This window comes from Hippoglossus stenolepis, chromosome 16 (assembly GCF_022539355.2).
Source record: "Hippoglossus stenolepis isolate QCI-W04-F060 chromosome 16, HSTE1.2, whole genome shotgun sequence".
In the NCBI taxonomy this organism is placed as follows: Eukaryota; Metazoa; Chordata; class Actinopteri; order Pleuronectiformes; family Pleuronectidae; genus Hippoglossus; species Hippoglossus stenolepis.
This window is the reverse complement of record NC_061498.1, coordinates 842748-912514: the sequence shown is the minus strand read 5'-3', so window position 1 is coordinate 912514 and position 69767 is coordinate 842748. Positions and strand designations below refer to the sequence as shown.

The following is a 69767-nucleotide window of genomic DNA, read 5'->3' as shown; positions in this document are numbered from 1 at the left end:
ACACAAACACAGGGTTGTTAATTCAAGATGTATGTTGGTAAGATTTACAAAAGAATTCTTTGTAAAGCTCTGTGAAACCTGAAGTAGACAAAGGAACGAATGATATGGATTAACGTCCCAGTGGAACTTACACATACTCAAAAAGGGATTGTGTTGCAACGGGTTGGACCTGGTTTCAGAGGCCGGTTGGGTTTGTGTGAGCGATGATGATACTTGTCTGAAAGCATCTGGAATTAGTTGTGCATCGTACAGCAGCAACATGTACAACATCACAGGTAACAGCAATTTGGACAGGAAGCAAAAATACACACATTTAACATTAAATGAGCAAAGACACTGCACATTTAACAGTGTGAAACAAAGAGGATGCACTCGAGGCCCTTTAATCTGATTAAGTTCCACATTTAATGGAAAGGAAATGATAGAAGAGGAAGAAATGCATCAACACAAATGCACTTTTGGCCTTGAACCTGTAGTTAATAGGCTGGACAGTGACTGTGTGTGAAGTGTCAGACTCTGAGTTATAGAATCGACTGGAACCAGTGTAACTGCACTGGGAGCAGAGCGGTGGTTGTCCTGAGGCGTAAACTGACAGTATGTCAACAATGCTCTTGTTTCCTTCACTTGGACTAATGAGCTGCTCGTTGACAGATGAGATGATGTGATGACTAAAGACAGTAAAACGAATCCAGAGGCTGTAGTGGCTGAATGCTGGTTCTGTTCTGGTGGGAATAAAATCAATTAACAGTTTGTGTGATTGGTGTTTGTTTGTGTTCTTTTCCACAAGTGACGTGTTGTTGTCTTTTTGTCCTCAAGGACCCAGAGACTCGGGACATGGAGGACCCGGCTTCAGTGAGTTTCATTTGTTTCCATCTCTCTCACACACTGGATATTTTTCATTCAATCATGTGACTTCAGTCCCTCCTTCACATTTCCACAAAACATCTCCACAATCTGCACGACTGCTCCGAATGAAGCCGAACGCACCAGATGTCTGCGTCTGTCCACCAGAGGACAGCTTCTTTTTCACACCAGAGGAAATAACAGATAATTATTTACTGTCTGTGTTTGAAATTGGTGAACCTATTTTAAGGTTGTGGAGGTTCAGACGGAGCCTCAAATAGCGCTGGTGACAGGGGATGGCTTCTGACGGGTCCAAACCTGGGCTAACACTGTTCGCAACAACAGGTAGTCACATTGTCTCGTCTGTGAATAGAGGATTTCATCACATTTATAAGATGATAACTTGATGATGCCAGAGCGAAAGAGAAGATGAGAAGAGTCGTCCACTGTTGTGTTCTGTCCACAGTGCAGGACCAGGATAACTCTGACAACAACACCATCTTCGTACAAGGCCTGGGAGACGACTACACGGTCGAGTCAGTGGCCGACTTCTTTAAGCAGATTGGAATCATTAAGGTGAGTTTCAACATGTTGATGAACCGATCGCTGCTGTTGTGCCATAATGAATTAAACGTGATACCATAAAATGGTGTGCCTTTCGGCATTCAATAAATGTGGTTATCAAAATAAAATATTAAATATTCATATTTTATTATTAATATTAAATAATAACTTTAATTGATTAAAAGTTACCTCAGGCACCACCCTTCAAGGAAAGGAAAAGATAGCCAATTTTATTGATTGAAGTCTCACTTAAAAATTACTAACTACAAATTTGGAACTCTGATTAACGTTAGATTATGCTTTATAACCAAAATTACCATATAGATAGTTAGCTAAGTTGAAGGATATGGAGTTCTTGACAGTGTAGAGGTTGGCAAAATTCACTTATGCAGCATTAATAAAAAACATTTGTAGAAGAAAAACATTTATTATGAATATAATAAAGTAAAAAACACAAATTACTAACCGTGTACTTATTAAACAAAGATAGGCATGTGAGTCTGTAGTGTGTGTCTGTGAGTCAGCGATGCTTCAAAATGGCGGCTGGCCACTTTGAAGATAACACCCTTCCCCCTATTGGAATGTTTGCGACATGTAGCGGGGTCAGAGATAATTAGGTGCTGCGATATGCATGTCTCTGTGTTGGTGCCATTAGACAAAGTTACTAGATTGGATGCAAGGAAAGACTAAGAGCATAACTAACATTAACTTTCTCAGCAACTTATAACCACAATATCTGTAACACAAATCAAACTTGCATAAACATCACACAGAATCGAATAAACAGTCTTTCGCCTTCAAGTATAATTATTAAGCCCAGTTGTGTTACCCGTCCGTGGAAAGGAAAAAGAGTTACTGTGCAGTTATGGATTCTGTGAAGTCGTCTGGCTGGCTTGTGACTCCTGCCTTAGTGATTCTGTGCCCAGGCTATACAGCTCAGTTTGCTGGCTGAAGTTTTCCAGCAGGACATCAATTAGCTGCTAGGAGGTTGGTAGAAACTGGGTTGAGGTTTCCTTGGTGAGATGAGCTGGAAGCTGCACCTTTGTGTTCCTCTCGAAAGTTGGATGGAAAGAAGATGTGAGCTGGAGAAGCCCGGGCTTCTTCCCTCGGCGTGCAGGAAGAGGCTCGACAGCCTTCTCTCCGTGAAGTGTGAGAAGAGAAAGTGGGGACAGGCCTTACTGGCCCGGTGACCTCACAGGTCGCCAGGGTCCAGAGTGACCAATGGGGAGTTGAAACCTGTGTCCCTGGGGGTTTTCACACCTCTGTGTGACGTTGATGGCCCCTGGGAGACTGAGTCCTGGAGGGACATGCGGCTTCAGGCTTTTGGCTGCACAAATAGGCAGAGCTTTGGTCTCCCAAAAACCAGGTCCCAACACTGCATTGATTTAAATCATGAATACACGTGTACATTTATTCACTAGTGTGTTTATCGTGTGAATGATTTAAATGAAGTGTAACGAGCCTCAGCTCTGGACTATATGTGTATTAGTTAAATATGAGTTTGCTTTTGACCAAAGTTGATCAAACAAACGTGAGGCTCAGACTTTGATTAGAAAAGAAAAACAACATTTACATAAAGATGATTTATCTCAAAGTTGTGTCTTCAAATTCAGGTTGATTGATTCAAAAAGAGACATTTTACAGATTCAAGGATTCAAATTGAGATCAATAAATATGTGGAGTCTGTATTTGTTAGTTTTTTCCTTGGGGCTGGATCTTGTGTCTTAGAAAAAACTCAAATCTGAACAAATTGTTCTGCCCAAGTGGACGTCAACTGTAAATGTATGAATCCAGATCTAATGAAGTTCTGACCTGCACTGACATCATCCAAATCTTTACCCGTTACGTGATCCTTCTTTTTGAGTCACTGTCCCTCTTCTCTGTCCGGCAGGTCAACAAGAAAACGGGTCTCCCATGATCAACCTGTACACAGACGAGGAGGCAGGGGAAAGCTGAAAAAGGAGAGGCCGTTTCAGCGTGTGACCCCCTCAGCTAAAGCTGCCATCGACTGGTTTGATGGTTCGTTCTTTGTCCGTCGGTCGTTAGATGATTCACCTGCGATTTAGTTACAGCAAAATCCACCCAACTCTGTTTAGAACTTCTGAGTCTTTTAACTGATTTCAGATAATGTACAGTTACGTTTCACTCTGTCTTGTGTTGTGTTTCTCACGTCTTCACTTTCCTCTCCAGGTAAAGACTTCAATGGAAATCCCATCAAAGTTTCCTTCGCCACCCGCAGAGCTGACTTTGGAGGCCGGGGGGGAATGAGGGGAGGTCGCGGACGAGGAGGTGAGGCCATTTTTCTGAACTTTGTTATTTAGTATGAGATGTTGTTTTGTCTCGTTTGAACACAAGCTGATTAGACTCAGTGTAGCCTGATGCGTTTTCTGTCTGAACTTTCACAACAATTATCTCATTCAAAGGTTATTTAAAGTAAAATAAGATAAAGAAGCAGCTTCTGTAGATTCAACTTCACAGAATCAATGTGAAGGACAAACTCTTCTTCATCAGTCACGTGTTCTGCTGATGATCTCACTGGTCACACTTCTTCTCGTTGAAGGGCCCATGGGCCATGGAGGATTTGCGGGGGGTCGAGGGGGAGGTTTCCCAGGAGGCAACAGCGGCATAGCGGCAGCGGTGGAGGAGGAGGAGGAGGAGGTGAGGTGGAGGGAGGTGGTGGAGGAGGAGGAGGAGGAGGAGGACAGCAGAGAGCTGGAGACTGGAAGTGCTCGAACCCGTGAGTCACTGATATGTTCAATAATATGAATTAATTATACAAAAGAATAATTCTATTTATCCTCTTATTTAATATGTTATGTTGTCTTATTTCTATTATTTATTATTCGCTGTCCACTTCTCTCAGTAACTGTGGCAACCCTGAACTTCTACGTGGCCCGAGTAGGTGTAACCAGTGCAAGGCTCGAGCCCGGAGGGCGCAGGAGGATGACGATGGAAAGAGGTCGGACATGTTGATTATGGTCTGTCTGTTTTTAGCTTTTATTGCTTCTGCTTTCTACGGAGGAAAAATAAAGAAAATCAACAACTGGAGAAATATTCATTATGACAATGTTTATATTAATTCATCAATAACGAACATTTAGAAAGAGACAGATTTTACTTTGACATTGTTTCCTGTTGGTTTTTAATCACACACTTTTCTAATAAAGACTCAGCAACAGACACATATTAAATCTCAGGTGTGTGTGTGTGTGTGTGTGTGTGTGTGTGTGTGTGTGTGTGTGTGTGTGTGTGTGTCAGGAGGTTACGGAGGAGAGCGCAGAGGAGGGTTTGATCATGGCGGCTTCAGGGGCCGAGGCGGCGACCGGGGGGGCTTTAGAGGGGCCCGAGGCGGCGACCGGGGAGGATACGGCCCTGCCAAAATGGACGCAAGGTCAGAGTCACTCCAAAAAACACTGGTGAAAGATCCTTGATGTCCAACGTTTGAAGGTTTTATTACATAGAAAGGTTCTAAATTCTACGTTTCCAGCTCGTTTCTTTATATAAGAACAGAAACACCGACATCGACACTTAGACTGAGATTCGAATATTTACCCGTTAAGAAATGAATGTGAATCAGACTGCGTGCCCTGGAGGATCTGAACCTGAGCTCCAGTGACATCAGGTGTTTGTCTGTTTCAGGGGGACCACAGACAGGAGCGGCCAGAGGCGTCCTACTGGAGTCATCCCTCGAGGACAAAGGAACAGTGTGTCCCTGTCCTCCTTTAACACTCGTCTGTTCACTGTGACCCTCAGTGTAGAAAAGCGTATTTGTCCTTGTTTGTTGCGTTTATTATTGTTCCTTAATAGCTCGATGTCTTCACCTCAGTCGTTCGTCCTGCTCTCCGTAGTCTCGTTTACAAAAACAAACTCAGCATCAAATTCCATCTAAAAATACAAGGATACATTTTTGTCTGATAAAAGTTTTATTCAAGCTGGAAACGTCACTGACAGCAGATGATTTCATGTCTCCTGACCTCATGAAGAAGATTTTATCATCATGAGACGTGAACACACAAACTCACAAACTGAACCTGAAACAAATCCGACATATTTGACCTTTAACACTCATCCCTGTTGCTATGGATTCGCCTGGTGGAGTTTCCAGCCTCTGAATCAGAGACTTGTGTAAACTGATCTAAGTTTTAGTTTGAAAACTCTGGGTTTGTGTTTCCAATTCTGAACCAGAAGCTGAGGCGTTTGTACGATAGCATGAGCGTTCTCTTCCTGATTGGTTCTCATCAGTCACATGGCTTCGACTACCAGAAAATAAATCGCTGCTCTGACTCTTCACCATCACTGTTCCTCAGCAGAGGAGTTTCTGTCACTAAGCAACCAGCTGCAGAGACCATCCACTTCCTGTCTGAGCTGGAGACGTCTCTTCTGGTTCAAGAAGTGAAAACAAACTTTAGTCGTGTTTCTCTTTGTGGCTGCGTCCCTCCGACTCAGGCGTGAGCAGTCGAGCGTCGAGGTTTGATCTGTTTTCACGGTTCTGTGGCCTTTAGGTTAAAAACCTGTCAAATTGACTTCGTGTTTGTTTTCATTATCACACTCAGGTTCAGGTGTCAGCAGAAGTCAGAGAACTGTCATCCTCAGTGATTCATTATTATTACAAAGCTGTGGAAACTCAAATCCTAAGAGAAACACTGATCTAAATCTCACTAGAGACTCCAAACCCAGTTCTTTGTTTTCAGACTGAAGGTTTGTGTCAGGAACATTTCTGATCAAGTCACTTCCTGTTGAAGTTTGACTCATCAAGCACAAATGTTCCTGATGTTGTTCTCAGTGAAGAGTTCAAGAGATTTGATCTAGTTTCATTCATTCCAGTTCAAACCAGGTTTTTCTTTGGAAGAGACTAAATCCAACAGCGGTTCAGACTCAAATCTGAGAATAAAACTAAACTAAACTGAAAAGATTCAATTTTGCATCAATATCACGTAAAATAATTAAACGTGTTTTAGATTTTATCTTCATTAGTCGACTCTTTGATTTAGTTTTTAGTAAAAGTCTCAGTAAGGATTGTTTTCATGTTGGTTTCTTACACCAGTCAACAGACCTTCTTTTATCTGAAAAGTGACTCTGCTGTTTGTTGGAGATTAAAGCCCAAGCATAGATCCATCATGATCAGTTATTAAAGCTCAAGAGAAAGATTTGTATAGTTTCATCAGATGTGAAGCTCTCCTCTTCTGTTTTCTGACAGTGCTGCATTCTCCTTTTTAACACTTTGTGTTCATTTGTATTTATTAATTTGTTTGTGTATATATTTATTTATTTTTATTACAGCTTAGGTCACATGACTTCCTGGTTTCATTTCTGAGTCAGATCTCATTGGATATTTCAGATGCTTTAAACTTCTGAATATTCTGAGTTTAATCACAGGAGAAAATATAAGATTTTTTAAATGAGGCCTCGTCTCCAGTCGTATTTTCACAGGTTTTGTTGAGACTGAACTTGTGTGTTTTAATAAAGTTGTTTTGTCGTACATGTGCTGGTTTTCAAAGAAAGTCAGTAAAACCAAGCTTGATGAATCTCGTAGACTGATGACTCGTGTAGTTATTCAAAGAAATTAACTTCAGAAGAAATCTAGTGATGAATGTTTGGGATTGAAACATTCATCACACATGTAATAAAATATATCATAAAGACATTTCCAGCTAATATTGAACAACTTAACAAGTTAACTGCAACAAGATAATTGATGTTTTCATTATTTTAATTCAACAATCTGAATTTTAAGTCTTAAACATAATTGGGTGGTTAAATATTTAGATACGTTGAGTTGGGTCCTTTTTAATTTTAATGTTCATAACATGTCGGCATCATGTCTATGATGTATGATGGAGTTTGTGATATCTATTATTTGAAGTTCTTTTCAAACAGTTATTAAAACACTAATAAAACTGATGATCTACAAGCGTTTCCAGGATTTAATCTTCAATCATAATGAAGTGTCAGTAATTCTGACTGAGCGTTTTAAATTTCATTCTTTATGCTCTTAAAAAGTCCGAAATGTAACTGAAACCCTGAAAATACTCATTTTAAGTAAGTTTATCTGAAATCCCCCCACACACACACACACACACACACACACACACACACACACACACCCAGACCTGTAGGAACCTGGGTGGGTTAGTCAACTCTCCCTCACTGCTACATCACGTTCCTGTAGATTCATGCTGCACAACATCAGGAGAATACGCCCCCTTCTCACTCAGAGGGCGGCGCAGGCTCTGGTCCAGGCTCTGGTTCAGGTTCAGGTTCTGGTCCCGGCTCTGGTCATCTCAGGCCTATAGACCACTGCACCTCCCTCCTGGCAGGTCGACCTGCTGCTGCCGACCTCTGCAGCATCCGTTTTAAACACTAGTAGTTGCGTACATGTCGCACTTTGTGATTTGTCTTTCTTGAAGAAATAGTACTTTCTTGATTCTTCTTGTTCTGGTTTGTTCCTCTTGCTTGATTCACTTGTTGTGAGTCGCTCTGGATAAAAGCGTCAGCTCCATGAAATGTGATGTATCAGTGCAGAACCGTTTTTTGGGCCTTTTTGTTGAATATATCAGTTTAATGCAGAATCAAAATGTTTCAGTCATGTTTGCTTATTACGAGACTGTGATTCATTTAAAGAATATTTGATTTATTTGCAGTTTTGAGAGTTTTTGTATCTCGTCCTCTGCTCAGGTTTGTGTTACTCTTGTGTAGTTTTGAAAAGTTGTGTTGGGTCGACTGTACGACTTTGACTCTCACACTCTTCACTTGTGGAACATTCAACAGCGACCTTGTGATGGGAGTCGTGAGTGAAAGCTCTCGATGGACCTGAGGCGTTGCTCGCGCGGCCACGCCTCCTCACTTTGATCTCATTGTTCATCTTCCAAACCCTTTGATGTCGACACTCTTTAGCTCCACTTCTGTTTCAGATCGTTTTGAACTTGTTCATTAGTTGTGATTTCCAGCGGCTACGTGAGTGAACGGCTGCTGATCTGATCAAGATCAAGTTCTTCTCAAAGCAACAAATCGAGACCAAGTTGAATTGTGGCACAAAAATGAGCTTTTGATTGTTTTCATGTAAAAATATCAAAGTCACTTGTTAATAACGTAACTGCACACGGAAACGCATCGTCCATATTTCTGTCAAGTTCGAGGACAGGACCGATTTGAGCGTGTGCAGATGTAACCGTGGAAAGTGACATGAGGCCGAGGAGGAAAACATGCAAACGTCATGCGTCACACAGACTTTGCATGTTGGCGTCGCGGCTGCTGATCGGACCCACAGTCTGTGACAGGTTGTTATTTTCAGTCCAGAAGAAGAAGAAGAGCAGCAGGTCAGTGAGTGACGGCTCCACACCTGTTTCCTCTGGGGGACGTTTTCTGAGCGAGGACATGATTTTAATGATTTATCACATGTAGTTTGTGTTTCTTCTGCTGTGAGGACTTTTTGTTTCTCTGTGACTCATCACCAGTAACACTTACCATCAGTAAGTGTTACTGGACGAACCAGCAGAACCAGTTCCTCTACATGGAAAATGATGTTCCTGGAAGCATCAGGCCGTCGACCAATAGAAACACAGAGAAAAACCCCGGTACTTTGAGTTCAGGTATTTGCAGCTGAGCGAGCGGCGTCGGGTTCCACTGAAGCATTTCCTTTGTGTGGATAAAGTGGACGTGAACTCGATAAACATATTGTTAAAAGAGGAAAAAGTCTCTCATTGGTCATTTCTTGATTGACTATAGATTCGTTAAGAATGTGCTGGTTTGTAAACCTGATGATCCTCGTCAGAGGTCAAAGGTCATTTCAGAGTTTCACCTTCGTTTGTTTTTAGTTTTTGCATTTTTGGTTGAAGTGTTTTAATTATGGCTACAAAAGATGCTAATGAGCTCTGTCCCCATCGAGGAAAGTAAGAATAAGATGATAAGTTCACGTACTTTAACGTCAACGCCTGAAGTCACACATCAGTTGAGCTGTGTTGTCTTGAACTTCTACAGCTTCTGTGCACGTCGACGCCTCCGAGCTTTGACCTGGTTCCTGAAACCATTCATCTCAAACCATCAGAGAAATATGTCGACCGTCTGTTTCCTTTAACTCGAGTGAAGAATCCGTAACTGACGTGACGACCTCATCACCTCCTGTTGTACATTTCATTCACTGCTGAAAATAAAATAACCTTTATTTGTCCTTTGGGAAGTTTCGTCAATTAATAAAGAAATATATACTTTCTCTAAATCATATATAGACTCCGCCCCCTAGTGTTAAACGCTCTGAGATGCGTTTCTTTAACGATAGAGAAAGACGTCGCTGCAGCCGAAGGAGAAACGATCATTTCATCGGACTTTTGTCGTCCAGTTTTGGACAAGATGCACCTGGAACAATATTGGGACAAAAACTTTGCTTTAAGATTCCATTGATTATGTTGATTATATTAATATCAATCTACTGATGTGCACAAATACAGTGAATTCATGTCCTTGTAAAACAATTTTTGGAATTTCACAATGTTAAATCAATGGATTCCTTTTCTGCACAGAGTTTTCTCTTTCAGTCTGAGCTCATTCTCCTGAACAGTGAGAAATCAGACATCTGGCAGCAGACACTCATTGTGCGGGGGTGAAGGAATGTCGGCAGGTGAGAGGGTTTGTTGAAGCTGCTGTTGTTCCGGCCCTTTAAGACGTTAGTTTGAGTCCAGCGGTTCCCAGCCTCTGGGTCGGGGCCCCGGAGGGCCACCAGGAAGCTCTGAGGGGTCGTCCTCACTGCGAGAGGAAAAAGAAAAGTTCTCATGCACAGATGTTATTTAAAAACTGATCCTGGATCATTCGACCGTGTCAGTGATGTGAATGGAAACATCAACAACATCTTTAAAAATAAACTGTGACTTTTATTGAGCTTTTAATTGGTTTTCAGGACAAATGTAAAAGTTTCATATTAATGTGGTGATTAATGTTCTGCTGAATGGAAGCAGCTGATTTGTGGTTAGCTGTGTGGGCGTGTCCCCGGCAGGTAACAATGTCAGAGGTAGAGCGAGGCATGTTTAGTATTCACGGGGCCGAGAGAGAGAGAGAGATAATAAATAAGTTTGCTGCAGCAGATCACAGGATTTCCACCTTCACTCATGGCTCTCTGCAAAGTCGTCTGTGTGGCAGCTACTCATCCTGGCCAGAGTAAGAACTATCCTCAGCTTCAGATCTGTACAAAACTCTCAGGAGGAAGTGAAGTCATGGAAACAAGTAGCTGTCCATGAAAAACAACCAGAATATGTGCTGGACAATGTTTAAAAACCATTAAGCAGAAGCTCAGTGGTCTTTAAAGCTGCAGGACGACAGGATCAGTTTAACTTCGGTTTAAGCGTGTCTGATCATCAATTGTTCAACAAAATCTGCTTTTTAAAGAAGATTCATCAGGTTTCAAAGTTTAAACGTCACATTTTATTTTGTTTTTTAAACTGTAAATAATATTAAAAAGATTATCCCTAAATAAACTTAATCTGTGATCATGTGATCTTTTTACCAGCAAATAGACATTTATTTAAATTAGATTTAATTGAATCTAATCATTTATTTCATTGTTCCGTCCTGGTTCCATGAAGTTGTATAAGATCTTAAATTAAAGATTAGTGCCTCCTGTGAACCTGAGTGTTGTTTTATCACAGAATATTGTTTAAAGTCAAATATTGTAACAATAATCTACTGTTTTACTCAGTTTAATTCTTATCTCACATGAATTAAGAGACAATAAGTGTAAAAGTTGAGAAAAGAGTTTCTTGCTTCCCGGCATCAACCTGATTTCAGCTTTTCACATTAATAATTTAAAATATGAACCTCGATGCTCAACAGGCGGAAGCAGAGTGAAGACTTGTGAAGGCGTTTGATCCTTACAGAAAGCGTTTACAGATTGTGGAAATTGATAGATAAATAAATATTGACATTAAAATAATAACAAAAATAATTATAATTAAAACAATATTTTCCTTTTAACTGATTCTGAGGAGTTTGAGAGTCATGAGGTTTTGTCTTGAATGTGTGGGCAATCCTGTTTGGATCAGAACAGGAATCTACATGTAGAGTGAGTGCATTCAAAGGTTTCATTTAATTATTAAAACATGTGAAGCACAAACCTCGTTCTTTTCTCCATCTGTTTTTGTAGTTTTGTAAATTTCAGGTCATTTCCCTTTGACATGGACGGATAACCCAGCATCGTTAACTGGGGTGGGAGGTCAGTGGACCATGTGACCTCTGGCATCGCTGATATGTGACCAGTCGTGTCCGGCTGAGAGGGTCGATGAAACTCGTTAATTCTCAAGTGAATAGTTTTGTTTTCAGAGGCGTTCCACTCATTTAAATGTGACACTGAGCAGCAGAAACTTGTTTGACAAACCCAGCCTGAGGCAAGGCATTTATTTTCCACCCCCGTCATTTTCAACAAACTTGTTGAGAATATCATTTGGGAGTTTATCTCCATCATTAACTTTTGGAGCCCGATGGAGTCAAGGTCAGGTCATCAAATATATTGATCGATAGAGTCACAATCACAATAAATAATAGAGAAAATCTAAAGTTTAGGTTGATCAGAAAATGATTCTCCATCCTTATGATCAGTAAAATCGAAGTGACACCATTCATGGCTAAAAAAAATCTCAACCTATAGATTAAACAGCATTAATGACAATACGATACAGGAATGATGGAGAGAAACTGACTGAATAATTATCTGCTGTAGCTTCAGCACATAATAATCCTCTTGTCTCAGATAAGTGTTTTACACACTGAGTGAGCGTCAGCTGTGTGTCTGTCGTCACACCACGGCTTGTGGCTGCAATACAAAAATCAAGTCGACACCAGGAAGTAGAAGCTGAAACCACCTGAGGCGGGGCAGTCAAACCAGTCTGAGAAGCAGCACACGAGGCGTATTTGATGAACCTGTCAGAGAGCGTTGAAGGGACAAAGGCGTGAACTTTAAACACTCCAGAATCAACAGCAACCGGTTTTCAAAGTGTCAAAATCCCAGTTGCTCGCCGCCGTTTCTTATGCAGAAGATTTACTGTGAGCTGAGATCCGTCACTCTGTAAACCTGCTTTGTCTCCAGCTGCTGAAAGATGAATCATGAGTTTATATGAACATAGAAATGAAAGTGATGACTCATTGTTGAAGTGATGACTCAGATTTGTTTTCTGTTTTTCAGAGTCTCGCTCACAACTCGCTGGTAAGTTTCTGTGAATATGTTGTTGTTGTTAACAGGGTCGTAATAATAATGATAATTATAATTTTTATTCTATAAGTCACTTAAAACAAGATTTAAAAAAATAACACTGTCACACATTGAATCAGTTCTGAAGAGGTGAGTTGTCAGTTGGGATTCAAGGTCTCGACCTCTGAGATGATTAGTATGTTGAAGTAGAAGCAGATCATCATCCTCATCTGTGTGTTCACGATCTCAGTCCCAGGGGGACGGGGGTGTTGCAGACTGTGTGTTGTTGAATGTTGTGTGTTTGTTGTGTCTCTGTGCAGATTGTGGTCGGCCTCCTCTGAACACCAGGATCGTTGGGGGGCAGGTGGCCCCTGAGGGCAGCTGGCCCTGGCAGGCCAGTATACACAGATCTGGTAGTCACTTCTGTGGAGGATGGCTCATTAAGTAACAAAGAATGGGTGCAGCAGCCTGCTCACTGCTTCCCCAGGTGAGAGAAGACACAAATAATAACTGAACTAAATGTGTATTTGATAGTGTCCTACTTTAGGAGAGATCATCACAGTGAAGCCCTCCCATGGTCAAACTGGCAGAAGAGCCTGGTGGATTCATGGTTGATTTATTGAATGTACTTTTGTTGTATTGATTTGTGTTAATTAAAGAATGAAATCAGTGGGCGCTGTGGTGTGGCTGTTGTTGGGGAAAATAAACCACAGCATTAAGTTTCTCGTCTGATCATCGTAGCTCCAGCACAAACAACCTGGTCGTGTACCTGGGACGTCAGAGACAAGAAGGGTCCAACCCCAACGAGGTGTCCCACACCGTGTCAAGGGTCATCAAGCATCCCAGCTACAACTCATTTACCAATGACAACGACATCTCCCTCCTGAAGCTCTCCTCACCCGTCACCTTCACCGACTACATCCGGCCCGTCTGCCTCGCCGCCCCCGACAGCGTCTTCCACAGTGGTACCGACTCCTGGGTCACTGGCTGGGGCAGAATCGGGTCAGGAGGTAAAGAAAGAGGGATGGTGGAGGGATGGATGGATGATGGATGATGGATGATGGATGATGGATGATGGATGATGGATGGTGGATGGATGTTGGATCATGGATGGATGATGGATGGATGATGGATGATGGATGATGGATGATGTTGGATGATGGATGGATGATGGATGATGGATGATGGATGATGGATGGATGATGGATGGATGATGGATGGATGATGGATGATGGATGATGGATGATGGATGGATGATGGATGGATGATGGATGGATGTTGGATGATGGATGATGGATGATGGATGATGGATAGTGAATGGATGATGGATGGATGTTGGATGATGGATGATGGATGATGGATGGATGTTGGATGATGGATGATGGATGATGGATGATGGATGATGGATGGATGATGGATGATGGATGATGGAGATGGATGTTGGATGATGGATGATGGATGATGGATGATGATGGATGATGGATGATGGATGATGGATGGATGATGGATGATAGATGATGGATGGATGATGGATGGATGGATGTTGGATGGATGATGGATGTTGGATGATGGATGGATGGATGGATGGATGATGGATGATGGATGGATGACACATGACAAACCTGATGATGCAGTGAATTGATATTTGTTCCTTTGAAGTAAGAGCGGGTTTAAACGTGTTTCTTTAGTGGTTCTGTTCAGTTCCACTACTTCCCCAAAAGAACCTGATAGAGTGGAGGAATTGCGGTGGTGGGGAACAGACGGTGTAACTGTGACTTCGGCGTGGGGTAAAATCACAGACAGCATGATCTGTGCCGGGTTGAGCCGGAGGAAGGACTTCGTGTCAGGTGATCATCTCACCGCCTGTTTTGTGTCTTTACTTCCTGTGAAGGAGTTTCCCATCTCCCTGGCGCTTCCTGTCCCACAGAGACTCGGCCTTGATGGTGAGCAAGCAGAACGGCCGCTGGATCCAGGAGGCGTGGTGAGTTTTGGAAGGTTGTGCGTTGCCTAATTTCCCAGGAGTCTACACACCCGAGTGTCTCGCCATCAGGCATGGATCAACAGCCCACGTCTCACCACCAACCAGCAGACTCGTCACCTTCTCCTCCAGTGGGACTGACAGCGACCTGAGCGTCACCTGTCCAGGTCTCCCACCCACCATCGTCCTGCCTCCCACCAACACCACCACCACCACCCCCACGACCACAGCCCAACGTGAGTCTCTGTATCAGCTGGTTTTTAACCTTTAAATGAGACTTGTTCACTGGTTCTATTTAAACTGGGTAAACTGGCTGAACTGTCTTCTTCTGTCTTCTCTCTCCAGCTGTGGTCTGCGGCCGAGCCCCCTTGAATACTCGGATCTTGGGGGGGAGCTCAGTGGTGACGGCTGGCGTGTGGCCGTGGATGGCGAGTCTGCAGAAGAATGGAAGTCACGTGTGTGGCGGGACACTGGTGGCCGTGGACGCTGTGCTGAGTCAGGCCAACTGTTTTTCAAGGTAAGACACCAGGAGAGTACAACACAGATCTGTTGAGCTTCATCTCTGGACAGTGAGAGGAAGAGGAGTCTATGGGATGGAAGCACATCAGGCGTTTAAAGACTCGAGTTCTCCTCAGGCCTCATGTGGTTCACTCTCACTCCCACAGTTCACCCGCAGCGTCTGAGTGGACCGTCGTCCTGGGTCGTCTGAAACAGAAAAGTGCGAATCCCCTTTGGTGGCGCTAGCGTGACAAATCATCACCTAAACTGACCGGCTCCAATGTGTGGTCTTTCTGGAATCGGCCCGGCGCTGTCCGACCCATCCAGCCCCTCTGCCTGGACACTGGGCGGAGCTTCAGTGAGGGCTCCACGTGCTGGGCTTCCGGCTGGAGCTCTGGACGAGGGGGGGGTGAGTTCCTCTCACGGTTTGACACGTCTTACATCATGATATGTGATTCACATGTTCTTATTCTTCCACTTCAGAGGAACAAGTTCTGCAGGAGGTCAGGCGATGATTGTCCGACTCAAACAGCAGCGTCGGGGACGGACAGCTTCTGTACAGGAGTCACAGACGCAGAAGGTTAATAATGAGATTATTATTATTATTGTGATATTATTAATGTGGGTGTCGACCCTCAGCTGACGATGTCTAACCCCAGCTAGTTTTAGTTCTGAACAAGAGTCAAACTTCGTGTCTCATTCACAGCAGGTGAAAAAGAGAAGTTCAACGAATGTTCTCTTTAAGAAAAGCACATTCAGTGAAATCAAGAAAAATACTATTTACTGTCATGTAAATAAAACATGTGAAGCAACTTTCTCCGTCAGAGTATTAAGATCGTTTAAAGGTCCAGTGTGTAAGATTCAGGTGAAAGGTTCTATTGGCAGAAATGAAATATATGAAATATAAAATAAAGTATGAAAAGGTCTGAACCAATTTCCACGCCTTTACATCTGAAAACCGCTTGAATGTGGATCTTTTCATGGTTCAGATCCAAACAGCTTGTTGGATGTGATGTTTCTCTCTCTGCTGTTTGCTCAGGGGGCCTCTGGGGGCCCGCTGATGTGTAAGCAGGACGGCTCTTGGTTCCAGGCGGCCGTGTTATCAGCTGAAAGCTCCACCAGAAAAACACGAGCGGTAACTGTGACCGTCTTCCCCAAACTGGACAAGTACAACACATTCCTCTCTGAGAACTTGGGGAAGTTGTTGTCTCCGGCCTCCAGCAGCAGCAGCACCACAGCAGCCAACACCACCTCCACCTCCACCTCCATCCCGACCAGCAGCAGCGGGGCCCTCACTCACTTCCTCCTCCACCTCGTCCTCCTCTCACTGAGTCTCCAGCTCTTCTTATAGAAACCTCCAGCTTGATCTGTGATTAGTGATGATGCTTGTGCGTGAATGTGAAGGAATCTGTGATAGAAGCTCCAGCACGAGGAGCAGATTGTGATCGGCACTTTCCTTTGAAGAACTGCATAGACTCAACACTCGACAAAGCGGATAAATGATGATGATCTTCCAGAAACTTTAAAGGGAGCCTCTTCTATTCATCTCACCACTTTGAGCTCCTGTCACAGAAGAACAGAGGGGGTTCTCCTTTTATCACAGACTTTTGAACTTTGCAGAACTTCTACATTCATGGTTTAAAACAGTAGAGGAAAGAAACAGTGAAGAAACATGATATGTCTCCTTTAATGTTTGAATTTACAGTCTTATATGAAATGTGTTGAGATGAAGAATTGTTTAAGCTGCACTAAACATGATACTGTGAAGCCTCTCGTTCCAGAATCTCATGGCTCTGCACCTGTTTTTACCTTTTTTAAATCAGTTAAATAACAATCCATATAATCTTTTGTATCAGAATTCTGAATACTGAAGATGATTGAATCTTTTTAAATACTGTGTGATTCAGTGATTCATTGCTCACATGCAGAGCGATGAGTTCTTGTCAATTACGCTGCAGATGAGTTCAACTCATCCCTGGTTCGTGAACTGATGAAAAGAAAACTGTCAGCAGTCCACTACCTCGCGTCCTCCCCAGCGCTGCAGGGGGATGTCTGACTGGACACTGATGAACAACTTGAAGTCAAATCTTTCCATGAAATAAAACTGCAGTGAATCTGAAGCACTGTTTTGCACTCATGTGTGTTTACACTTAAGAAAACTACTGATCAGATTTCCACTAAACTTGGAAACCCAGAATGAGGCGTGGATTTGGACAAAATCTCTCTGAAAACCTCTATTTGTCCCTTAAAGAAAAGTTCAAGCTTTAAAAGCATTTGGATGTTTACAGGTGATTTTATGTCTTAACGTTCAAAAGTCTTAACCAGCTTTAACTAACTGAACTTAGGTCAGTTGACACCACTGCACCCCCCACACATCTGAAACATCTGAGGACAAAATAAATGGCCAGATCCATTTCTTTTCAGAATTTAATACAACTTTTAGAAAAAAAGAAAAATATAAATGTATGAAATAACAGCAACAAGCAACTTCAGTCTCTTTTACAACATTCTCGAACATTAAAGTCTGACGATACAAATTCCACAAAAACAACATTAAAAAATAGAATATAAAAATCGACGGAGCCAGAACTCGGAGCCACAGACGGAGGCAGGAGATCAGACACGTTGAGAAATAATAAAAAACACATTAAGGTTGAATTTACTGTAAAACAGAGAAGGTGCCTCCAGATGGAGAACAGCAGAACTTCTGTGTGATCCGACACATGACGACTGTGAAACAAAGAAGAAACTGTTTCAATATCTACTCACACAAAAGGCTTCTTCCATACAGACTCAGACACTTTGTTTACTAAGTGGATGCATGAATTATGTAAGGAACTTATTCATATTTATTTATTATTTGAGGTAGTAATTGTACGCATCAGTTAATTTATGTTTATGCTGCATATTATCCAGATAAATCATCAATTCATCATCATTCATCCTTTCTTCCGTCCCTCAACCTCCTGTGAACTCAATAACAGGTGAAATGTCTCTTGGATCCATGTGTTTGAACCAGAGATGAGATCTGTGACCCAGTTCACTTTAAACTTCCTGAACTAGATTCAACTAATTCAGGATTCAGTTAAGTGAATCTGTTCTATGGTTTAAGTTATTTTTGTTGAATTCTTGGCTAAATTTACGATTTTTGTAAATAAATATAACTTTTCTTCATCACAGACTCCGGCCTGTCGACCTACTACAAAGTTCCAGCGGTGCAACGAGGAGCCTGTTGCTGACTCTGGCCTAAGTTTACCTGAGTCCTCTTCTTCTACTTGATCCTGATCTCGAAGCAAAGGCAGTTGCAGGACTCGCACTCGGGAGGCTGACAGGTGCAGGCACAGTCCCACTTGGCACACTGGGAAAACATGTCCGACACTAAATCACCCAATGTCTCTCAAACTTTCTGTAAATAGGAGTTAGTCACAGGCAGTCTGATTAGACAAACATGACAACACCTGTCGTGTGATTGAATTATGTAAGAATAAAACAAGAACTTTGTGCATTCTAACTCACAAATGTATTTCTTGAGATAATGTTGTGTGTTGACAAGCTCCGTTCTGGTGTCAGACTCTGGTTCCTAAATGAACAGGAGTGTTTCAAGTGGAAACTTCAGTCTTGGTGCAGATGAGAAGACCAGACTGGAGATAAAATCCAGAGGGCTTGTCGGTTACTTACAGTCGGAGCAGGACACGAATCGGCCAGACATGAACGCATGGTTGGCAGGCGACAGTTGCACATTTCAGCCAGTCTGAAGCACTGTTCACAAACAGAGATGTTGGGACAGCAGTCACACATGAAAGTCTGAGGAACAGGTCCTGAGAGAAGACAGCTGCAGAAATCAGAGCTTTAAGTGTTGAACTCGTGTGTACTTTGACAAACAGAGAGACACAGAGCCAGACACTATCTGACCAGGAAGTCGCCTGTTTCTGGTTAATAAGGATGTTTAGTTATTGAATTTCATTAGTTGATATCTGATTGATGTAGCGATGCTCGATTTCTGTTTAGATGATTTGTTTGTTTGGAACTTTGTCCACTCGGAAACCAAGAGACCAGTCTTACTAACTTACTTACTTTAAGTTGTTCTGATAATAAAAACATAGTTTGATAAGTACAGAATTGTTCGGTTGCTACTTGGCGAGGACGTGGACGTCCTGTTGTGTCTCAGCCTCGGTGAGACGGATCATAACTGTCAACAATGTCAGGATGTGAAGAACTTTTCACTCAGTAATAACTTGTGTTGGTTCATTGGAGGGTTCTTGTTTTGTTGGCTTGTTTCTCAAACTTTATGTTGGTATCATTTTATATAATACCGATGATCTTGTTTGTATTTAAATATAGTTAAAAAGAAGTCTGCTCATTCAGTTCACCGCGTTAAATACCTTAAGTTGAATCCAATTTTAAAATTAAAATAATTTAATCCATGTGAAACTAATAAAAGTTGCAGTTTGATATGTAAGGTTCATTTTAACCCCAACAATAATATTAGTGGGAAATGGGAAATCTGTATTTTTAATATGAACAATCTCTTTTGAATCCTCAATAACACAAATCTATAATTTTATATGATAAAATCTAGATTCTATGTGAAAACTAGTCTGATGAAATAACGTTTTGTTTTAATCAAAATGAGTTTCAAGTGAAAAGGAGCCTGTCCTTTATCGACCTGTGCACGTTTCCTTCAGTTGACATTAGACGTTGCTCTGCAGATACACTGACTGCGTTCCGAGCACCAACCTTGAGACAGAATCGGATCCACAGCCCGATGCCCAGAACCGTCATGTAAACACCCAGAGTGATCATCAGAACAGCTGGGAGCGGGATGGACAGCTCCCAGATGTTCAGCACCTGAGGAACACGACCAACAGAGTCACGTGTACGAGTGAATCTGACAGAGAAGATATTACATCTGATCAAATATCCAAGAATCAATTCTTACTGGCATCGTGTCTGTTTGAGGAGAAATCTTCAACAGGGATCACATCTGGAATGAAAACAGACCTGGTTTTTATGTTAACACTCCAAAAACATCTTATTCACAAATATACGGAAAGTGTTTCAGTCTGATCAAATTATTCCCAGAGAATCCCATTCACCACAATCTGTGTGTAAATGTAGAAGTAAAGAAAGTCGTGAAAAGGAAATACTCAAGTACAAGTACTCTACTTCTAATGAGTAACTGAATACATTTCAACCCCTGCTGAGTAAAAGTAATGATAATAAACTTTGTATAAAACCTTTCAAACAATAAATTCAGCTTTGACCTCTGAAAGGTGCTTCACATACAATATAGATCAAATGAACATAACATGTTAAAATGTACTTCATATAAGAACAGATTTAAAGTAACATGAGAACCACAGAAAAGAAGAAAGTGATAAATGATAAAAGTGCAGGAGTGAGAGTTTAGTTCAAAGCTGAAGTATAGAGAAAAGTTTCTCTTAATTCTAAAGTTTAGTTTTAAAGTCTTTCCCTGAAGCAGCTCCTCTGATGTTCAGTGTGTTTAACAGCAGCTTCTCCTCCTCTGATGGAACCTGAGAAGACTCAGAGGGTCTCGGTGCTCCAGAGGGAACATGGTTCTCTGCAGGAGCACAAGTTATCAGCGGGAAATACAGGAATAATAAATATAAAGGGTGCTAACAGCTGTTAGCTAACAGCAGTTAGCTAACAGCTGAACTGCAGTGAACCCGCTGGCAGCGTCTCACCGCTCAGGTCGCTCCTGTGTCTTCATCATGAGCTCGTGGAGTGGTCGTCAGGAGATTTAACGTAAAGTCACATTCTTAGGTTTTTATTGCTAAAAGTAGAAAAAGCTTTGATTCTGCCGCCTGCTAGCAAAACAACACTTAACTTTAGCTTTGGCGGCGGCTGCGTTTTCCTTAAGGTCCGACGGGTCACGGCGAGGGGACAAAGGAGCGGCAGGGCAGAAAACGAAAAGGCAAAATAAAAAACGCGAGGTGATGAAAATGTGTGAGAGAATATAAATAAAGCAGAATCACAGGCCTGTGGTTTAGTTCCTCAACCAGAGCACGTGAACATGTTTCTACATCCTTTCTCCCCTGATTCATATAAAGGTCACTGTGACCTTTATATGAATCAATCACATTTTATTTGTTTAGTCCATATGCAACATGCTCTGTTCTTAACCCTCAACAAGAGGAACACTACCAAATAAACACGTAAACACTTGTTTTATTGAGCCACCGGGACTTTGACCCCTGAAATCTAATCAGTTAACCCAGGTGAATTGTACCAAATGTAATGAAATTCCCTTCGGACAGTCCTGTGACCTTGACCTTTGACCCACGGCACCAAAATCGAATCAGCTCAGTCCAGGTGAACGTTTGTACCAAACCACAACCCTCTTGGTGTAGTGCTGAGTCTCGGTTTCTAACCACAGGTGGAGCCAACAACAGTCTTCACATTCTACCTCAGTGAGTTCAGTTCTCTGTTGATGCTCAATCACCTCAATTCTACTGAACTACTTGTAAGAAAGTTCATCTAGTTCATTAAATCAACTCTTTGCATTGATCTCCGTGTTCATTCAATTAAACACATGAAGTCTGTTTGTCATTTATTTGTGATGACATAAGTATGTTTTTCCTTTTCTGTCGTATATTTGAAGGGTTGTCACTGCATGGTTCGACCAATGGAAACTAACTGAACAGCTGATTCTGCTAAATAGATAAAAAACAGGACACATTAAGTGAATCCAGTTGGTTCCAACATTCTCAGAAGCATGTGGTCAATGTGGTTCAGCCCAGAGACACCTTCCATGCGAGTTGTTGCATCATTAACTGACTAAGCATTCTTGAATTGGTCTATTGGTCCAGAGATCACATTTATAATAAATATAACAAGCATAGGAAAAAAACAGGACAGGCTCATCAACTGCATGAACTTTATTGAGCCAAATGTGGATTTTGCAAAACAGACTCGATCCCTCGTCAGTCAAAGGAGCACAGTGTGACCTGGCCATGGCTTTAAATTGAACTGCATTACTACGTAGTTATTTATACATTATTGCAATAGAGGAAATTAAAGATTCAAGTGTGAATAAACACAGGTTTGGGGAGTTTTGTTTTTGGATGAGAAAGCTGGTCATCCACCAGAGCAGGACTTTATTTACCAGTTAATCCAAAATGACTTATTTCAACCACCTTAAATGGTGTTTCCCAAAGAAACCAGCATCAACTTGTTCCCACTCCAGAAGGTTCATGTGATCATAGGGAACCGACTCAGCCGTCCACACGGGACTCGCTCTGAACTAAATCACCAGAGAACATCCACTTAGTTTTAAACTTGCATTAGCAGGAAAATAATTGAACAAATAATTAAATTAAACATTTTAGGTGCCGGAGACAGTCAGCTCTCTAACCTGAGAGCAGGCAGCTAGACATGTAAACAGCAATGTGATGTTAAGGAAAAAACAAGACTGACAAATCATGCAGACAAACCCCCGACCCCTCCTCCCCGCTGCAGGCTTCTCAATTATCCACATCAGTTGGAACAGATGTGACCCCCCCCCCGTTCCCCATGACACAACTCCAACACATGGAGACTCATCGTTTTATTGAAACACCTTGAATACAAAACAAAAAGTTACATGAAATAGTGTCTTTATTGCGACACAATACCTAAAAATAAAAAATAAAGGAATAAACAAGGGGGAGGAGGAAGTGGGCGGGGTCATCACCCCCATCCCTGATGTTGTGTGGAGCTGCAGTGGCCTGTCTTTGTGAGAGCGAGCCTGCCCCCTGGTGTTGTAGGGGGTCGGTGTTACAGAGTCCCATGTTTGTCAAGAGGTAAATCTCGTGTTAGCTAGTAGGAGCTGGTGGGACTACGAGGGGGGGGCCAACAGCAGCACATAGGAGGAAGGGAGGAGGGGAGGGGGGTTAATGGCCTTCCTGGAGAGTCGGGGAGAGGGCTGATCTGCAGCTTCTAGAAGCCGTGGACTTTGAGCTGCTCATCCTTGGCCAGGTGAACCTGCAAAGACAGAACAAGGGCTGATCAGTGAAAACGACCCCTGACCCACTTCACCAATGTTCCAAACAAAGCATGAAAATAACCCCGTCGGACTCTTCTGACTTACATCAGTGAGGAACTTGCAGATATCCTTGCGCTGGTCACCCTGCAGCTGGATCACTTCACCATACTCTGGGTGCTCGATCACAGTCCCGTTGCAGGCAAACTTCTGTTTAGGAGCAAAACAATAAACCTGTGAGTCAGACACGCCATGATCTGGTCTTCAAGACCAACTGGATAGAGAAACATTGAAACAGAAAATCCCACCTTCTTGAAGGCCTTGACTAGCTTCTTCTTGTCATATTGGGAGGAGATGCCCTGGACAGTGGTGAGGGTCTTCCTGCCGTTCCGCTGTTGGATTCTTATGTGGATGTAGTCCTCAGTCCCAGCTGGGTGTTGGTCATCACCCTTATCAGCAAAGGGGTCTGGAGAGGAGGGGGCAGAAGAACAGCTTGTTATACACATCTGGATTCTACACCGTTCGATCGTCATACCAGTAAATGTCCCTATTTTTCTGTAATAACCAGATATTTCACATTTTATCCGTTTTTTCGACTTCAAATGAAGTGAAAATCTAGATTCCCACGGTGCGGTGTCATATTTCAGATTAGAAACTGCGCAGACGTCCATGCAGCTAGCAGCTAACAGCTTACTGCGGCCTGGCAGCCAGGAGCCACAGCTCCGCGGCGGCTTCCGGTCAGTAAACACGACCGATCGGACGAAATGGCCCCGTCATGACGTAGAAACTTTCGTTTGCACATCGATGATAAATATCTCCCCTCGGACACGAGTCAATCAAATCAGAGTTATGGTGGATTTATTAGCAGAAACACGATTTTCACCATCGATGCTAGCACGTCAGAAGAATAGGCTAACGCGTTAGCGGGGACATGTAGGCCTAATGGCGGCCGATCGAACAACAAGCAGCTTGGTGACGAAGACAGAAATTCAAACCGTCACACGGGTTCACTGCAGGTCGGTGGTTCTACGGACCTGGTCCCTTGGATGAACACGAGTTGTGACGATGACCGAAATCAAAGCGATAAAAGCTCCAGTTGAAGCTGGACGTTAGCCTCGTTAGCCCTGCTAGCCTCGCTAGCTCCCACCCCTCCCCCACCCTGGGTCTTCGCCCTCGGATAAAAGGCACTCACCATAAGTTTGGAGGTTCTGGATAGAGGACATACGATAAGATTGGATTTCCTTTTCGGATGATAACTTGTGTAGCGGGCGGTGAGTCGGCGGTCTGTGCCTGTGGAGCTGTTCCTGGTCTGGTTTCTGTCGGTGGATCAACACTCGCTTCGTCACAGCTTCTCACAAAATGGAGCCCGAAGTCCTCCAGCGGCTGGAAAACAAGCTTTTATTGCCCCGCCCCGAAACTGACGTCACCACGTCGCCACGTCACCAGCCAGCCACGCCCCAATAGGTCCCACTTTACTGGAATGGTGACGTCACCATTTGAGAATATGGTCAACAGGAAAAATACAAAACTTATATTTCAGAATATTTATTTTTTAATAGTTAAATTTACACTTACTGCAAAGTTACTAGTTATTAGTAGTTGTGTTTTATATATTTAGACGGATCGATGAATAGACAGATGTATAGACGTAGAGATGTAGGTGTACTCACACATAAGAGGCAGTAATTAAGAGTAACAGTTTTAATTGAAGTGCGCGTATATACATAGCACAAATAGGTAAGAAACGTATTAAAATATTAGTTGGAGCACAAATTTTATTTTTCATATTTTGTAGATAAATCAGTAATATATTAGAAATTCTACGGAGCATGTACAAATATTGAAATAGTCAATTATATAAAAAACACTACACTTAATGGAGAAACTTAAAACTGTACTTTGCTCATACTGCATTATATATATATATATAAACATACATCTCTTAGGCTGAGACATATTTGTGCTGTTTATCATGTAATAATATTTTACCCCTACTTTTTACAACCCATTCCTTCACTTGTGAATATGTTCAGCTACACGCAGCATCTATTGCAGTCCCGTGCGTCCTGGGTGAGGGATCCTCACATGAATGAGGCTTCTACCCTGTTAATATGGTTGATTTTACTCTTGTTGAGGGTTAAGAACAGGATGTCACACCTTGTTAAGCCCTATGAGACAGTGTGATTTGTGAATATGGGCTATACAAATATTTTTTTATTGAGACAAGCGACATAACAAACTGATGAATTATAAACAAGCCCATGTATAGAACAAGCTTTTACATTTAAAGAAGTTTTTACTGCAGAGGGTCCATTTACTTTTCAAATTAGAAAACAAGATCAAATCATCAGTCTGAAGCGCATGTTATACTTTTATCAACGGCATGTATTAAACACCAAAAATAATCTGAGGAATAAAAAACAGGCCATAAAAAATACCAAATAATTCTTTATTGAAGGTCTCATTTTTGGATCACATGGGAAATAAACATGTCATGGTACAGAGCATGAGACTGTAGCAACCGTACCACTGGTAGTCACAGGAGCTTTCTGGAGAATACTGGATACATCCAAGCACTCAGCAGAGCAACAGGCCACCTTAACAGCTAACCAGCAATATTCAACTGCTACACAACTGCGCCTAGTGCACAAAAACACATACAGGCAGGATTAGGATCAGAAATTAAAAAAGAGAAAATGAAGAACAAAACAGTGTCTAAGAGTGCAGCAAATGATATCCTTTAAAATAAAATGACTCGAGGAGACGAGTTTTACCTTAAAATCGGACATGACACATTCTACACATTGATGACCTTTACCCACACTTGAAAGTTGCACTCAACTTACTGTACTTCACATGTGATTATATTTAACTTGAGTTAGAATAAACAACTGTCCTGACTACACAGACAACACCCTGAGCGGCAGCAACCAAAGGAAGGAAGCATTTGTGTTGTTTAATGAGGGATTACTTCAATTTAACGAGTTAACTGGTGTGTGTGTGAAATGAAGTAAGGGAAAACTAAAGGCCTTTCCTTACATTTACTATGGTTAGGGTCACTTTGGATGTCTTTTTTATTCCAGACTGAAAAAGAAATTTAGGAGTAAATGTTTGAAGTGAGGCCCTGATGTTTATGTCTCATTATGTTGACGCCTGTATCACAGAGTGAGATTACAGAGAAGCTAGCATAAAACAGCAGGTCCCCCCCAGGTCAACATTTCTACAATATGAACGTTTGCAATGAAGAACTCAAAAGCAAGCGAGACTCTGCAGAACTCACTCCATGATACAGGCTGCAGAGAGGACGCTGCGAGTATCTAGTGAACCATCTGAAAGTGATGTCTGAACACGACCTCCACCCTTTTTATAAATGATAAAACGTTATGAAAAAGAAATAAAAAAAATCACAGCACATCGATGACATGAAAAAAAAAAAGCTGTACTGAAGCTAAATAAATGAGAACAAAGCATGGATAACACAGTAATAACCTTTAACAGCCGAACACGTCGCTCGTGTGGGATCCTGTCTAAGAAGTTCTGACGTCATCACCTGAAACTGCCAAAAGAAGGAAAAGTTAGAAACAGGGTTTTGTGAGACAGTAACTTTTACAAACCTCCAGTTTTAAGCCGGACCAACAGACGTCTTTGTTAAAAATCACTTGTGCACAATTTATGAGACGATGTTTATTTTGCTGAACTTAACTGATTGGAAACAGGAAGCAACATTAATGATCTAAAAATCAACTTATCCTTTAAATCCACGTGAAACAACGTCACATGTTTGATTCCTCATATCTACGCGTTTCTGGTAAAAGCATGAAGCTATGGAGGGAACAGTCGTGAATGTGGGTGTTTTACCAGCAGCCAATAGCTCTGAATGTGCACCATGCCCCTCGGTGAGTCGACAGTGACCAGCAGCTCAACATGGAGCGCCATGACAACAACCTACTCTCTGTTGTCGAGGACGTCTCACCACCAGCTTCGCCTATGGATTTAAACAACGAACTGGACAGAGCGCCGATAACTCACTTTATAGTCACAGGGAGGAAGTTAAAAATTTCAGAAAGCTTTCTTTAGTAAACACGAGAATAGAGGTGAAATTATACAAAATGGGGATGACTTGAGCCTGGACAAACCTCAACTCCTCTCAAGCACCACTACCCTAACACCCTCCTCCTACAGGACAGCTGATGCCCGAGGGGCCGATGGAGGAGTGGTACCTCAGCACTAAACCAACATTCAAGGTTTGTTTTAACTGTTCTTTAAAGTTAAGAGCCTGTTTACTAACTCAAGCATGAAAAAACTGTGTCTACCGACCAGAAGGGTTTTTCTTAGGAGAGACGTTGCTATTTAAAAGTTTGGATTTAATTTGGTCTTGAAATTACACCAGACACCTGCTGAATTATCTGCAGAAAAGGAGGGTTAGGGAAATAAAACTTGATATGAAATGTCTGTGCTTTGATATCAAACTCACCTGCTGCTGATGTGCAGAGCTCTACGGGGTTTCACCTCCGTTTTCTGCTGCGGACTTGGGCTGGCTTTTAGACCTGGACCTAGACTCTCTTTTGGAGGCAGGGGTATGGCTTCTGGACCTGGACTTTGACTTGGATTTTGATCTGGAGCGAGAATGGGACTTGGGCTTGGGGGTCTTGGTCCTGGGAGAGTGGGACTTGGATCTGGAGTAGGAGCGGGATCTGCTGGAGCGGGATCGGCTGCGGGAACGAGAGCGGCTCCTGCTGCGGGACCTGCTGCGTCTCTTGTGTCTCGGGCTGCGGGAAGAGCTGAATACATTCAGTGGGTTGTGTTAACTTCAGCAAAGTGAAAACAGCTGGAAATGAAGTGAGAGAGACTGGGACCTGAAGGGAGTCACACGGACACCCCAACAGATATCAGAGTTTCACTTCCGTCATAGATAATAAACTGACATCAGCAGATCAGATGTCCTGAGATTACAATCCCGATTACTGCAAAAATAAAATACACCTCAGATTTATTGAGCTTGCATGTTCCCTCCCTGCTCAGGTCAGTTTGTGGCAAAGGCCGATCTTTTGTTACAAGAGCCACCTCACTGTGGAACTCAAACAGAAACTAAACTCACACAACCACATAACTTCTAACTAAGCTTTCAGGAATGTTTGACTTACATTCGTTAGTTTGTACAATTTATAATATTTATTTACTTTCACTGCTTTATCTCATGTGGTTTTATATCTTGGTGGGCAATAAGTAACGTTTTTTTAAGAATAGTGCTATAAATATATATAGAGAGAGTTTATGGTGGTAATTGTAAGAAAACTATTAGAATTAGTTATTCAGGGCATTCTGACTCGCGGGTACTTATCTGAGCACGTGTGATGATGATCAATACTGGATCATTACTTTCTCCTGGTGAATTCAGGAGTTTGGTTATTTACGGAGAAACTGTTGATTTATTTACATGTATGTTATATTTGTCTCCGCCGGATGGTGAAGTGAACCGCGCCAGTTTCAGATCAACACAACACGTCTTCTGGTGTTTTGGTCGAGGACAAAGCGAAAAGCCTGATTTTACCGCGTCGCACTCATCAACTGGTTCTTACCTTCTGCTTCGGCGGCCATAACCTCCGCTCCTCCGGGGCGCTCCTCCTCGCCGTCCTCCTCCTCCACCTCCACCTCCTCCGCCGCCACCGCCGCCGCCGCCTCCACCGCCTCCGTTGTGGGAGTCCGGGGGTCTGCCGTACCGGGCCATCTGAACCCGGAGCTCCCGTCCGTCCAGGAGCGCGCCGTCCATGGCGTCCATCGCGTCCTCGGCGTCGCGTTTGTCGTGAAAACGCACGAAGGCGAAGCCGCGGCTCTCCTTCGTGTATCGATCCCGGGGGATGTACACGTCTCCGACCCGGCCGTACTTCTCGAACACCCGTCGGAGGGTTTCTGGGGAGGTCCGGTACGTCAGGTTGTCCACTTTGAGCGAAGTCATGCCGTCGACGTCCGGCGGAGGCCTTCCGTAACTCATGGCGAGGAGCCCGCGAGGCCTGGTCGCCTTCGAACGAGCAGCTGGAGTCTTCGCGGGGGTTGAAAAAGTCCACTCACACGGTTTAAAGTCGAACTCTGCACTTGTGACGGATTTAAATCTTCACGAACCTGAATATTCTTCAGTTTCTGGATCGGATCAGATGCTGCAGCTCCGGAGCAGGCGGAACTTCTGCTGCTTCTTCTTCTAGTGCTTCTTCCTCCTCCTCCTCCTCGCAGGTTTAATGGCGGTTGGTTATCAGCGCATTACCGCCCCCACCTGGAGAGGAGGGGGAGTCACAATGGACTTTTACCTAAATTCGGTTCTTGACCTTTTTAGAAACCTGAATGTTTCCTTTATCCTGCACCACCTATAATAATATAATAATACATGTATTCATACAGCAGCTCTCATATATAAAGTACAGCCCAAAGTGCTTTACAATAAAATCAAAGAGATAGATAGAGAGAGAGACCCTTATTGATCCAGAGGGAAATTTAGATCAATAACAACACGTTAGCATTAAAAAATAACTTTGGATAAAACCATAAAACTGGCAAAAGGTATAAAAGAAGAACCAATGGTTGTAAAAAAATATATAATTAATTAAAAGCAAAATGATAGAAATAGGTGTTGAGTTGTTTCTCAAAACTATCAATAGTTATCAACATGTTTTTTCATACTATAAATAATATTATCATTAATATATACATTTCGACGTGTTTTCTACATGTGAATATGTTTTCACACTAGTGTAGATTAATATATGAATTTAAAATTCTACATGTATAATATGTTGTTTTATTTTTGATCGGAAGTTGCGCAAGTTATCTTGTTGTGCTAATTAGCTAGCATGCTAGCTGGAGCAACTCCTGAATGTTTTGAGAACAACGAACATCATTTAAAATAACGTGTTTGGTTTTACACGAGGCGTCTGAACAGCCGTCCTGGAATAACAACTTTATTCATCATGATCCTCTGATGCTGAACTTCTGCTGCGCTAAACCTTTGTGTGTCTGCGGGTTCATGCTAACGGCTAACGGGAAAGCTAGCTGGTCAGCTGACTCCCTCACGTGACCGCCTCCGGCTCAGCTGCTGTTTCCTGGTGCTGCGGAGAGAAATACTTCAGGAACCCGGTTTTCCACGGCCGACACCGTCATGTCTCCGGTAGTTTACAGGTCCCTCGGGCCAGAGGAGGATTCCTGAGCCACAGCTAACGATGCCCAGAGCCCAGTGAGTCCAGAGAGACGCAGCCTCGCTTCGCTCCGCCGCCGGTGAGTTGAGATTCACTTTAGTTTTATAATGTTGGACACTTTGAGAAGACAGATGTGTCTCATGTGACTCGTCAGGGTCTGGACCAGTTCCTCTTCCTCCCCAGAACCGAACCCCCTCTAGAAACCCTGTCAATGAACCGTTGATCTGATGATAGTCAGTCCTCACTTCTGATAGAACACACATGGAAGTGTTTCAATGATCCAATGCAACAAGTTTGTAACTCGGTATAAAACACACGAGCCCAGCGACTCTCGTTTAAGACCGTGTCACTGAAACTTGGATCTTTCTCACGGATCATCCGCCAAAACACATCGAGACCGGAGGCGACGAGGTGTGAGAACAGTTCACATAGTTGTTCATTTCTGGATGAAATGTTTGTGTCTGTGTGGTCAGTTGTGGGCCGATGCTTTTATCAGGTGCTGCCGATCATTAGTGGTTCAAAGCTTTAATGAGTCATCACTATCCTTTAGTCTGTCTGTGTTTGTCTTAAAACAACTGATTTCTGAACCTAGTTTGGTACGAAAATATAGTGTCATGTTATTCTTCTATTTTAAGGCTAAGCATTGATACAGCGAGTGCATCAAAGCTTCTTGGATATTTCACACTTCTCGTATTTGTGTTTCTTCTTTTCCTTCCCTCCTCAGATGTGCTGTTCTCTCCAGTAGAGTTTTTTTTCGTCTTCACTTCCTCAAACAGCTTCCAAAATGAATCCAGAGGGGAAGAAGCTCCTGAACATCATCATCCTGGGCTTCGGCTTCATGTTTATGTTCACTGCTTTTCAAACATGTGGAAACATAGAGGTGGGTTGGATCTATTTACAGATGCACAGTCCCCATCGATAAAACACAATGAAACACTTTCTTTCATGCGTCTTTGTCTTTACAGCAAACGGTTCTAAAGAGCTTCAACAGCACCGAGTTCCACGGGAGCGGATACACAAGGTGAGGAACCCTCACTCACACATCACTGATTGTCTTACAGTGTTTGTCACTGATGCAGCAGCACACAGTGGTTGTGCAGATGTTTCGCTGAGACCTGGTGGCACCTTCAATAATCAAATCTTACTCCCTGAAGGATAATCAAACTGTAGATGAACGACGCAGGGAACAAAGTTTACGCTGACTTCAGTCTGCAGCAGCTGGTCAGGACTTCAGGAAACATCCTGCGAGTCTTTTATCTGCTGTGAACTCCTCAGGTTATCAGAGCTCTCACCCAGACATTGGTTTTTAAAGGTCGAGGGTCAGAATCAGTTTTTCCTTCACTGTCTCACTGCAGAGTCGTGTCCTCGACAACAATGTTACTGACACATAAAGTAAGAGTTTGGAGGTCTGGTGTGACAGACTTTAGATTTAACTAAAGAAGTGAAGTCGCAGATGTGTTGAAATCGTTCGGAGGTCTGTGCTACAGGTTTGTTTTTATCGAGATAACTTCATTTCCATGATGCTCTAGGCGCCAGCGTTACCTCGGCCAAGGAGGTTACTGTGTTTTGATCAGCGTATGTTGTTAGTTAGCTTCTACTGAACTGATTGCCATGAAACTTGGTGGAAGGAAGTGACGTGTGTCAGAGAAGAACTCATTACCTTTTCGATCTGGATCAGGGGGCGGATGTTGGGCCTTGACGGCGATAAGAGCTCCACTGAGTTTTAGTTCTAGTTCTTCTGTTTCCCTTTCCTCAAACTGTCTGTCATGGGACGAATGAAGTATTTTGAGTTGAGCAGTCTCCATCATAAAGTTCTCCCCAGACGGGGCCATGTGATTCTTTAATTGTTGCTGTAGGGATATTTGTTTGCAGCAATAATCACAGGGTATTTCTACAGACTTGTATAACACAAACAGACAATAACCGTCACTCGCTTAATAAAGCCTCTTTTCCACTGGTCAAATAATCCACTCACACCAGCTCACATCTGATTTAATCATAATTCACTCCCGGGTCAAGTGACTCTGCAGCAGACACAGGTTTTTATCGGCTCCGATCGGCCGTGATGGAAACATGAGGCCCGGGTGAACTTGCTAATTTAACAATGAGGTGAGGTGAGAGGGCGTTTGTGATGTTGAACATGACAGACAGGGGGAAGACAGACAGACACACTCCTACTGTCAAGAGGAAAGAAGTGAATCCCCTTTTTGAGCGAGTTTACCTGTGTTTAAAAGTTTACCTGCTAATTCTGGTGTAAGAGGTAAAACTGTCGTCTGTCGCGCAGCATGGCCATCATCTATGGAGTTTTCTCTGCGTCCAACCTCATCGCTCCGTCAGTGGTGACCATCGTTGGACCACAGCTCTCCATGTTCTTCAGTGGGCTTCTGTACAGGTAAACACTCACTGACTCGCATGTTTCCTGTCCGCACCTGTTTCTGCTGAGTCAGGCTCCTGACTCGTCTTCACGTTGTTTCCACAGCGGCTACATCGCTATGTTCATTTACCCGTACACGTGGAGCTTCTACACAGCGTCTGTGTTGGTTGGAGTAGGAGCAGCAGGTAACAACACATGATCCAACATTTGATTTGGGAAACAAACAATTCTCCTCTGCATGTATGTGGATCAGTGTTTTTGTTCTCTAGTGCTCTGGACGGCGCAGGGAAACGTGCTCACCATCAACTCCACTGACAACACCATCGGAAGAAACAGCGGCATATTCTGGGCTCTGCTGCAGTTCAGGTAAACTCAGGAGTTATTATCGAGTTAAGAACTTGAAGAAAACCGGTCAATCACTGAGGGTCAGGAACCACACTCACAGAACTAACATGGACACGCAGAGTTTTTATTTGATGGGTCATAAAATCATAAAAACAACCTGCTCTTTAGTTTAAATTCAATAATGAGTAAGAAGAGCAACAATTCAAATATAGTAGAAAAGTAACAACATTTATTAAAAACCCACGTGTAGAAACACTCATAATGTAGAGAGGCCCTGGGGCCCCTCTGGGGCCCGTTCAGTAATCTGTTCACACACTAATTCAATATCATTCATGTCTCTGCAGCTTGCTCTTTGGAAACCTCTACATATACTGTGCCTGGCATGGACACGTTCACATCACAGGTACCTGCCTCATATGAACACTTTACATTTACTGCTCGTCACTGGTTCCCATGGTTACTTCCCATGAGAAGTTAAGTGTGACTCTTGTTTTCTGTCTCAGACAAAGACCGGCAGACGGTTTTCATCTCTCTGACCGTGATCAGCCTGGTGGGCTGCTTCCTCTTCTTTCTGATCCGGAGGCCCGACCCCGAGTCGTCTCCCTCCGAGGTGCAGGCCGAGTCCACAGAGAGCTCCACTGATACGTATGTTTCATATGTTTGTTTGACAGGAACAATGCATTTCAGTTACATTTCTGTAAATACGAGTAAGTCAAACGTCTTGTAACATTATTGAACAAGCCTGAGAAAGAGCAGCACTCAGACGTTACCCTCGTGTTCTGCACTGGAGGAAGATCTCAGCTGATTCTCTGGTTTGTTAGAAGAAGAGAGGCGGAGCCAAGATGCTTGTTGTCACAGACTAAGTAAAGATGGATGACCTCGTGCCACTATCCAGAAAAATGAAGCCAGTATATTAGATAGGCCGGCTGCACTGGTGAACTCAAAGATGCTGTTATATGATAGAGGAGGTGCAGACCTGGAACCTCGGGTCAGGACTGAAACGTTAGATGACCCAGAACCATCTCGAGCCTCTCGACATCTTTAAAATAAGATGTCCACAAACACAACGTAGCCTGTAAACGTCCTGGAAAATAAATCATTTAAAGCCAGATGGAGCCTCCAGTCACCCCCCAGCACCTGAAACGATTTATTATTTTATCGGACCAGTAAAGGACGGGACAGTTGACCTTTAACTGTAAATGTTGTCCTTTCCTACATTTCTCTTTGACTCTGCTGTGATACAGTCGTCGCAGCAACCGAGTCCAGTGAAGGGATGAGTGGAAAGGTGAAAATGTCTGAGAGAAAATACGAGCCTGTGAATGCTGGAGTTGTTCAAGAGAAGATCTTCCAGTTAAATCAGTGTCGGGTTCACTGGCGTCTCATTTTGTGTTTGTGTTGTTCTTGCAGCTCACCTCACTCAGGCCTCTGCTCACAAGCTCTGGATGCTTTCGGTAAGTTTATTACATGAACCTGCACTTCGTGAGGTTTTATCCTTTAATGTGACACAACCGTCTCTGATGTCAACATCCACTTTGTTGTTCGCAGTTCAAGCGTGTAAGATATTTGTCACCAAAGAGATGCTGCTGCTGAGCTTCACCATCGGATACACAGGTGAGTGGGATGAGACGTTTTGTGGAGGCGGACGTCGAACTGAACCGATGATGAAACCGCTGCTCTGTCTCCATCAGGCTTGGAGCTCACTTTTTACAGCGGGGTGTACGGGACGTGTATCGGCGCCATGACAGGGTTTGGCAAAGATGCAAAGAGTCTGATTGGCATCTCTGGGATTTTCATCGGCATAGGGGAGATCTTAGGTGAGTTGTCGCATGTCACATGAAAACGCTGGAGAGAGAACGAGGAAACGACCTGAGCAAGTTGTGTTCGCTTTCCTTCCTCTGTCTGGCCAGGAGGGGGCGTGTTTGGTATGCTGAACAAGAGTAACCGGTTTGGGAGGAACCCTGTGGTGCTGCTGGGACTCATCACTCACTTTGTGGCTTTTTACCTGATTTTCCTGAACATTGCCAGCGACGCTCCGCTGGCCCCGGAGGAGGGAACCGATCTGCAGGCTTACATCACCCCGAGGTAGGAGGAGCCACGTTCAGAGACACAGTTCAGACCTGAGGGCCTGGACGGATTATTAGAGGATGAGCCCCCGGGCACAGATATGGAAATTGTTCATAGTTTGGTCCATGTCCCATCTGCAGTGGGTATTTATGACCTATACTGCAGCCAGCCACAAGGGGCGATCCAGATGATTTGGCTTTTCTTATGGGAGCTGTCATGTCGTCCATCTTTATTCAGTATAATTGGTTTCATAAACTGTTCTTTAAGGAAGCTTTAACGTCTGTGTGTTGTGTTCAGCGTTGCCGTGGCGATGCTCTGCAGCTTCCTGCTCGGTTTGGGCGACAGCTGCTTCAACACGCAGCTGCTCAGCATCGTTGGCGTCATGTTCCGTGACAACAGTGCTCCGGCCTTCGCTGTCTTCAAGTTCATCCAGGTGACTTTAAATCTGTATGCTGATATGTTCATATTTAGATTGCATTACATGTTTCCTCTTGCGTTGTAACCGAGTTTCATTCTTCATTGTTAATTCCCCTGCAGTCCATCATGGCCGCTCTAGCCTTCTTCTACAGTAACTACCTGCTGCTGCACTGGCAGCTGCTCCTCCTGGTCCTGTCGGGTTTTGTGGGCTCGATGTCGTTCTTCGTGGCCGAGTGGATGGCCGAGTCCCGCAGACGGGAATCAGACTACGACAGCATCTGATCTGCTTCCGGTGAGGGTGAGGAGAGCACAGCTGGAAATGTTTGGCTCTCTGCAGCCGGGCAGGAGGAAGGTATCCTCACACAGACACTGTTTGGTTTTCACAGAGCCTGTCGATCTGTGCTGCTGGAAAACCAAACATTCCTCTTGAACCCAACATTTATCTGAACTGAATCAAAAGACTCCAGATGTATCTCATCAAGTTTCAGTCCCTGTTTTTCTTTTTGTGGACACAGTCTAATAATTAATCTGGTGAAATATGAAAACACACGATTGTCATGATGGGGAGAGGTTTGTTTATCAAGCCCTTTTAACTGAGGCCTGTTCAGGAATGATTGGTAGTTTGACTGTTGGTGCCTGGACTGACTGGTCCTGAGGAGTAACACTGACTTTATGAAGAACCAGCTGCAGGTTTGGATGGTTTTCACCTGCAGCTGCTCTGAACTGACGAGTGGTGTTTTTCTATCATTTTCTTTTTCTCAAAAAATCCCATGAAAAGAGCGAAGCCGACAGTGAAGGTGTCGAACACGTCTCACAGCCGGATTCCTCTCGACTCCACACGCTGCTAAAAACACATCAGAGAGCTTCACTGTTAAACTGCTGACATCATCACTACGAACACACACACACTGTGGTTTATTCTGACACATGGCCACGAAAAATACTAAAATTAAACTAAATACCTGTGAGGTGTTTTTAAAAATGTAAGCGTGATTGGAGAGCCGAGGTTAGTGCCCTTCTCTCGCCAAAGAAAGTGAACATCCTGGATTTGACCTTGTTTATCCACATCTGCTCCAAATTCTTCCTTGGTTATTGTCTCACCCCTCCACAAAAAGTCATTAAAAAAAACACTTCTACTTTACCTTTTTAGTTTGGTCCATGTCCCATCTGCTAACATGGAGGAGGCAGGTTCACGACCTGCCAGGGGGCGATTGAGATACTTTGGAGCTGTCATGTCGTCCATGTGGATTTGGAGTCTGGTTTGACTGAGCTGGTTCTTTTTAGTCACACATTGGTGTTTTTTTCTCTTTCATGGGATTTAATAAAAGTTAAAAATAGAATAATTCCTGATCCTCACAAAAACATGTTTGCTCGAATCCAGCTTTGAAAGTCTCTCCTCCGTACGTCTGACACAATATTCTTCTTCCCTCTGAAGCTCAAGAGACACAAAGACTAAGATTCAGTCCACGTGAGGCAGCCGTGTTGTGTTTCTACCGTTCGTCCTTCTTTTCCAGCTCCTGTCACAAATATCACAGTTTCAATATAACTTTAGCGACGTGACACCTGACGTGACTTTGGGCTTAAACACATTTCAGCATGACGAGCAGTTTCAAGAGGAACACGTTCATGATAACAACACGATACATCTTCCTGAAGGGATTTACCAAACAAAACCTTAACTTTTATCTGTATGTTTTATTTCACATTGTCACAGAGCTGCTGACGCGGCTGCAGATTCAGTCTTTTCTTTTTAATCTCCAGCGTTGTACGAACATTCCCCTCCATCCTCTCTCCTTTCACTCTGATGTGATGCTGAACACGGGCGAGTCCACACGTCGTCTTGTCTAATGTTGTGGTGCAAAAAACAACTGATGCTGTAGTTTTTTTGTTCTTTCTTTAAAGTGTCATTCTCTGAATGACAGCACATATTGTGGGTAATAGTCAAATAAAACACGAGGCTTTGGGTTTGCACACGTTTTATTTTATGTCCCAAATCAAATCTCAAGGATATTAAGGGAACTGCATGTGAACTTTGAAGATGATTTTATACTTGAATGTAATAATGACACCCCAACCTTCGCTTGCTTGTTTTTATTATCAATAAAATGTTATTTTGAACATAACTGGTGTGTTCACTGGAATAATCTGTGAAATATTTGGTTACAATAATCTGAGCTGAGCTGCAGTTAAAGGGGAAGAGCCAGAGGATTTATTGGAAACTTTAATTCAAACCTTGTATTTATTTGCTCTCCTGTGACCGATGTTAACACTGCTCTGTTTGACAGTTTGATGGAAAATGATTCACACATGAAGTTTCTACCTTCTGATGATTATTCTTTAAAAATAATCTTTACTCATCTTTCAGCCAATAGACAAAACCTACATTAACTGAAACAATAAATAATACTGTAAAATATAAAATCAATTTGAAATTCAAGTGTAGTTCTTATACTTGTACCGATACTACAGTAGATTATATATTTTAAAACTCCACTACATATATTTGATCAAAGTCTATAAATACTAAATATAATCAACTAACTAAAGTCAAGTTATGCTGCATGAGCGTAGATTAGACTACCCACCTTTTCAGGTTGTTGAATTAGAGTAAGTTATTATTACTTAATAATGTTGTGTTCATAGGAAGTTCGACATTTTTCTTGTTTCCTGAAGGAAGCCTGAGTGGCCTCTTGTTGCCTAGCAACCGGTAACGCTGCCAGCGTGGGAATCCGGGCATCAACAGGAAATGGTTAAATACTACATCTGGTCCATCCTTGAAAATAAAATACCTTACTTATTGTGAATTTATTTATTTATTTCTTTAATTGACTTTTTTCAATACAACAGAGTAAAATAAGAGAATAAAGAGAAATGAATAAGATAATATCAATTCCTAGAAGAAAGAAATGTGATAAAATTAATACAACATCCACATTTTGTTTTCGTAAAAGAAAAACTTCACTGAAGAAAAGTAATAATTAAAACGTCAGTTTGTTGTTTTCTCTTTTGTACAAACTTTAGCTTGTATTTTATCTGAGTCTGAATAATTAAAGTCTTCATGAATTTACAGCGGTATAAATAGTGAATGACCAAACTTAAACAAATGTGACGCTCAAACTTTGATCGGAAAAAGAAAAAACAATCACATTATCTTTGCAACACAATTTAGTTTTCAAATTCAGACAGACATGTTTAAAAAACGTTTTCACTGTTGCAGCAGTTTCCAGTGATGACACAGAATTCTTAATAAACAAATTTCAAATTTAATTTGGACTTTTACATTCACAGATTTAATGATATTTGTATATTCTGTTAGATTTTCCTCAAACCTGAAGAAATTGTCTCTAAAGCTAAATTCTGTTCAAACTTCTGTATTTTACTTTGAAGGGGAGGTGTGTGTGTTTCCTGGGTGAGTCTGTAGTTTGATTCCTCTGACTTGTCTCGGAACATTTTTTCATCTAGTGAACGAACCTGAGATTAGTTTGATACCGGAAACTGTGACTGACCCTCAAACACCACGGTGACTGGATTTACCTTTGTTTACCTTTTATTTACCTTTTGTATATATGTATTTACCTTTGCTTACATTTATTTACCTTTCATTTATATTGACTTACCTTTATTTACCTTTTATTTAACTTTGTTTACATTCATTTACCTTTTATATACATTTATTTACCTATTATTTACCTTTTCTTTAACTTTATTTACGTTACAGTGAAATTGTACATGTAGTTTAAGCTAGCAGAGGTTAGCTAACGATTATAACTTAGCTAACTTTAGTAACTCAACTTATGTTAATAACTATGCTCACTTTAATAACTTAGTTAACTTTAATAACTTAGCTAACTTCAGTAACTTAGCTAACATTAATAACTGAGCTAAGTTCAGTAACTTAACCTAAATAACTTGGCTAACGTTTATAACTTAGTTAACTTTAGTAACTTAGTTAACTTTAGTAACTTTGTTAACGTCAATAACTTAACTTAAACAACTTAAATAAAAGAGTAAACTTTGAGTAAATCCAAGATGTCTGAGGACGTGTTCACCCTGGACGAGTTGTTGGATTTATCCATCGGGACACCTCAGGGAACCGTGAACTTCACCGCCCTCCACGCGCTGCTCCACGCGCTGCTCCGGCAGCTGGGGATCCGGGAGCTGAAGACCCGCTGGAGGGACTCTCCCTCCGGCCGCACTGCGGGGGGTGTCCCCGGTCCCGCAGAGGTGGGACCGCTCCAGGTGGAGGGGGACGTGGAGCAGCTCCAGGAGCGGGCCGCCTCAGACCCGGGCTCCTCACCCGGCACCGAGCTCCAGGAGCGGGCCGCCTCAGCCTCAGACCCGGGCTCCTCACCCGGCGCCGCGGCGGCGGAGGACGAGAAGCTCCGGTCCCGCATCCAGAGCTGCGAGGACGGTGTGTCCGAGGTGAGGAACCCAACACTTCACCCAGTTCAAGTTATAACTGTAAACATATAAAACTACTTAATTTAGTCATTTAATGAACCTTAAACTGCACCAGATCCTCTCAATGTGTTTAAACCACTTCACTAAAGTTATTTAAAAGTGTTTGTACTGTTGTTTTTCTGTTTGTTCATGTTTTAAATCCTACAATATATTATTTATATATTATTTAGTATTTTAATTCTTAATGTTAAATCCCACCGAAAACAATGTCCAACATTCTGCTTAGTATTGAAAAGTGCTTTATGATAATAATCATAATAATAATAAATGTGTCTATTTTTGAAATCAAATTGTTTACTTAATTAAAATGACAAATTTCCTCCGTGTAAATACTGACATTAAAAATGATAATAATAAAAAATACACAAATATTACTTACACTTGTAATTGAGTAGTTTTAAGTCTCTGAATTCTAACTCTGCCTCTGATCATACATTATCTAGTTATATGATGATACTTCACAGACGAATCAGTTTCTATGTTTGCAGATATAAAACTTTTATTTGACAGAATAGAACATGCAAAGAAAAGTATTATTCTATTTGAATTTTATGTAAACTCAAGTTCTATATATTTGTTATTTTATTTATACTTAAATATGATATGTCAGTCGGGCTCTATAGTCCAAAGAAATATGAAATAATCGTAGTCTTTTTTAAACAAAAGGAGAAAGTTAGTTGTGGTGGAGGAACAGGAACAGCTCCTCTTTACATCGTGGCCCGACCGGATCCCGTACAGATAGTTATCGATCACACTCAGGAGACAGTGGAGAAGTGATGGATTGTGTTTCTCTCAGTTTGTCGACACGTTTAGGTGAAGTTGTGCCGTAGCCACACCCAGGAAGTGATTTCACACCAGGTGCTTCTGTTTTGTCGTCTGTTGTTAAACACGTGTGTGACATCACTGCGCGGCGCCACCAGAGCTGCGACGCGTTTCAAAGGTTCAGTTCAGATAAAGAGGTTCAGCAGCAGATTTGATTTGAATCCACTTTCCTGCTCTTCCTGGATGTTTGTGAGTTTCTCTTTGACTCTGAGGCAGATGATCACTCTTCTTCTTCTCTTCCCTCTCTGGCGGCTGCGGTGAACCTTTCAGCGTCGTGTTGAGCTGTTGATGACAGAACAGAACAATAGGAGATGGGCGCCACCCTGACATCTCAAATGACCCCTGCGTGTCTCCGTTCAGGTTTCTGTTGAGCTGCTGGTATTAAGAGCTGAAGATGTGAACGTCAGCACCATGCAGACCATCAGCTGTTCTCTGAGGAACGTCAGTTTGATCACAGGAGAACATTTGAAAGCTGGAGGTGTTTTTGTGATGCTGTCCAGACTTCCTGTCTCTCTGCTGATGTCGTCCCTCCTCTGTGAGATGGGGGGTAATTAGTCCCCTGCAGAGATGACTCTGGTTGTCAGGGGATGAATAGCTCTCAGGTGAAAAGCAGGACATCGTGCAGGTGATGCCGCGTCTTTCAGAACTCCACCTGAATCATTCATGTCCTCGTGGTCAACTGGTGTATCCGCTGACTTAACCATGACGAGGTGACCCGGCGTAACCTCGTCCATCTCTGTTCACCACTGTTTTTTATTCAGTGCTCATTTTACAGATGCAACAAAGTCAGTGACAAACAGGGCGACACGCAGAACTTCTATAAAACAACAAACCAGAGAGAAAGAGTCGTAATGATTCTAATAATGGTATCGACATCACGCAGTTACTGGGAGATGTGTATGGGAGAGATTCCCTTAAATTACAATGCTCCACATCACACACACTCATACATGTCAGTCCTCTAAATATGTCTGATAACATCAATAAATGATTCTCTGAGAAATCAGTGAAAGTGTGAAGAACGTTCTGTCTCAAAGTGTTTTAGAGAATCTGCTTCTTAAACTCCGTCCAGTAGTTTTGTGTCGTCTCGCTCACAGACACACAAACGTAACAAACGAACCGGGGTGACAACATCACTTAAAGCACTAATAATATAAACACTGTCTCTTTTCTACAGTTACCACTAAACCACACGTCATGTGTATCTGTTCGTACACTAGGGGGCACTCTCAAACAAAGTTTTTATTACCTCAGACAAGGAGGTTATGTTTTCACCCCCGTCCGTCTCTGTGTTTGTTCACACTGAAACTAAAGAGATTTCCAGTAAATTGGTGGAAGGATGTGGTTTGTGTCAGAGAAGGACTCATTAAATTTCAGTGCATGTTTTTGAACATTTTCCCTTTTTTCCCAGAGAATAATTCATGGATATTGATAAAATAATCAAACATACTTAGAGGACTGATATTTCTGAGTGTGTGAGTTGGTGCAGCTCATTTTGAATTGAACTGTTGGGCCTTGATGGAGGAACGAGCTCGACTGAGTTCTGGTTGAAAGTGTGTGGAAGTTCCTGATGTGACACAGTGAGAACGTCTGAGTGACGTTTCCTGTTCAAAGTGCAACAATAATCAGATTCTGTTAATGGCTGACTTTCTTATTGAGGCAGCAGCTTAAAGAGTAACGAAGGCCACTTCTGTCCAGGAGGTCGTTTCTCCTCATTCTCATGAGAATATCTTTAAAAAAACACACACATATATATATCTCTTTAGGAATTATGAATTATTCTCTCTTCTACGTGTACGGCTCCTCTTCTTCATCCTGAGATGTTTGTGTTCTTCCAGTTTCACGTCCGTCACGTGTTAGAAACCTCATCAACACGTCCACTCGCTCACTGAGAAGCTTCCACACATTGTCCTGCTGTGTCCTCACATGGACTCACTCTGACATGTTACACACATTTTACCAGGAGGCTGCAGGAGAAGATCCAGAAAATGTCCAGAGACACTGACTCAGACATTTGTTCTCACATCCACAACACATTAGGAACATGTCTGAAAACACTTAATTTGATATCAAATGCCACAGACCCAACCATCAGTGTTTGAATGGATCCGGTCACGTCTGACTCGTGTGTCGCTGAGTGTGACGACACTTATTAACTCTCTGTTAGTCATTCTCACCGTGAAGCCGTGTGGGGTCGCTATGCATCATTTCATGTCCCGGCACATTTGACACAAGTTAAACACGACCTCACATAAGCTCAGGAATGTCCTTTGTCACACACACACACACACACACACACACACACACACACACACACACACACACACACACACACACACACACACACACACACACACACACACACAATTAGAAAGAACAAATGAGATGTAGCTGTTTACTGGGCCAACAATCTCTGACAGGAAGTTTAAATAACGTGGGTAAAGAGCAGATTATGTGAAAACAGTGCAACAGCTTGATTTGTCTCACCTCTAACTTTTCAGTTGTTTGTCTTCCTCTTTGTTGAATCTCTTTGTTTCGTTCCCAGATCACAGCTGGTGACGCAGCTGTGAGAACAGTCGACCTGTTTTAGATCAGACCGACGACATCTCCTCTATCTCTTATTATTTTTGAGTTTTTATTTTAATGTTAGAAGCTTGACACATATAATGTTTTATTTTTGTGTGTAACTTCATTTTACTACGTCTCCTCGCTGCTGACACCCAGTGGCCAGAGGTGTTATGTTTCTCTCCAGTCTGGGCTACTGTAAAAAAACATGTCTGCCTCCGTAGAGAGGACCTCCTCCTGATGTAAATATAAAGTATGTAAATATAATTCATACAGTTTAGGTGAAACACACATGTGAAAACATCACTAGGATTATTTTATATTCAGTTTCTGCCACTAGATCCTTTCACCTGAATCTTACACACTGAACCTTTACAGATGAACTGATAACATTTAGTGGTAAAAGGGTAAAGTCACTGTGACCTAATGTGATATATCACAAAATCATAGTGATACTTTATACTTGAGTTTTACTACCAACAAATACTCTTCATAGCTCTAATTAAAATCCTTATAAGTCATCAAACTCGTGTGTGTTTGTGTGTGCGTGTGCGTGTGCTCCTTATAGGCCATGAGGCTCATACAGGAGCTCCATGAGCAGAAGGACGTCCTGATGGACGAGGTGAACGAGCTCCACCAGCAGCAGAAGGTGAGACGACTGAGAAAATCTAGTTTCTACTGTCAACTGGTCAAAACTGTAAACTGTGATGAATAATTGTGTATAAAATATCAGACACTAATCTTCCACCTTTATATTTAAAAGTATTTCCCCCAGAAAAGAGATAAATAATTTATTTTTATCATTATTATTTATTGATTATTATTTAATTCTCTCTTAAAGACACGTTTTTACAGATGTTCGGATCTTACCGTCTATTTGAATCATTATATAATCTTACATTTTATCTTGTCTCTTTTTTATCTGTAGCCTCTTTTAGTTTTTTATTTGTGCTCTAATGCTGTGTGATCTTCAAAATGTTTTTTAATTGTTCTTAGCTTTTTAATGTTTATAACAATAAGATCATTTGTAATTTTCTGACATATTTAAGACTTAATAATAATTGACTCATCATGTCTGGATTTCCAAACGCAACATGTGGACATGCTCTTCCTTCTGTCCTGTGTCCAGATGTTTGCGGAGACGGCCGCTGCTGTGGAGACATGCTGCCACTGTGTGGACGACCTGGACGAGTCTCTGGTGAGTAGGTGCGAGGAAGAGAACAAGATGAAAACACCGTTCATCAGCTGCACTGCTCACACCGACACTATCTCCGGCCCATTTTTCCACAATTAATATGTTTATCTCTTGTCACCTCGCTGTGGCAGAAAATTCTGAGGGACTCGTTTCACAAGTGTCCAGAGCCTGAGGAGCTGAGAGGCTGCGTGACCTGGGACGTGATGCAGTCTGTTCTGCTCAGCGACACAGAAAACCTTCACAAGGTGAGATACAAACCCTGGAGAGGAGGGGGGGCAGCGGTCAAGTCAGGCTGCATCACGAGCGCTCTGCGTTTCTTAAGGTTCAGATCCCAGCACGGCTGCTTTCTGGGTTCAAACAGCCACAGGCAAGGTTCTTATTATTTACAGTGTGTGAGGTTTATATTAACTCTCCAGAGAAATGTGGAGACATCTGTGTCAGACAGAGCAGCCATTGGCTGATTCTCCACATCCAGAAACAACCAACCACAGCACAGTATGAATTGAGCCTCCCTTTAACATTTAAAATCATGTGCACACAGAAATGAATGGAGGCAGAATGAAAACAAAGATAGTTTTCTTTATTTGAGCTCTGTGACTTTAAACCAAGATTCTGAACCAGGGGACCCTGTCACCTCTCAGGGCCCCACAGACCACACCTCCTCGTAAGGGTCGTGTTATTTTATTGGATTAACTAATTAAGTTACACTTCCTATCAGAGACAGTGTGTAAAAATACAAATTAAATTATAAATCCTGAAAGTGAAACCAATAAAGTGGAAGTGTCTCACAAACCAACGGGTGTCGTCCCAACACCTGCTGCTTTGTTCTGATGCAGCCATTTTGAGTCTTGTTTAATGTTTTGTTTCCAGTGATGTTTATGTTTACTCTCATGATATGCGTCCATTTTTCCATTGAGGTTTTTTTTTTTTTTTACAGTAACTATGCTTGGTCCTTTGGTCCACCCCCTTCAGACCATCACCACCAATTGAATGTTAAGAATCTTGAATTTAAGAATCTTGGAGGATGAATTGCGTGGTCATATAAAAGGATCACAGGCGTGGTCATATAAAAGGATCACAGACGTGGTCATATAAAAGGATCACAGGCGTGGTCATATAAAAGGATCACAGGCGTGGTCATATAAAAGTGACCACACCTGTGATAAAAGGATCACAGGCGTGGTCATATAAAAGGATCACAGGCGTGGTCAAATAAAAGGATCACAGGTGTGGTCATATAAAAGGATCACAGGCGTGGCCATATAAAAGGATCACAGGCGTGGTCATATAAAAGGATCACAGGCGTGGTCATATAAAAGGATCACAGGCGTGGTCATATAAAAGGATCACAGGCGTGGTCATATAAAAGGATCACAGGCGTGGTCATATAAAAGGATCACAGGCTTGGTCATATAAAAGGATCACAGGCGTGGTCATATAAAATGATCACAGGCGTGGTCATATAAAAGTGACCACACCTGTGATAAAAGGATCACAGGCGTGGTCATATAAAAGGATCACAGGCGTGGTCATATAAAAGGATCACAGGCTTGGTCATATAAAAGGATCACAGGCGTGGTCATATAAAGTGACCACACCTGTGATAAAAGGATCACAGGCATGGTCATATAAAAGGATCACAGGCGTGGTCATATAAAAGGATCACAGGCGTGGTCATATGAAAGGATCACAGGCGTGGTCATATGAAAGGATCACAGGCGTGGCCATATAAAAGGATCACAGGCGTGGCCATATAAAAGGATCACAGGCGTGGCCATATAAAAGGATCACAGGCGTGGTCATATAAAAGGATCACAGGCGTGGTCATATAAAAGGATCACAGGCGTGGTCATATAAAAGGATCACAGGCGTGGCCATATAAAAGGATCACAGGCGTGGTCATATAAAAGGATCACAGGCGTGGCCATATAAAAGGATCACAGGCGTGGTCATATAAAAGTGACCACAGGCGTGGCCATATAAAAGGATCACAGGCGTGGTCATATAAAAGGATCACAGGCGTGGTCATATAAAAGGATCACAGGCGTGGTCATATAAAAGGATCACAGGCATGGTCATATAAAAGTGACCACACCTATGATAAAAGGATCACAGGCGTGGTCATATAAAAGGATCACAGGCGTGATCATAAAAAAGGATCACAGGCGTGGTCAAATAAAGGATCACAGGCGTGGTCATATAAAAGGATCACAGGCGTGGTCATATAAAGGATCACAGGCGTGGCCATATAAAAGGATCACAGGCGTGGCCATATAAAAGGATCACAGGCGTGGTCATATAAAAGGATCACAGGCGTGGTCATATAAAAGGATCACAGGCGTGGTCATATAAAAGTGACCACGCCTGTGATAAAAGGATCACAGGCGTGGTCATATAAAAGGATCACAGGCGTGGTCATATAAAAGGATCACAGGCGTGGTCATATAAAAGGATCACAGGCGTGGTCATATAAAAGGATCACAGGCGTGGTCATATAAAAGGATCACAGGCGTGGTCATATAAAAGGATCACAGGCGTGGCCATATAAAAGGATCACAGGCGTGGTCATATAAAAGGATCACAGGCGTGGTCATATAAAAGGATCACAGGCGTGATACATAAAAGGATCACAGGCGTGGTCATATAAAAGGATCACAGGCGTGGCCATATAAAAGGATCACAGGCGTGGACATATAAAAGGATCACAGGCGTGGTCATATAAAAGGATCACAGGCGTGGCCATATAAAAGGATCACAGGCGTGGTCATATAAAAGGATCACAGGCATGGTCATATAAAAGTGACCACGCCTGTGATAAAAGGATCACAGGCGTGGTCATATAAAAGGATCACAGGCATGGTCATATAAAAGTGACCACACCTGTGATAAAAGGATCACAGGCGTGGTCATATAAAAGGATCACAGGCGTGGTCATATAAAAGGATCACAGGCGTGGTCATATAAAAGGATCACAGGTGTGGTCATATAAAAGGATCACAGGCGTCCATATAAAAGGATCACAGGCGTGGTCATATAAAGAGATCACAGGCGTGGCCATATAAAAGGATCACAGGCGTGGTCATATAAAGGTGACCACGCCTGTGATCCATTTATCACAGGCGTGCATAAAAGGATCACAGGCGTGGTCATATAAAAGGATCACAGGCGTGGTCATATAAAAGGATCACAGGCGTGGTCATATAAAAGGATCACAGGCGTGGTCATATAAAAGGATCACAGGCGTGGTCATATAAAAGTGACCACACCTATGATAAAAGGATCACAGGCGTGGTCATATAAAAGGATCACAGGCGTGATCATATAAAAGGATCACAGGCGTGGTCAAATAAAAGGATCACAGGCGTGGTCATATAAAAGGATCACAGGCGTGGCCATATAAAAGGATCACAGGCGTGGTCATATAAAAGGATCACAGGCGTGGCCATATAAAAGGATCACAGGCGTGGCCATATAAAAGGATCACAGGCGTGGTCATATAAAAGGATCACAGGCGTGGTCATATAAAAGTGACGACGCCTGTGATAAAAGGATCACAGGCGTGGCCATATAAAAGGATCACAGGCGTGGTCATATAAAAGGATCACAGGCGTGGCCATATAAAAGGATCACAGGCATGGTCATATAAAAGTGACCACGCCTGTGATAAAAGGATCACAGGCGTGGCCATATAAAAGGATCACAGGCGTGGCCATATAAAAGGATCACAGGCGTGGTCATATAAAAGGATCACAGGTAAAGTGAAGCACAACAGGGATTCTCTCATTTGAGAAATCGAAGAAGTAAAAGTATGAATAAATAACAGTTTTACAAGTCTGCAAATCCAACTATTTCCAAGATCGAGTTATATATATATTCACTTGAGTTTAAATCAATCAATCAATAATGAACAAGTAAAACTATTGCAATCAATTTGTACCAAACTATGTGGTTCTTATAGGAAACATTTGATAACTTATTGGGAAATAATGAACCTGTAATAACTTAAAAAATAAAGTAAAATAAATATATATATATATCAATATCAAGCAAAAAACTGAAAGATAAATGAAGATGAGATCCCACATGTCAAAGTCTCCAAATGAGTGAAATCAACATATTTAGGTCATTTGATATGATTTATTCAACATGTTTAAAATCTAATGTGGTGAGAATGAATAAAACTCAGGGATTTTAAAAGCAAAAGAATAAAGACTTAAACACATAAAAAGAGAGAGAGAACAATTTACAAACGGGTTAAAAGCTTTAAAACCAAACAGATAAAGTTCTTGTGTTGTTAACACTGAACACGTGTGGAGCTCAGAACTTTGAGTTTCTCATGACAGGAGGTGATGATCCATCCAGAAGCTTCTGTCCTGCGTCTTCACTTCAGTTACTGTGGAGGGGAAACACAAGGAAGAACCTTTAGAAGATGTGAGAACTCAAATGTCACGTTTCTTGATATCCAGAGCGTCTTCATGTGGGACAGGAAGTGATGCGTTCACTGTTCCTGCTTCGTCTGGATCCAGTGGAACAGGGACCGGGTCGTTTGAGCACGATGGCCGAGGACAGAAAGGGAGAATGAGAGCGATGGTTAATTTTTTAACTTGAAAACAACCTGACTAATGAAAAATCACCACTTTCCAAGAAGACACAGATTATAAAAAGCTCATGTGATGACTTTAAATGGTGAAGATACTTTCCCCCTATTGTTCAATTGTCACTATTAAACAGTGACAATAAGCTTTCACATTTCTAAAAATCACAGGTTGCAGTCCAAACAGGAAGTAATGCAATAAAAGACCAAATAGAAACATCAACTGTCTTTTAGCAACACAACACTGGACGGAGCTCAGCTACATATTCATAAATTTACAAATAGTCAGTGATGCAAACGTGTAGAGTCCAGATATTTCAAGGCCCTGAATAAATATGTAATTATGAGGAAGACAGATGATGATTTTGGTTCTTAAATCAATGTCAGGAGAGAAACTTTAGGTTGAAATCTGCAGTTATTTAGTGGTGATAAAGAAAGTCAAGAGTCATTTGGGCCAAATTCAGAGAAAGTCCCTCAGAATTATCTTTATATGAGAGCCCCGGGAAAACCTCGAAATGACAATGAAAAAAGTCGAAATGACAAAGACTTTGACCTTTGACCTTCAGATTCCAGAGATATCACATCAACAAGAGTGGAGCTGATGGAACCTGAAAAACCACATGACCCTCTGCTGAGGCTACTGCCAGCGAGGGAGAATAAAAAGTGAAATTAAACCCACGTTTTCTCTTTAGGAAGTTGAAAGTACAATAAGTGAGTCTGATGATCTAAACAGTTGTTAGAGTACTTGTTAGAGTACTGCCATAAATACTTTGAAGTACTTATACTGGGTACTTTCTGAGTAATCCTCTGTTAAGGTCCCTCCACAGACGTGTAATGTTCAGATTTGAGATTATTTGTTTGACTGAGAGTCACTAGCACCAAAATCTATGAACTCAATGTGAATCAGTGGTTAAGTCTCGTTATTTCTTCTTTTTTACAGGAGCGTGTTGTTGATGAGGCGGTCGAACCCGCACACACACCCCCCAACATCAACCTCACCTCCGACCGCAGCACCTCCTCCTCCCCTCGCTCCGTCAACGACACTGTCAGGAAGGCAGCTCCTCGTTCTCCTGGGATTTCTGGAGACATCTTCCAGGAAGAGTCGAGCACCCGGCCAATCACAGGGAGCTCGTCGGTCCTGTCGGCGCCGCCTCAGCAGAACACATCAACATCCTGGAAGTCCAGAAACCTGGAGCTGTACTCAGACACGGTGGAGGCTCTGAGGAACGCCGTCAGACTGAAGGAGAAGTTCAACCGGCTGGAAGCTCGTGTGGCGGCGCTGGAGGAGGGAAAGGTGGACCAGACACAGCTCACTCCGCTCAGGGACGCCATCACCAACAAAGGTAAAGAAAACCCGAGTCTGCTGTTTACATAAATGACAGCTCGGCCAATCGCAGCAGACAGAGAATATCTGCTTTTACATCTTAGAGTAAACTTTTAGATCTGATTATTGACTCTTAAAGTCGTTCTGGACCTCAGGACATTTCATACCGTTTGACTCCAGATGTGCAGGTCGTGACCTGAGGAGCTTTTCCTGCAGCTGCTTCACTATTTACATCAATGTTTGATCTTCAAACTGTTTTTAATTCTTTCCTCTTGTTTGTTTCCATCAATTCATCATTTCAACTGTTTCAGTTAAATTACGTTTGACATATTATATGTTTGTTTAAATGGTTTGTTGTTTTATTTAGGTTTTCAGGATGTGTCTAAAAACCTGATGGATCAACTGAACCAGCAAACAGCTTTGATAAGCAGCCTGAAGAGTGATCAGGAGAAGGTGAGTGAAAGAAAAGTGAGGCAGCCAAATAGTGTCTCTGGACATTTTCGGGATCTGCAGCCTCCTAGTAAAATGTCAGAGTGAGTCCATGTGAGAAAATGAGAAGAATGAGTGAGTGGACGTGTTGATGAGGTTTCTAACTAACGCCACCGGGAGAGAGAGCACGTCTGAAAACAGGTTTTATACCTCAGCTTTTAGAGGAACACTCGAGTGAAAGGGAAGACATCATGTGAGAGTGTCCCTGCAGAGACAGACGTACAGTGTGTGTGTGTGTGTCAGAGCGAGGAGCTGGTGACCGAAGTGAAGACCACGATGCTTCAGCTTCAGGCCGAGTGTGAGAACCTGCAGGAAACCACCAGGAGTCTGCAGGAGGACAGCCGACAGATGCAGAGCCACATCGAGGTGAACACACTGTCTCTACTGAGCCTTCATGTTCCACTTCACAGCCAGAACACGATGATACATGTGTAATAACTGATCAGATAATCAGTCGTTACGTTTTATTACTTAAAACAAGGTATTGGTTTTAATATTGACACTGAAAATATGTTAACACAGTTTTGATCCACTCACTCAGAATATCTGTGTTTCCCAATCATTTTGAATCATCACCCATTCAAATACGGTCAGGTCATATCCAGGTTATTAATACTTTGGTTGGTAGAGATCAAACATTCACTGTGAATTGAACAGATGACATCAGCCATGAAAAGGAATCTTTGTCTCTGGAGTCACGTTTGTTGTGGGTTGTTTCTTCTGGTGTAAACTTGTCGTTGTGTGTCTTCTCACCTGAAGACAGCTGACAGATGTGCTCTGGACAACAAAGTGAGTCGTCTGCAGTTTGACTCTGTGACGGAGCAGCTGAACACCATGTTCCACGAGCTGCTGCACAAAGTGACGGGGCAGGAGCAGGACTGGCACAAGGTCGTGGACAAACTCTCCACTGAGATGGAGCACAAGGTAGAGATCCCCGGTCAGGGACCTCACAGGTCTGTAGAAATGAGCTGTGTTGTTATTATGGTCTGGGATGATGTCCGGCCTCCGCTCTCACCACAGCTCAACAGGATCGAGTTGGACTCTGTGAAGAAGCAGCTGGAGGATCGATGGAAGAACATCCACGAGAAGCTGCAGACTCAGGGAGCTCCAGAACACGACGACGCTGCCGGCATCAGGAAGTACGAGTCTCTTTGTGTTTACTACCAGTTTCCAGTCATGCGGGATTCATCTGGTACCGACACACAATATTTCATCATGTGGAAAACAACAACTACACAGTGATGTTTGTGTTTTGTTCCAGACAACTTGTGGACAGATTTCACTGCCTCTCCTGTGACCGACCTGTCGTCAAGCACACGCCCGGACCGTGAGTCCAGACTGCACCTGGTCAGAGTTCAGTGTGTAGAGGAGCTGAGCAGCCTCACATATCACTGAGCTGTGTGTGTGTGTGTGTGTGTGTGTGTGTCACAGGTACGTGGTGACGCTGCCCTCCACTCCAGCCTTCCCCTCACACAAGTCCATCCGGCCGTTCACTGTCTACGCCCTGGAGCAGGTTCGACAGCACTACAGGAGGTGAGATCTCTTCACCAGCAGGAGGCACCAGAGTCTCAGTCTTCTTTGTTAAGGACTTTATTTAAACTGGTAAATCTAATAGTATTTAAATACATTAAACACCATGATGACTAATGAGAAAAAGTAAAATGACATGTTTATGTTTTCAGCTCAAAGAAATGTGTCCTATTGTTTGTGAATTCTTATTGATGAAGACCTTTGGTAAGATGAAGAGCAGGAGAGATTCACTGTGATGCAGAGACAAGGGAAACGCTGATACAGGATCAGCAGCCGCGACGACATCCTGAGGCCTACCAAAGTCTGTCGCTGTTAGCCTCATGTTAGCTTCAGCTCAGTAGAGACGCTGCAGCTCTGGTTTGATTTAGTTAATGATGATATCAAAAGGGGCTGAGACGTGATGATTGACAGCTGAGACTGACTCTCAGTTCCAGGAGCGCTTGTTTCTGTACGACCTCGATTCCCCAGCGTCTGTATCCCAGATGTTTTAGCTTCATTTCTGCAGGAAGTGGAGACGTGACTTTATTTACAGTCAAACTCTAAAATAACACTTTAATGATGATGAGTAGAAACTGCAGCAAAATGAGACTCAGGGAAAAGAAAGGTCACATAAACACACAGGAAGTTCTCAGAGGAACAGAAGTATATAACAGTTCATATTTGAATGAGAGCATGTGACTTTAGTTTCTCTCTTCTCACGTCTGGATGTTTCTCTCTGGCCGAGCAGCGAGCGCTTCACAGAGACGACGGACTACAGTCACGTGACCATGTCGCGGAGCTGCGGGGGCAGTCACACCGTCACCGCGGCCCACCAGCGCCGCAGCGGCCTGCCGACCATGAAGCACCACAGCCAGCCGGAGGTGGACGGTGGGATTCAGGTGGTGACGTGTAGTTCCAGTGTACAGACACACACAGACACACACAGTGAGTGAGGACACAACCTGTGACCTGTGAAAGTCTACTCTCTAAATGGATTCTGTTTGTTTGTTTGTGTGTCTGTGTCTGTCTGTGTGTGTCCTGATGGTCAGTCGGAGGAGGTAGACATCCTTGGAATGGACGGACACATTTACAGAGGACGCCTGAACGGCCCAAACATCAGAAGCACAGAAACTAAACTCCCTAGGATCTCCACCAGAGACGGTAAATGTCTGTAAACCTCATCAAGCAGGAAAAACATCCTGAAACATCGAGGCTACAAAACATCCAACTCAACGAGTTCCAATATGAAGAGGTTCACAAAGCTCAGAACTTCAAACTGAAGAAATCAGATCCACACACTTCACATTTGGTCCAGAAGCTCTGTGACGAAGGTTTAAGTGAAAAGTGGTTTCACACCTGATCGGACCTGATGTTGTTATTCGTCACTTTCTGCTGTTGATGTTTGAACGTTTCTGTCGCTGAAGGTCTGAAGACGAGAGACAGAACCAAAAGTTCACCGTCACACAAAGCTGCTGCTTCTCCAGAGGGAGGAGACAACACAGCACCTCACAGTGTCAGGAGCCGCTCAGGTGAGACTCACACAGACTCACACAGACACACACAGACACACACAGACACACACAGCGTTTGATGACTTATAAGGATTTTAATTAGAGCTATGAAGAGTATTTGTTGGTAGTAAAACTCAAGTATAAAGTATCACTATACAGATTGTTGTATCACAGACTGTAAATAAAGACGACATGACGGCTCCCATAAGTGAATCCAAAGTGTCTTCATCTCCCCCTGGTGGCTGGCTGCAGTATAGGTCATGAACCCTCCTCCTCCATGTTAGCAGGTGGAACTTGGACCAAACCCCAAAACAATCCAAGTAGATTTGATTTGGTTTCACTGGTTTGTCATTTGATCAACGTATCAACATTGATCCCATTGGTTCAAAATAATATTTATAAAATCTCATTACTCTTAGAATATTAAAAATCTATGAATACTGTCGATATTATTAAAATATTGTCCTCTGTGCGTCCAGCCTCCAGCAGCTCGACTCGTGATTGGCGGCTGTCGACTCTGGGCTGCTCGTCTCAGAGCTCCATCACAGCACCGAGAAGCTCAGAGGCTGCAGACAACAAGCAGGGCGACCTGTAGGGGGCGACACTGAGTCTGTACTGTTTCACCTGTGTAAGGAACTTCTGTAGGTAGGACGCCACCTACTGGAGGTAACAGGCTTTACTTTATTGAGCTTGGTTCGTTGTGGAAACACACATTTAGTTTTTTTAACTTCTGTGATCAGCCACTTCGAATATTGTTAAAAATAAAAATAATAATTTGTAATTTAATAAAGTTGAGTGTAAATTGTATCACGTCCTGTTGCTCCAGAGGATTTTTAATCATAATGCATGAAACATATTTCATTCAGAGTTTAAGTTGCCAGAACATGTTTTCATTCAATTAAAAGCCAAACACAACTCTATAAAATCTATTTATCACATTTATTCTTGAGGTAGTTGATGTGTTGAGCTGCAGCAGAGACACTGATCCATAAACATCAGAGCTGTTGTGGGGCCAGTAAACCTGGAGGTTGCGTAACGCAGGGAAACACAACACAAGCTACGACGTTCACATCCTGTTCACAGCACCAGCAGCAGGAAGGTCGCGGGGGGGTGAGTGAGGCTGAAAGCAGAAGTCGTCACAGAGGAGGAAGGAACAAAGTGTTTCCTGTCATTGAAGAATTCACTTTTATGTTGAGTCTATTTCTGTGGCGTCAATGTTCTCATTCTGCTTCTGGGAGATCAGATTCTCTCTGGTGAGAATTCTCAACGTTTAAATGACGACTAGAAACTTTCAGATTAAGACTTAACATTAGAAAATCATGAAGATTAAAAGCCACAGATACAGATGAAACCCTCAGACGTTACTCTAACGTTACTCAATAAAATACAGAACTCAAGTAAAAGCACAGAAGTGTTGGCAGCTAATAAGCTTCTGTTTAATTCATTTACAGCCCCTCGGAGGGTTTCAAAGAAAAGGCTTCAAAATCATTTGGTGATAAAAATCGTTGGAAAATTATAAGAAATGAAAATTTCTTATAATTTGACTATTTGTGAATAAAATGTGAAATAATATTTACAACCTTAAACTGTTCTGCAGTATATTATTTTATGATATTATTTATTTTTTACAGGCGCTGGTGCCATTTTCTCAATTTATATTTTGGTAAATGGACAGAAACACACGTCAGCTTCCTCCCACTGTTCAGACATGAAGACAAATGTCTTTAACTCACTTTAACTCAACACTTGCTCTTCGAGTCCCGTTGGGACGAGGTGACAAACAGCTCAACAACCACTTCCTTCCTCAACCTTCAGTAACGAGTAAAACCACAAGTGCCTCTCAACCGTTTGCTCTTCCAGTAAAAACCCCCGACGCCACAGGAAGTAGATCATACCTTGTTTTATTAAACATATAAATACAAATCTCAGCAGAAGAAATGAACTCGAGAGAAATCTCTATAAAAGAGTCATGGATCACAACAGAGTGAGTTTCTGAAATATCGTCCAAGTGATAAGAACAAAATCCTGAATGGAGAAAAAGTGTCTTAAAGATCATTTGTAAAATCCTCAGGATGTTTGAGACTCAAACTGTGTCCGGCCTCCAGCTGACAGGACGTCCACAAAGACCTGAACCTGCCGCTGACAGCGAACGCGTCAGGACGGACGAACATTCAACACGTTAGCCTGTTTGATTTAAAGGAAACATCTGCCCTCAGCTCACAGCCATGAGAAGACATCTGGATTTAAAAGGATCATAACAATGTTCTTACTAAAATCAGACATTTCTCCTTTATTTCAGTATCGTCACGTGATCTTCGAGTCTGCAGCCGTTTGTCAGATTTGCTGCAGTAATCTGTCTGATGAATTAAGTCTCGATAATCATTTCAATCACATTGCAATCCAAACATTTGATGGTTACGTCTGAACTGAGTAAACTGAAGAAATCTGTTCTCAACACTATTTCTCTGAGGTTTTACAAACAAAATGAGTCGATGAACCGAGAAATGGGCCGATTAAAAAACCACGTACGTAGCGTTTAAAGACAGTAAATCCCAAAGAGGAGGAACATCAACACGTCGTCACCTGTTCTCTAACGTTAATCTGATTTATTCAGACAAATTCACAAAAACCTAAATGAACCCAGAAAAGTCAAACCCGTCACACGGCTGCTTTTTCTTCGGGGCAGATTTTTCCATTAAAGTAAGTTTGGATCATTTCTGCGTCACATGTTAAAATATGATCTCATCACGTGCTGGAGCTCAACATGTCGCAGCTCACCCAGCCCGACGAGCTGGAACCAACCTGCTGGACAATAAAAACAATAGAAACACAGGAGAAGGTTGATTGTCTGTGAAAGTGTGAAAAACGAAACCTTCTGGATCTGAATCCCGTCTCTTCCCGACATGAGGTGACGTTTTGTTTTTCACAATTAAAACTTGACACTAATCTACAGGTGATTTTTAAAAATGTTTTATGTTAATTATAAAAGAGAGAAAGAGAACAGAAGAGTCTCAGGTTGGTTTGTGGATCTGAACAATCATTCAGGTCTGAGGAGACGGATTTTACCCGAGCGTCCGTCTTTAGTTCAGTTTGGACTCGTCTAAACCCTCTGATCCCGACTGTGAATACATTCAGAGCGCGTGGGGCCTCTCCCATTCAGACAGAGGTAGGAGTGGTTGAGCGTCTGAAAAGGTTGTGTGGAAAATCACTGAGTCGGCCTCGAACCGCTGCACAGACAGAAACACGGTGAACCCCCGTCCACGGCTCAATCGTCTCTACGCAGGTGAACGTGTGTCTTGTCTGGTGACGGCCTCTCGTTATGGAACTGAAATCCATCACTGAAGCTGGAGGATTAGAACCCAGCTCCTGCTCGGTCACCAGCAGGACGAGAAAAGAACCACACGGGGAATGTGGCATTTTCCAAATCATCAAATTATTGCGCGTTTTGTCCTTTTACCAAATTCATCCATCATTCATGGTGTTTTTCTCCAGCTTCATCCACACGGACACGTTTGAGTCTTTAGGTTGTCGGTGACCTGCTGGTCAACGTGGACACGATGAAGACGCAGGAGACAAACTGTTCGTCTTCAGTTTCCTCAGGAGAAGAAGAAGCAGGATCTTCGTCTTCTTCACACATGAAACCCCCCCCCCTCCCCATCTCCTGCTCCCCAAACAGAATCTTTTGTCGCCATGTGACCCCACCGCCCGTCCTGCCCCCCCCCCCACAGTCTCATCTCTGACCGTGGAGTGCAGATACGACAGGGGGCTGCTGGGAGCCGCTGGGCTGAGACACCGGGGGCCACATGGGAGTCTGTTGCATGTGGTAGTGGTGGTGGTGCATGTGGTGGCCGGTGGGCGACGAGGGCGGCAGCCAGGCCGGCTGGTGGCCGGGCGGCGACGAAGCCCAGAAGGAGCCAAACCCCGACGTGGAAGAGGGGGCCGGGGGGGAGCAGGCCATGGACGCCTGGGAGGGGCCGCTGCCGACGCTGGGGCCGCACTCAGACGCTCGTAGTTTGGAGAACATGGTGATGGCGTCGGGGAAGTTCGGTGGCGTGGCGGGAGTGTTTCTGGGCGTACACATCTGTGGGAAGAAAACGGCAGAAAGATTCTTCAGGTTAAGACGAGACGCTTGTTTATTTACTTGCTCAAAAGTCTGATTTACTTTGATACTTGTCGCAAAAACACATCGTCATCATGACCATGAACTTTTATAAGTAATTATATATAAAAACAAAACACACAATACAACCAAATATATAGAACTTGAATCAAGAGAATAAACAACAACCCCCCCCACACACACACACAGAAATAGAGGGTCCGCTCAGCTGTGCGGGGGGGGGTATATTTAGATCAAGTTGTGATCAAGTCACTTCCAGACACACACACACACTCAGGTTGTTTCTGCTGCTTCATGTTTCCTTTATAACAGTTTGTATTTTAATCCTCTTGTTTTTTATCATTATTTTCAGTGTTGAAGATGATTTTTATATTTTAAGTATAAATTACTGAGAAGTATTTTAAACAGAATTAGATGAAAGTGAGGAGACACTCAGATTTCAGTAAAAAGTGATAAACGGAGTCTAACACGAGGGCCGACAGTGTGTTCCTGCTCCTCCCCTCCAGGGGGCGCCGGTGTTCACATCAGATCTGTACGTACTTTATAAACAATAAGACGTCTCATGACTCCGTCAGGCCACAGGGGAAGAATGACTGACACACACTACACACACTACACACACTACACACATGACCCTCATGCTTTAACAACAACACAGAACCGGTTCTCTGTCCTGCTGACGACCTGGAACAAACCATCTGAGTGTTGAGCTGCTTCCTGATGTTAAAGATCTCGTGTTCCAGGCAGTGACACGTTGTCTTTTCATTATAAAACAGGTTGAAGTTCGACAGGATCTAAACACGAGAATCATCTCAGTTTCTGTTCAGAGGAAAACTCCACGAGAGCGACAGCGTCTAGTCTGTGATTGGCCTTTGACACGAGGCGGAACCTGGCAACACAGATGTTTCCAAACTGAAATGTGGTCGTGTGGATGAAGCCTTCAAGTCCAGCAAGACTCAGCATGTTGTGGTTGTTCTGTCACTTAGAGAACTGCACTTTGAGTTTCTTTAGTTTGATCATCAGACTTCATCACTTCACACAGGAGCCGAGAAACGGTCTGAAACTACAGATGAGCTCATTCAGCTTCAGAGCAGGAAACTGTCTTCTCACTTCAATTGGACTGAAACCACGGTTAAGAGTGTGTGTGTGTGTGTGTGTGTGTGTGTGTGTGTGTGTGTGTGTGTGTGTGTTTCAGGATGTGTGCAGCAGCCATGTTTCCAGTCTGCAGCTCGTCCTCCTGCTCTTGTTTAGTGTACGTGTCTCTCTCTCGCTCTGGGAGGAGTGTGTGTGTGTGTGTGTGAGAGGCGGAGGCAGCCGGGGTTTGTTATTATTTTGGGTGCAGTGCGATGACATCATCTGGCTGGAGGCTGTGCAGAACAGGACTGAACAAGGCTGCAGAGGAGTGAAGCAAGAGGCAGCTGCTCCCCCCCCCGTGCAGCCATGTTGGCTCACTGTTACAGAGACAGAACCAGTGATGCAGCAATAATGAGCCTTTAATCAAAGATGAACAAACAGGTTTTTCACTGAGCCGCCATCAACACTACGTTTAAAACCCTTCCCTGTTGCTATGGTTACGCCTGGTGGAGTTTTCCAGCCTCTGAATCAGAGACTTGTGTAAACTGGTCTGGTTTTAGTTTGAAAACTTTGAGGTTGTGTTTTGGTCTGAACAGAAACTGAGACTTCCCAGGGTCCGTGAACGCACCCCGTAGGAAGCCTTCAGGGGCTTTAGGTCTAAAACACTTCGTAACTTCAGTTGAGTTTCTGCTCTAACACAGTTTACCCCCCCCCCATCACAGTGGTGAGCAGATACTGAGGGAATCTTTCAGTGAACTGTCCCTTTAAACCCCCGGGTTGAGTCCAGCAGGTCAGCGGGTGCATCCGCCCACCGTCCAGAGGATCAGCTTCTGTTTAACACACGTCTGGAGTCTCCTCTTTACTGGTTCATGCACTTACCATCTGGTGGTGGTGACTGGGGATGTTCGCCTCCTGGAAGAAGGAGCTCAGGGCCGTCTGGAGAGACACAGAGACGAGGGAACACTTACACTTTGATTTGATTGAAACCAAACAACATTCAGCAGTGATGAATTTGTGGTGTTTCCCTCCGTTTACAGAGGGAAGCAGACAACATGAAGCCTCCTGCTGGAGGTGGAGACGAAGACAATAATCAGAGACTTGATAAAGATGTGAACAGCAGCTTTTCGTGGCCTAACCCTCTCTGAGCAAACAAGGAAACAAGTCGGCTCCTTGTTCAGTTCCTCACGCCAGCGTGAAGGAAAACACACTTCATGACCTGCCAGACAGAAAGCGGCTGATAGCAGCCAGTCCAAACACATTCCAGCCTGATTCATGTTAGTGACGGGTCCGAGGTCGACAACATGAGATCACCTCCGGCTCTCGGAGACTGAGACACACTGTTTGCGATCTTTTAGGATATTTCATGGGTAATAATTCATCAATAAATCTAAATCATAATCAATAGAAGCTCACAAGGTCGTCGTCGCTCCAAAAAAATAAATCCCTGCTCTTACTTTTAACACCGTGGTTCCTCGTTCGTAAAGTTTATCACGAGACAAACCTGCCTCCTGTTCACACCATGTGATCAACGTGTTCTAACATTCATAACATACAACACGTTTTCTAACCAAACTATCCATGTCCATCAAGTCCCTGAAAGTACAGATCACATGACCCCTCACAAACACTGGGTGGGCGTGTGCTGGTGTAAACAGAGGAATAACATCTGGTCTCCTCCACATGTAAACATCTGTATAATACAGAATTTAAATGAACAACAGCAAAGACAACAAGGTCGTGACACTTGTACTTGATTCTCCGTGTTGTTTCTACTCTGGTGGTTTTCTGCCTGAAGGAGGTCATGTGACAGGAGCCGGACCAATCAGAGAAGGCTACGTCATGACCAACAACCCAATCAGCAAGAGGTTGTGAGCGTGATCGTTTCCAAACATCTCAGTTTCTGTTCGTCCAGAATAAAGAGTTTTCAAACCAGAACAGAACCAGCACGGTTACAAACTTCTCCGGATCTGAAGCAGAGCTGATGTGTTTCAAATGAAAACAAAGCCTCAGATCAGACAGGGCAGGGGGGGGCTTGTTTTACTGCTCAGCGTCGCCTCCATTTCCCTTCACTGGCAGCCTCTCTCTCTCTCTCAAGAGCCTCAGTGAATGCAGTGGTCCCCCTCACAGGCTGGTTGTTTGACAACAGCAGTGGCAGCGCAGGAATGTGCCGTACAACGTGACACACATATCAAAGTGTGAAAGCTCCTCGCAGCTATTGTGTGAAGAGCCACAGAATCCACACTGCTCTTTGTCTCCGCTCGGTTTGTTCTGCAGGACGGTTTGATGAGCATCACTCACCAGTGTCTCGTCTGTCCACTCACATTTCCTGTAAACACAAACACTGTCACAGAGAGGAAACAACTCGGTGGAGAACGTCATCTGTATGAAACGTCCTGAATCAGTGGTTAATGTCACAACTCAACCAGGTCTGATCACAGCTTGTTGTCTTCACGCTGCCGCGATGACTCAATAATACAAGTCACCAGAATGACTAACTGATTACTTTATGCTACTCTCCATCTTTAAGGGCCTGTAATCAAACCCTCGCTTGTGATGACACATTTGAGGAAACAGGAAGAATCAAATTCCAACCAGAGTAATGTTTAACAGCTCGTCTCACAGACGCAGAACCAGTTTGAAATGGTATCTGTGTTTTCCTGTCGAGTGACGAGCGTCGTCCTCTCAGCCTGAATCAACAGCGTCCAGGTAACGAGGGGAGTGAGTCACTGCAGGGACACAACAACGTCTCAGCTTACGACACAGACAAGAAGCTCATCTCACAGAGAATCTTTGATATTAACCACTGGGCTGTGATGGAAGTCAAAACACCCCCAACAAGTCACGGCTCTGATCAAAATCCTGCACCTCTCAGCTCAAGTCCCTGAACGCAACACAACAACCTCCACCCTCGCCGTTTTCACACTGATCCATTGATGAGCTAATAGATTCATTCTTTTGTCTGCTTGATGTCAGACAGCAGTGACGTGTTCCTGAATCTCACTTCATCAGAGAACGTTTAAAAAGCTCCAGTTTAGTGTCACGGATGAGAAGCTGCGATCAGAACAAGTCGCCGGTTTATTTCATGTTTCTTCCAATCGATCAGCCACTTATTGTCCATCAACCTCCCAGAGTCTGAGGTAACGTCTCCATGTATGAAACGGATTCATCCGTCCAATCGTCTCGGCTTTAATGACAAACAGCACAGGAGGAGAACAGCTGGAAGGATGAAGCATCTGAACTGTTCTATAAATAACTGAGGAGAAGAGGATCAGTGTCAGTTTGTCTCCTGTAAAAACCGAGGAGATGGCGGCTCCGTCCCAGTGGAGACGTTGGGACAGACATCGTCTCTGACAGAGAAGTGTCCCAACAACCTGTTGGTTTGTGAGCTGATGCTTTGAAGCCACAGTTTCACATTTTCTCCAGCGCCATCTTGGTTTTTTGAAACCAGAAGTGACCATATGTGGAGAATCAGGGGGTGGAGCCTGACCGAGTCAATCACACTGTATGTTCACTAAATTATCATCAGCTGTAAGAGACGTCACGATTGACAGCTGACACTGAGTCCTGATTGGTCGACCCCATGTATTTGACCTTGACTTCACAGACTCTGACTTCAAATGTCGTCACCACCACAAGATGGCAGCTTCTTCCTCTCTGAGATGTTTTGGCTTCATTCTGGAGGAAGTGAAGCCTCGTCGTCCATCTTGTGTTTACACTGTAGGTTTATTATGACTTTAACGGTCTCGTGCTGCTGATGCTAATGTAATTCAAATGTATTATTATGAATGTTTCCCTGAGTTGTGTGAGTGCAGCAGGAACCTGCGCTTTAAACTCTGCGGGGATGTGAACACAACTAAACACTTTACATGAGACCCAGCGGCCGGCGGCTCGCGGGCAGGCCGAGCCCGAGCCGCCGCCGCCGCCGGGCGGAAGACTCCCGGGGACCCGGAGGATGTAAACAGACCCGGAGCAGCCCTCGGTGCTAAGCTAACGTTAGCTCCAGGAGCGCATGGTGGATGGAGCTGAAGGAACCGCACCGGGCTCCGTGAGAACCCGCCCGCGGCTCGTCCCCAGCGGGGCGGGCCGCGAGCCGCAGCCGGGCCGGAGCCCCAGAGGACGGACTCACCTCGAACTGCCAGTGGGCCGCCTGGAGCAGCTGCTTCGCCTGGTCCGCGGCGCAACCCGCGGTCAGGACGAACTGGTTGATCATCACCTGGTGCCGCAGCTCGTCCATGTTCACAGACATGATGTGCGCAGCGAGCGGGACACTGACGGGACACTGACGGGACACTGACCGGGGGGGGCTCCGGAGCTTCAGTCTGAGTCTCTGAGTCTCTGAGTCTCAGCATCAACAACGTTCTGCTGTCATCACCAACAACAAAGAGCAGAGCGACGCTCATTGGTCAACTCCGCAGACACAGACCACTACACGAGCGCTGATTGGCTCCGCATGGGACTCGTTTAAACTCATGGTGTGCTTGTTTTGTGTATCAGGGACACTCCCGGTGAGTGGAGTAGAACAGCTTCAGTCGATGCTGTCGACTCCGCCCCTCCGCGGTTATCCGACGTATCTCAACACGCGCTTTATTCATGTCCCACACTCTGACGTCATGTGTTTTCACGCCGCTGATTGGCTGCGTCCTGTGACCGGAAGATAAACTGCAGACATGTAAACACAGTAAATCTTTTTGTTCATTCAAAGTTTAGAAGATGATCATTTTATAAAAACCTTTTTAAAGCTGCTCAGACAGAAACACAGAAATACAAAAACACAAAATTCAAAAATACAGAAACGCAAACATACAAACATACAGATATTTTTATGAGAACAAAGAAAAATCTATAATTGACATATTGACATAAATAAAACTTACAGTACAACACATTTTAGATACAATATTTGTATAGTCTTTTTTGTAATTGTATACAATAATATTGTTTTTTTTATTTTGTACTTATATCATACATCAATAATTAATGATATATGTTTATATCATTAATTATTTATTTTGATCTCACACAGTTTAAGTGAACGAACGATCAGTATAAATAGAAATCTGTAGTATTTGTGTGTTTGCCGGTAACAGTGAAGAAGTTCCCTGATGTGAACGAGCAGCTGCAGCAGAGAGGAGCCGCCTGTCGACTCTTCTTCTCATGGGAGTGCAGATCTGTGTCGGTGAATAATTCAGCTGAGCTGCAGCTGAAAGCACATGTGACACAGGGACTTTATCTATTATGTATTGTTGCAGGCTGTCACCTGAAGAAACACTGAACTCACACTGCTCTCTTGTAGATTCACGGTTAACGTTCTATTCTTCCACAGACCAATCGTGTGAATCCAGCTGGTTCCAGTTCGTCATTGGCTCCACAGTGAAAAACAAAAGGATAAAACAGTGTAATGAATAAACAGATGAAATGAAGCTGAGCTGCAGAGGCTGTGACTTGAGATCCTCACAGAGTCGAGGATCACACATGAAAACATCAATATAAATAAATACATGAGAACGTTCATATCTGTGAGTTATAATAAAACGATTCCTGAGTTTTGGGTCAGAAGCTCAGACGTTGTGGTCGAGTGGAATGAGGAGCAGTAATTGGTCAGTCTGAACTTTGACCTGTTAATGCAGCGTGTTTGTCTGTAAATCTTCTTCTTTCCTCTCATTTCATCTTCCCATCGTCCTCTCGGACCTCCTGCTGTCTGGGAATCAGCTCTCTGATTGGTTGAGGCATCCGCTCAGGGTCGTTTCTCCTCAAAACAAGAAGATACAGTAAAGGGGGTCATTAAGGTCTGCAGTGAATCACTAACACACATCTACCTGATGGTCAGCAACACAATCAGAGCTTCAAGTTTTTAAAGTGAAACATCTGGAGACTGGACCAGTTCAAACCTACTGTCACACAAATCAGCATCCAGTTATAATACTACTACTACTACTACTCCTACTACTACTTCTACTACTACTACTTCTACTACTACTACTACTACTTCTACTACTACTACTACTACTACTATTGCTACTACTCTACTACTACTACTACTACTACTACTTCTACTACTACTATTACTACTACTTCTACTACTACTACTACTACTACTTCTGACTACTGTCTACTACTGCTACTACTACTGCTTCTGCTACTACTTCTGCTACTGCTACTACTTCTGCTACTGCTACTACTGTTACTACTGCTTCTACTACTACTGCTACTTCTGCTACTACTACTACTACTACTATTGCCTCTACTTCTACTACTACTACTACTTCTACTACTACTACTGCTACTTCTACTACTACTGCTACTATTGCTGCTCTACCACTGCTGCTACTGCTGCTGCTACTGCTTCCTGCTACTGCTACTGCTGCTACTACTCTGCTACTGCTACTTCTGTTGCTACTGCTTCTACTGCTACTGCTCTACTGCTACTGCTACTACTGCTACTATTCTGCTACTTCTACTACTGCTACTACTGCTACTGCTACTACTACTACTACTACTACTCCTACTACTACTACTACTACTACTACTACTACTACTGCTCTACTACTACTATTGCTACTACTTCTACTACTACTACTGCTACTACTGCTACTGCTGCTGCTGCTACTGCTGCTTCTGCTGCTACTGCTACTGCTACCACTGCTTTGCTGCTGCTTCTGCTACTGCTTTCTGCTGCCACTTGCTTTCTCTCTGTGCTTTCTGCTCTGCTCACTACTGCTGCTGCTGCTACTGCTGCTTCTGCTGCTACTGCTGCTGCTGCTGCTGCTGCTTTGCACTGCTGCTGCTCCTGCTACTACTGCTGCCTGCTGCTCTGCTGCTACTGCTACTGCTGCCTTCTCTGCTACTGCTGCTGCTATGCTGCTCTGCTGCTCTGCTGCTACTGCTACTGCTTCTACTACTGCTTCTGCTGCCTGCTGCTGCTGCTACTCTGCTACTGCTGCTGCTACTGCTACTGTTGCTGCTACTTCTGCTACTACAGCTACTGCTTCTACTTCTGCTACTGCTACTACTTCTACTACTACTACTACTTCTACTACTACTATTCTACTACTACTACTACTACTTCTACTACTACTACTACTACTACTACTTCTACTACTACTACTACTATTGCTACTACTTCTACTACTACTACTTCTACTACTACTACTACTACTACTTCTACTACTACTTTTCTTCCAGGACGACAGAGCATTTCTTTGTCTGTGATCTCAATAACAATATAAAAATATGATCAAAATATTAGTGTTCTATAACAATTTGACACTCCACTTACTACTACTACTACTACTACTATTGCTACTACGTCTACTACTACTACTACTACTACTACTACTACACTACTACTACTGCTTACTGCTGCTACTACTGCTACTACTGTTACTGCTGCTACTGCTGCTACTACTACTACTGCTGCTACTATTTACTGCTTCTACTACTGCTACTACTACCACTGCTACTACTGCTACTATTGCTGCTACTTCTACTGCTACTACTACTTCTACTGCTACTACTACCTGCTTTACTGCTACTACTACTACCTGCTACTACTACTACTGTTGCTACTGCTTCTACTACTACTACTACTGCTACTGCTTCTGCTACTACTGCTGCTACTACTGCTTCTGCTGCTACTACTGCTACTACTTACTGCTGCTACTACTTCTGCTACTACTACTGCTACTACTTACTGCTACTACTACTGCTACTGCTACTCCTGCTACTACTACTACTACTACTACTACTACTACTACTACTTCTACTACTACTACTACTACTACTATTGCTACTACTTCTACTACTACTACTACTACTACTACTACTACTACTACTACTACTACTACTACTACTACTACTACTTCTACTACTACTACTACTACTACTACTACTACTACTACTACTACTACTTCTACTACTACTACTACTACTACTACTACTACTACTACTACTACTACTGCTACTACTACTACTACTACTACTACTACTACTACTACTACTATTGCTACTACTTCTACTACTACTACTACTACTACTTCTACTGCTACTACTACTACTACTTCTACTACTACTACTACTACTACTACTACTACTTCTTCTACTACTACTACTACTACTACTTCTACTACTACTACTGCACTACTACTACTACTTCTACTACTACTACTACTACTACTTGCTACTACTTCTACTACTACTACAACTACTCCTTCTACTTCTACTACTACTACTACTACTACTACTACTTCTACTACTACTACTTCTACTTCTACTACTACTACTACTACTACTACTACTACTACTTCTACTACTACTTCTTTTCTTCCAGGACGACAGAGCATTTCTTTTGTCCTTTGTGATCTCAATAACAATATAATAATAAATATGATCAACTTAATATTATGACGTGTCTCTGAGTAACTTAATGTTTGACACTAGAATCACCAGAGTCTGAAAAACCCAAAAGTTATAAAATGTGTAAAATGTGTTTTGAAGTAAGAACAAGATCTCAAATAATATTTGTTATTTTCTTAACATTTCTCCCATTTCATTAGTTTTTGCAGTACAATCAATACAACATACAATTACAAATACACTTCAGTGAATATAAACATTTAAATTTAAAACATTTCAGTTAATTTTCCTCATTGAATTTAAATTAAATCAAAGGTTTAGTTGAGGACATCTTTTATATTTACTGTTACTTTTTGTATCATCTCACATCTTCAGTGTGAGTCAGTGAAAACTTACATTTCATACTTTACACACAGAGATATCAAATTATCTGACTCAATGATTTTAATTAAAAAACCTTCAACTACATCTCCTGTTAAACAAGTGAGACGATATGATATTAATGTTTGGACTTTTTAAAGTGAGTTTAGAAAATGTGTTGTGTGAGACACAGAGACACTGACACGTTAGAATAAATAAATATATCAGATAAATATATTAGAAGTCAAATAAAGCCTCATATAAGCAGATGAAACGTAATATATAATATATTCAATGGTGTGTGGCGCCCTCATCTGTCCGGCTGCGAGCACTGCAAGTTAAATTAATTAATAAAGTCTTTCTGAATTTTCAACTTTATTTGTCCCCAAAGGGAAATTTGTGTTTACAGCAGGGAACATAAGACATATAACAAAAACAACATAAGAACATAGAACATAGAACATAGAACATAGAACATAAAGAACATGGACATGTAGGACAATAAGGGATCAGCATCTTACTGATAACAACACAAATCATCAGAGAGACATCATAGTCGACATCGACAACAAAACAACACAACACCACACACTGAATTCTTATGGATCAACTAAACCTACATTTATAAAAATCAATATGACGTCTATCCTCTAGTTCATTTTGTCCCTTTACCAGAATTAAACAAAATAATCTTTATTTAATAAACTGCTTATTATCTGACTGTGTGTGTGTCTGTGTGTGTCTGTGTGTGTCTGTGTCCTGTCAGTCAAGTCCACCAGCAGAAGCTGTGGCTAAGTCGGGGTCTTTAATCCCTCGGGGTCTGGAGTCAGATCCAGCCCTCGCTGATCCTGCCGCTCTGTGGGGCCACTGTGGTTGGCTGCTCCCTCTCTGACCTCTGACCTCTGCCGGAGGTGAAGAGACGGCAGAGGGACGAGCTGCGTCTGAGGACGGGGACATGAGGGGACTTTGTCTCGTCTGCAGCTCAGAGCTGACGGATGTTTGGACAATGAGGCATCAGGTGTGAAAGATGTGAGATGATCAGGAGCTGCTCTTCTATCTGTTCGGATTCTAACTGATTGTAGTGAAGTGTATTTACTCAAGTTGTGTATTATATGATTTTGAAGAACTTGTATGGAATCATTTGTCGGACAAATGTTTTATTACACTGAAAACAAAGAAGTGAAAGAACTTTAAACAAAAATTAGCTTTTATTAGCAGATATTTTATTATTTCATAATGAGCAATAAAACACGAGTCTCCTCTGAATCACACGACAAAGTCTCCACCTGAACACAACAAACTGCGTTTCTACAACACAACAAAACACACACAGATTTTCACACAACTTTAATCTTCACATTATTAACTTTTGAAGCCGATCAGTCAAAGGTCAAAGGTCAAGGTCAACAGGACAGTGGTGGGGCAGACACATGTCTTCACAAAGACAGTCTGCAGCTGGAGCAGCGGAGGAGATGAAGCGTCGTCAGCAGCTTCTCGTCCAACACGACGAGACCTTTTATTGCTTTACAGTTTCTTTGTGAGGGGCCTCAGGAAACCACTCAGCCACACTAATAGAACGTTCAAGGGGCCAAACCTTTTTGTTTCGCCTGTTTCTCTCTTTTCTGTCGTATGGACAAAAACTACATTCCTTCACCCCCACAGTCCAAACACTGAGTCCAACTCTCACTCTGTCTGTGATGACGCTGCCAGAACTGTGTTGATCTCTGTTTTCATCCAAACTGAAGAATAAGGACAGAAACTATCAGAACAGAGAATCAGGAAAAGTACTGATACTGAAATAAACTCCTGCGTTTACATCCACACTCTCATTAAAGTATCATCACAGCCCAGCTCTGGGTCGAGTCCCTTTAAGTGTCACACACACACTGTGAATAAAGATGGACGACGTGACGGCTGTGTGAAGCCAAAGTTGTGTCTCGGTTCAGAGTTGGAATCCTTGGCACCGTAACCTC

General features: G+C 42.9%; 6 protein-coding genes, 2 long non-coding RNA genes and 1 pseudogene across 9 annotated transcripts; 5 read left to right on the top strand and 4 right to left on the bottom strand.

Moving 5' to 3' along the window:
• Positions 1-503: 503 nt before the first annotated feature.
• Positions 504-3356, top strand: LOC124854979. Its single transcript, XR_007034907.1, has 3 exons — positions 504-852; positions 1310-1419; positions 3299-3356. It is a non-coding gene; the product is annotated as an uncharacterized LOC124854979 (long non-coding RNA).
• A 34-nt stretch (positions 3357-3390) lies between these two features.
• LOC124854980 lies at positions 3391-4042 on the top strand. The gene is made up of 3 exons (XR_007034908.1): positions 3391-3426; positions 3598-3696; positions 3968-4042. It is a non-coding gene; the product is annotated as an uncharacterized LOC124854980 (long non-coding RNA).
• Positions 4043-11870: 7828 nt separating this feature from the next.
• Positions 11871-15299, top strand: LOC124854958 (annotated as a pseudogene).
• Positions 15300-17469: 2170 nt separating this feature from the next.
• Positions 17470-20752, bottom strand: si:ch211-198p11.6. The gene is made up of 5 exons (XM_047343944.1): positions 19993-20752; positions 19791-19901; positions 18732-18812; positions 18310-18411; positions 17470-17783 (listed from the first exon to the last, which is right to left on the bottom strand). The coding sequence occupies exons 1-4, from the start codon at positions 19996-19998 to the stop codon at positions 18325-18327; spliced, it is 285 nt and encodes a 94-aa protein (XP_047199900.1). The 5' UTR covers positions 19999-20752; the 3' UTR covers positions 17470-17783; positions 18310-18324.
• Positions 20753-22605: 1853 nt separating this feature from the next.
• On the bottom strand, positions 22606-24417 carry eif1 (eukaryotic translation initiation factor 1). The gene is made up of 4 exons (XM_035181719.1): positions 24227-24417; positions 23343-23500; positions 23143-23244; positions 22606-23036 (listed from the first exon to the last, which is right to left on the bottom strand). The coding sequence occupies exons 1-4, from the start codon at positions 24255-24257 to the stop codon at positions 22992-22994; spliced, it is 336 nt and encodes a 111-aa protein (XP_035037610.1). The 5' UTR covers positions 24258-24417; the 3' UTR covers positions 22606-22991.
• A 1047-nt stretch (positions 24418-25464) lies between these two features.
• srsf2b (serine and arginine rich splicing factor 2b) lies at positions 25465-29268 on the bottom strand. Of its 2 annotated transcripts, none has more exons than XM_035181714.2 (3): positions 28614-29268; positions 27509-27803; positions 25465-26590 (listed from the first exon to the last, which is right to left on the bottom strand). In XM_035181714.2, the coding sequence occupies exons 1-2, from the start codon at positions 29024-29026 to the stop codon at positions 27530-27532; spliced, it is 687 nt and encodes a 228-aa protein (XP_035037605.1). In that variant the 5' UTR covers positions 29027-29268; the 3' UTR covers positions 25465-26590; positions 27509-27529. The 2 variants fall into 2 exon arrangements, with proteins under 2 accessions (XP_035037605.1, XP_035037604.1); XM_035181713.2 differs by having other exon boundaries at positions 27509-27815; positions 28614-29267.
• A 608-nt stretch (positions 29269-29876) lies between these two features.
• mfsd11 (major facilitator superfamily domain containing 11) lies at positions 29877-37541 on the top strand. Its single transcript, XM_035181704.1, has 14 exons — positions 29877-30297; positions 30943-31098; positions 31184-31239; positions 32503-32610; positions 32698-32777; positions 32862-32958; positions 33282-33340; positions 33441-33582; positions 34345-34388; positions 34483-34548; positions 34626-34751; positions 34845-35019; positions 35299-35434; positions 35539-37541. Exons 2-14 carry the CDS (start codon positions 31003-31005, stop codon positions 35698-35700), a joined length of 1347 nt encoding a protein of 448 aa, XP_035037595.1. The 5' UTR covers positions 29877-30297; positions 30943-31002; the 3' UTR covers positions 35701-37541.
• Positions 37542-39264: 1723 nt separating this feature from the next.
• LOC118123315 lies at positions 39265-55391 on the top strand. The gene is made up of 15 exons (XM_035180662.2): positions 39265-39840; positions 43835-43915; positions 44396-44464; positions 44593-44706; positions 49996-50398; positions 50747-50832; positions 51112-51234; positions 51628-51792; positions 51889-52007; positions 52130-52195; positions 52300-52401; positions 53126-53279; positions 53427-53538; positions 53802-53906; positions 54368-55391. The coding sequence occupies exons 1-15, from the start codon at positions 39448-39450 to the stop codon at positions 54481-54483; spliced, it is 2208 nt and encodes a 735-aa protein (XP_035036553.2). The 5' UTR covers positions 39265-39447; the 3' UTR covers positions 54484-55391.
• A 382-nt stretch (positions 55392-55773) lies between these two features.
• On the bottom strand, positions 55774-63478 carry ubald2 (UBA-like domain containing 2). The gene is made up of 3 exons (XM_035181715.2): positions 63209-63478; positions 59962-60018; positions 55774-57969 (listed from the first exon to the last, which is right to left on the bottom strand). The coding sequence occupies exons 1-3, from the start codon at positions 63326-63328 to the stop codon at positions 57619-57621; spliced, it is 528 nt and encodes a 175-aa protein (XP_035037606.1). The 5' UTR covers positions 63329-63478; the 3' UTR covers positions 55774-57618.
• Between the last annotated feature and the right edge of the window lie 6289 nt (positions 63479-69767).

Coding starts and splice junctions, on each gene's coding strand:
- LOC118123315 (XM_035180662.2), top strand. CDS start 39,448: ATGTCTGAGGACGTGTTCACCCTGGACGAGTTGTTGGATTTATCCATC. Junction 50,399..50,746: donor GGACGCCATCACCAACAAAG/GTAAAGAAAACC, acceptor TGTTTTATTTAG/GTTTTCAGGATGTGTCTAAA. Junction 52,008..52,129: donor GACGCTGCCGGCATCAGGAA/GTACGAGTCTCT, acceptor GTTTTGTTCCAG/ACAACTTGTGGACAGATTTC.
- mfsd11 (XM_035181704.1), top strand. CDS start 31,003: ATGAATCCAGAGGGGAAGAAGCTCCTGAACATCATCATCCTGGGCTTC. Junction 34,389..34,482: donor ACAAGCTCTGGATGCTTTCG/GTAAGTTTATTA, acceptor TGTTGTTCGCAG/TTCAAGCGTGTAAGATATTT. Junction 34,752..34,844: donor CGGCATAGGGGAGATCTTAG/GTGAGTTGTCGC, acceptor CTGTCTGGCCAG/GAGGGGGCGTGTTTGGTATG.
- eif1 (XM_035181719.1), bottom strand. CDS start 24,257: ATGTCCTCTATCCAGAACCTCCAAACTTATG. Junction 23,501..24,226: donor CCAGAACCTCCAAACTTATG/GTGAGTGCCTTT, acceptor CCTCCTCTCCAG/ACCCCTTTGCTGATAAGGGT. Junction 23,037..23,142: donor TCTGCAAGTTCCTCACTGAT/GTAAGTCAGAAG, acceptor CTGTCTTTGCAG/GTTCACCTGGCCAAGGATGA.
- srsf2b (XM_035181713.2), bottom strand. CDS start 29,026: ATGAGTTACGGAAGGCCTCCGCCGGACGTCGACGGCATGACTTCGCTC. Junction 27,816..28,613: donor TATGGCCGCCGAAGCAGAAG/GTAAGAACCAGT, acceptor GAATGTATTCAG/CTCTTCCCGCAGCCCGAGAC.
- ubald2 (XM_035181715.2), bottom strand. CDS start 63,328: ATGTCTGTGAACATGGACGAGCTGCGGCACCAGGTGATGATCAACCAG. Junction 60,019..63,208: donor CGGCCCACTGGCAGTTCGAG/GTGAGTCCGTCC, acceptor GTGTCTCTCCAG/ACGGCCCTGAGCTCCTTCTT. Junction 57,970..59,961: donor CCAGTCACCACCACCAGATG/GTAAGTGCATGA, acceptor TTCTTCCCACAG/ATGTGTACGCCCAGAAACAC.
- si:ch211-198p11.6 (XM_047343944.1), bottom strand. Junction 18,813..19,790: donor GGATCCGATTCTGTCTCAAG/GTTGGTGCTCGG, acceptor GTTTGTGAACAG/TGCTTCAGACTGGCTGAAAT. Junction 18,412..18,731: donor ATTCGTGTCCTGCTCCGACT/GTAAGTAACCGA, acceptor ATGTTTTCCCAG/TGTGCCAAGTGGGACTGTGC.